General features: G+C 40.2%; 4 protein-coding genes and 1 long non-coding RNA gene across 7 annotated transcripts in view; 2 read left to right on the top strand and 3 right to left on the bottom strand.

Moving 5' to 3' along the window:
- Nucleotides 1-7,389: 7,389 nt before the first annotated feature.
- Nucleotides 7,390-8,472, bottom strand: LOC109398117 (uncharacterized). Its single transcript, XR_003895803.2, has 2 exons — nucleotides 8,216-8,472; nucleotides 7,390-8,113 (listed from the first exon to the last, which is right to left on the bottom strand). It is a non-coding gene; the product is annotated as an uncharacterized LOC109398117 (long non-coding RNA).
- A 3,114-nt stretch (nucleotides 8,473-11,586) lies between these two features.
- Nucleotides 11,587-15,927, bottom strand: LOC109410464 (zinc finger protein 271). Its single transcript, XM_062842331.1, has 7 exons — nucleotides 15,490-15,927; nucleotides 14,034-15,094; nucleotides 13,519-13,977; nucleotides 12,535-13,450; nucleotides 12,380-12,464; nucleotides 12,254-12,308; nucleotides 11,587-12,182 (listed from the first exon to the last, which is right to left on the bottom strand). The coding sequence occupies exons 1-7, from the start codon at nucleotides 15,652-15,654 to the stop codon at nucleotides 11,975-11,977; spliced, it is 2,949 nt and encodes a 982-aa protein (XP_062698315.1). The 5' UTR covers nucleotides 15,655-15,927; the 3' UTR covers nucleotides 11,587-11,974.
- A 1,868-nt stretch (nucleotides 15,928-17,795) lies between these two features.
- Nucleotides 17,796-43,084, top strand: LOC109401493 (zinc finger protein 271-like). Of its 2 annotated transcripts, XM_062856441.1 has the most exons (5): nucleotides 17,796-18,970; nucleotides 35,622-36,203; nucleotides 36,329-37,325; nucleotides 42,138-42,277; nucleotides 42,339-43,084. In XM_062856441.1, the coding sequence occupies exons 1-5, from the start codon at nucleotides 18,051-18,053 to the stop codon at nucleotides 42,958-42,960; spliced, it is 3,261 nt and encodes a 1,086-aa protein (XP_062712425.1). In that variant the 5' UTR covers nucleotides 17,796-18,050; the 3' UTR covers nucleotides 42,961-43,084. The 2 variants fall into 2 exon arrangements, with proteins under 2 accessions (XP_062712425.1, XP_062712426.1); XM_062856442.1 differs by lacking the exon at nucleotides 35,622-36,203.
- Nucleotides 43,057-50,120, bottom strand: LOC109410459 (uncharacterized). Of its 2 annotated transcripts, XR_009998697.1 has the most exons (4): nucleotides 49,862-50,120; nucleotides 49,030-49,799; nucleotides 44,619-48,552; nucleotides 43,057-44,511 (listed from the first exon to the last, which is right to left on the bottom strand). XR_009998697.1 is itself a non-coding variant. In XM_062856443.1 (3 exons), the coding sequence occupies exons 1-3, from the start codon at nucleotides 49,872-49,874 to the stop codon at nucleotides 47,671-47,673; spliced, it is 1,665 nt and encodes a 554-aa protein (XP_062712427.1). In that variant the 5' UTR covers nucleotides 49,875-50,120; the 3' UTR covers nucleotides 43,057-47,670. The 2 variants fall into 2 exon arrangements, 1 of the variants encoding a protein (XP_062712427.1); XM_062856443.1 differs by having other exon boundaries at nucleotides 43,057-48,552.
- Nucleotides 50,121-60,944: 10,824 nt separating this feature from the next.
- Nucleotides 60,945-64,081, top strand: part of LOC109410458 (protein RRP5 homolog) — a 24,681-nt gene continuing 21,544 nt past the window's right edge. Inside the window, exons 1-2 of the mRNA XM_029870165.2 lie at nucleotides 60,945-61,237; nucleotides 61,299-63,592. Coding sequence (XP_029726025.2) covers nucleotides 61,148-61,237; nucleotides 61,299-63,592 — 2,384 coding nt within the window. The 5' untranslated portion in view covers nucleotides 60,945-61,147. The remainder of the gene's footprint in view (nucleotides 61,238-61,298; nucleotides 63,593-64,081) is intronic.

Below are 64,081 nucleotides of genomic sequence, written 5' to 3'. Positions count from 1 at the left end.
TTAGATTGCTTATTTGTTATTCAGTGTTCGCTGCTTCAGTTCGACTGTTATACAAATTTTCCCTTTTTTTGTATTTTCGCGTTCTTTTAAAAAGTGTCCTCCTTTTCATACAAATGTCCTCCTTTTCCAACCAAATTTGGTCAAAATGTCCTCCTTCACTTTAGTTGCATATGGTCACCCTATGTAAGAGTAGCTAGGGACGCCAAACTAAAGCGTGTCAAACGCGCTCGTCATCAAGACACAACAGTCGAAGTACTCGGACGTCTTGAAGGCGATGCCAAACGAAGCTAAGTTCGTGCATCTGGGAGACGACGTGGGCAGTATCAGACGTATACTCGTACGGGCGAGATGATCCTGGAGCTAAAGCGCGGTAAGAAGCGCAAGGGCGCCGCCTACAAAAAGTTTGGCGGATGAGGTCCTTGGCGAAGTGGCATAGAAGTGAGGGCTCTCACACAAGAGGCGACTCTGAAAGGGAAAAACCTAGACGAGGTCACCGACGTGGAAGAGCTTGTTACGGCACTGCGGCAACAGTGCGAGGTGGCGGTGGCCGCCGTTGCTGTTAGGCTACAGAAGGGGCCGGCAGGGACACAGGTAGCTTTGGTTCAGCTATCTGTGGCGGACGTAAAAAAGTCCGGTCAAGTAGGGAGGATTAAGGTAGACTGGTGCGTATGTCATCTGACGTTCCACTAGGAGATGCGGCGCCGAATGCCATAAGACACAAGGCTGCACAAGTCCACCCATTTGTCTGATCTGTACCGGGAAATCCGTGAACAACAGGCATCCAACGGGTGGTCCAAGGTGCGCCTCCGCGGTGGCCGCTCGAGCATTTCACGCAGATGCTGGACTGCATAACGACCGTGCTAACAGGGCGAAGGCCGGTGGTAATAACGGGTGATTTTAATGGTTTTAATAATGCCTGGGCCGTGGAATGGGGAAGTCGATTATTGACGTTACTTTTTGTAGTGCTGGTTAGTAATCCTATATTATAGAGATATGCGGAAGCGGCCATAGTCCATTTTACGAGCCGATTTTATGAATGAAATTTTGACAGGAGCTGGCGTCCCAAGGGGAATGACATATCCTTTTCTAACCGGAATATCCGCATTTATCCGTTTCTAACCGTCGCTAACCGTTGCTAAGCGAGCTGCTAAGTGAGCAGCGGTTAGACACGGTTAGTGACGGTTAGAAACGGATAAATGCGGATATTCCGGTTAGAAAAGGATATGTCATTCCCCTTGTGGCGTCCTAACCCGTGAAAATCAATATCATCATCAACATTGTTGTCACTTCGTAAAATGGCTCATTGTGAGCCAATCGTGCAGAGAGAACTCAGGCCAAACATGTCTAAAGGGCACTGCATGAAATTCTCTCCTTCTCTTTCACTCTTACAGAAATTTTGTAAACAACAAGGCCAAGAAACGTCAAAATCCTATATAAAATCAAAACAATGCAGTGCCCTAAAGGTCCTATCTGCAGAAGAGAGGCTCTCTTTGGTTTCCCTCTCTTTCGTTAATATTTCAGCTGTTTATCTGTATTATGATTGTCTCCTTGCATTGAACGATGGTCAAAAAAAAAGACGATTGTCTTTTGATTTGTACTGCAAAAATTTTTATTCGTCCATACAAAATGGCCGAACCCCCCCCCCCCCCCCCCCTCATGACCACGTGGTTTATGGACAGCCCCTTATTGAAATGTTTGGCCAACTGTCAAAGTGCGAGCCAAACGAACATGTGCTATCGTTTATAAGAATGCGTCGTTTGACCGGTATAACTTGTGCTCATTCCACGAGTGGAGTGAGAGCAATCGAGAATTCTCACTTAGCTCTCGAATGAACTCTTTGTTTTGATTCCGATAGTCGACTCGAATGAGGTGAGAGGTTCACTTTCGTTGCGAGTAAGGCAAATGAACCAAAACATATGCGATGTTTTCCGCAGAGCTGTCAAGCCGGTGGTGCAACAAGAAAGCGCTTTGATTATGGCGTATTCAACAAGTGCAATTTTAATATTTTTTCTGATATCGTCACTATCAACAATTTCACGTTAATACGAAGCATTAAACAAACAAAACAAAAGTTTTATAGGTTTTAACAATTAGATGATATGCTATGGCTGTAAAAAATGTGTATTTCTTATGATTTTTGTGACTCAAACGTTTCCAACGTTTGGCCCTTATTTAAAGTTGCTCGACTTGCCTTGTTTTGATTAGTCTCCCGAAAATTGAATAAAGTTCCTCCTTCAAAAGTTTTAATTTTTTGATCGTGAGTACGTGAAATTTTTACCCCGGAATTTAGGAGTCAATCCGGAGATGGCAGCCGCTGATTGTAGTGAAAAATTTCTCGATTAATGGCGCGGAACTGTTAGTTTTTGAAGTAAGTTTTTCAAGGTGCTTTGAAAAAAGTGATTTTGTTCAACTTTTCTATGCAAGTTTTTTTTTTGTTTCAGATCAATCTGACGGTGCAGCATAAGGTTTCAACGGTATCCTGTTTGATAGTTTTACTCCATGGATTTTGACGACATCCTGCTTTGCTACGATCCGGTCATATCGATGACAAAAATTGTATCTTTTCCAACTGATGCTTGTGCTTTTTTCGTCTCGTTAAGCTCGCCACCAGGTGCGGATCGCTAAAAAAAACCGTAATGCTCACGCAAATCTAGTCGTCGGAAATCCACGGTGGCAGAGTAAATTGAACATTCAGTGCGCGTACACTCGATCCGATGGAAAATGGTGCTGCGACTGAGACGCTCAAAACAGAAGCGGAAAAGGCTACCAAATCGGCCAAATGGCAAGAAACAATGAACAAGAAACAGCAGCCGGTGGAAAAGGCCGCCGTCAAGCCCAAGGCCGAGAGAAAAGTCAAGGAGTCAGCGGCGAAAGAGGCGATTGTGTACAAAGACAACTTTCAAGAGGATGAGAAGAAAGATTATTCGGAATGTTCCCGCATGCCTACAGTCCGCAGAGGAAGCTGCCTGGTACAGCAGGTGGGAAAAGGAAGGATTCTTCAAGCCGAAGTATGTATACGCGCAAGGAGAACAACCCCAAGTTTGTGAAGATGATTCCGCCTCGGAACGTCACCCGTTCGTTGCATTTGTATCTCATGCTAACGAATGCCATCGAGGATCATGCGCTGGAACCGCATGAAGGGACATTATGGGTTCTGGGATGCGATCACGCCGGAATTGTCACCCAGGTCGTGATGGAGAAGAAGCTCTGGCGCGAGCAAAAGCAAACCCGGCACAAGTTGGGCCGCAAGATGTTCATCGAGAAGATATGACAGCGGTTCCTGGCCGACCGGAAGGCTAAGATGAAGGACGTTAGCTGCGAATTGCATTTTTTTAAGAGTTTAAATTGGATTCCAAGTAGAATTTGAACTGCCCGCTCAACAGGGCTTAGCGACTAATAAGCCCAGAACCAGAACATATGTTAATATCAATGTTTAATAAAGGCACTAAATAGTGTTGTAAATACCTGTTTGTCTTGAATGCTTACACTTCTTTTCTCCGGTGACTGCATTGAAAAATTATATATGTACAATCTTCACTGTATGTTGGCAACTGGGTGCTGCGAATAAAATCAAAACGGTTGTCCAGATATCTTCATTCACCGCTGTCAAAATCCCAAAGAATGACCTGAAGGAATATTTATAAAAGTTCCCGAAAAATTATCTAAAGCAGTTTTTTGGGCAATAACTGAAGTAGTACAGGGTGCTGTAGGTTCACACTTTGCCTCCGGGTAGATGGGCTGACAGTTGTCGGATAGGGTGTGGCCTGAGCAATTACAATAACTGAAGTAGTACTGGGTGTTATCCCTGAAGGTAAACTTTGAAGAGCCTCTAAAGTAGTTCCAATATCAGAAGGTCGGCTCCAAAGGCACGTTATCCGCTATTTGCAACATTTGTGACATTCCATCCAACCAGGGACTTCCTTGAGCACAGAGTATCTTCGTGCCTGCCACGCCATATTTATTATTGTTGTATTATGTATCTGTATTTAACATATTTATTTTGTGTGATTGACCAAAAGTTCTAGAAAATATTGTGGAATTGGCATCTAGTAGATTGGTTTCCAAAATAGCATCATGGCCCATGGACTAAACTACTAAAAATGCCAGACACCTCCTAGAATCTTGAATGGAATGTTAAAAAAAACTTACAGATTCTGGAATATTGTATCTTTTTTTAACTGCCAAAAGATCTTGAGGATCTCCAGGAATTTCTTCAAGGATTCCTCCAGGATTTTTTTCAAGGATTCCTCTAGGAATTTCTTCAAGGATTCCTCAGAGAATTTCTTCAAGGATTCCTCCAAAAATTCCATCAAGCATCCCTCCAGGAATTCCTTCAATGATTTCTCCAGGAATTCATTCAAGGATTCCTCCAGAAAATTCCTTCAAGGATTCCTCCAGGAATTTCTTCAAGGATTCCTCCAGGGATTTCTCGTCGGATTCTTTCAGGAATTCCTTAAGGCGCTGTCCATAAACTACGTAGACATTTTTCAGGCCATTTCAGACCCCCCTCCCCCCTCGTAGACTTTTGTTCATACAAAATTTTCGAAATTTGTATGGAGCGTAGACTTTGGCTAGACCCCCCCTCCCCCATAAGAGTCTACGTAGTTTATGGACAGGCCCTAAGGGATCCCTCGAGGAATTCCTTCAAAGACTCCTCTAAAAATTACTTCAAGGATTTCTTCAGGAATTCCTTCATGGATTCTTCCAGAAATTCCTTCAAAGATTCTTTTATGTATTATTTCAGAGTCCTCAAAAAAATTGTCTAAGGATTTGTACAGCTGTTTCTTCAGAGATTCCACCAGGAATTGTTCCATGAATTCCTCTAGAGGTTCGTTCAGAAATTCTTTCGAGATTTCCTGAAGAAATTGCTGGAGGAATCCTTGAAGGAATTTCTGTAGGAATCCTTGGAGGTATTCCTGGTTGAATCTCTGGAGAAAATTTCGGAGGAAACTCTGGAGAAATCTCTGCAGGAATTCCTGGAGGATTTTTTAAAGAATTTCCTGAAGGAATCCTTAGCGGAATACGGAATGAATCCCTGGAGGATTTCTTGGAGGATTCTCTGGAGGAATTCTTGAAGGAATTCTTGGAGGACTTTCTGCAGGAATTCTTGGAGAAATTCGTGAAGGAATATCTAAGAAATTCTTTGGAGAAATTCCTGAAGGAATCCCGAAGGAATTCCTGGAGGAATCCTTGGAAGAACATCTAAAAGAATTCCTGGGGAAATCCCTGAAGTAGTTCCTGGGCGAATTCCTGGAGAAATCCTTGGAAAAATGTCTGTAAGAACTCGTGGAGGAATCCGTTGAGGAATTTTTGAAGGAATCTCTGGAGGAATTCCTAAAGGAAACCCTGGAGGATTTCTTGGAGGATTTCCTGAATGAATCCTTGGAGGAATTTCTGAAAGAATCCTAGGAGGTATCTCTGGTTGAATCTCTGGAGGATTTCCAGGAGGAATCTCTGGAGGAATCCCTGGAAAAAATCCTGGAGATATCCGTGGAGAAATTCCTGGACGAATTCCTGAGGAAATCCCTGATAGAATCCTTAGATGAATTCCTGTGTAGATCCCTGGAGGAATTCCTGGAGTAATCTCTAGAGGAATTTCTGGAAAAATTCCAGGAGGAAGTCCTGGAGAATTCCTGCAAGAATCACAGGAGGAATCCTTTTATGAAGTCCTTAAATAATCCCTGGAGGAATTTCTGGAGAAATCTCTCAAGACAATTTTGAACAAAATCCTGGAGCCATTATTGGAGGCAATCCTGGAGGAATCCCTGGAGGAGATTCTAAAGGAACCTCTGTAGGATTTCTTGGAGGAATCTCTGGATGATTTCTGGGACGTACTCTTGCGAAATTCCTGGAAGAATACTTGAAGGAATTCTTGAAAAATTTAGGAGGAATCCCTGGAGGAATTTTCGGAGAAATCTCTTCAGGAATCTCTGAAGGAATCCCTGGATGAATTCTTGGAGGAATTTGTGAAGGAATTTCTAAAGGAATCCATGGAGAAATTCTTTCATGAATCTCTGGAGGAATCTCTGTAAAAACGTCTTGAAGAATTCCTGGAGGAATCCCTGGAGAAATTCCGGGAGGAATTCCTGAAGGTAGAGGAATTCCTGGAGATATCCGTTGAAGAATCCCTGGAAAAATTATTGGAGGAATATCTGGAAAAATGCCTGACGGAATCCCTGGGGGATTTTTTGGAGGAATCCCTTGTGGAATTCCTGGAGAAATTCTTGGAGGAATCCCTGGAGAAATTTTTGAAGAAATTCTTGAAAGTTTCCTTGGAGTTTTTCTTGCAGGTACTCTGAAGAAATTCCTGGAAGAATTCTCGCGCTTAGTATCATACGGGCGTATTTGCAATGATAGATTTCTCTTCATCGATTTTCTCTTCGGATTATTCCGGGAAATACGACCGATATTCGGATGATCTCTCAGTGTATTTCGGTAAATAACGACTAGGACTAGCTTCTAAAACAACAAAAATAACCGAAAATAATTTGCCGGCCAAGTTATTAACCAAAGAGAAAATCGATGAAGAGAAATCGATCATTGTAGATACGCCCGTATGATACTAAACGCGAGAATTCTTGGAGGAATTCCTGACGGAATCCTTGGAATAATTCCTGGAGGATTTTTTGGAGGAATCTTTGCAGAAATCTCTGAAAGAATTCTTGGAGGAATTCGTGAAGGAATTCGTGAAGGAATTCCTGAAGGAATCCTTGAAGAAATTGCTGGAGGCATCTCTGGAGGAACTTCTGGAAGAATTCCTGGAGAAATCCCTGAAGGAATTCCTGGAGGAATCCTTGGGGGAATTCTGGAGGAATCCCTGGAAGAATGTCTGTGAAAATTCCTTTGGAATTCCCTGGAAGAATTTTAGGAGGAATCTCTGGAGGAATTCCTGATGGAATCCCTTTCTGAATTTCTGAAGGATGTTCGAAAACCCACATGATCGCCGCCGGATTATTGGTTCTGGCGTTCTGATCCGCCGTTCCGCAAAGAAGTTTTCTCCAATAGTACCTTAAACAGTCACAAAGTTAAAACATGATTAAATTTATTCAAGATTATAATAATTTTGAAATTCATTTGCTGAAATTACACTCCGCGTAAACATCGCAGCATCATATCCATTGAGATTTGTGATGCGCATAATCAGCTTCCACAAGCAGACGCTCACGAACTTCTAGATACCGATTTTACGGCCTTTCCTGCTGGTCCGATCATCCTCATGATTCACTTGAGTTACTTCACCGGGCATATACCGCCACCTGGATGCCCTTCCGGTACAGCAAGCTTTGGTATCGGGATGATTTTGATAAGATGAGAACTTTTTGTTACGTCGTCCTCGTCGTCATTGGACGACATCCGGAAACCGGCACCCGGCTCTTTTCGGATGCGTAGTGCCCGGTGCCTGTTTTATACGCACCCCATCGGTGGCAACCGAATCGCTACTCGGGTCGTTGCTCAGAACACAGGTTGTCCGCAGCCGTCACGGCGCAACATGCTGCCAGTAGGTAATGTGCCGGATGCCAGTTCGCAGGATGACAACAATTCCTGAAGATCCTGGGCCAACTTGGCGTGGTTGTTGCGAAAGTGGGCCACCGGCCATAGCCGCTGGTTCTGGTGGATCAACGGTGTGGCCGGTGTGGCCTCTTCAACAGTAACCGTAGTTCATCGATTACACAAAGTGTCGTTTGATATTTTCGTTAGCAAGTTCTGTCGAGTGCCGAAGGACGTTGGTAGGGAAACGGCCGGGATCGATCTATTTTCCAGTTTGAGGCTTGATTGTTGATGGCTGATTTTCAGATAGTTCACGACGTATTGTTTAGCTTATGGGCCTTTTTGGTTAGCTAATCTTTACCGGCTCTTTTGTGGGTAATCCGTTGTCATCCTCGATCTGCGTTATCTCATAGCGATCCAACCATTTGAAATCTTGGACCTTCTGGAACTGCACGCCTGGAACATACGCCAGATGTACCATGTTGATTTGGAGACTTGATCCCATCCGGCAATCGACCGAGATCCCGTTTCTGGAGGTTCCACTGCGATTTGTTGTACTCCTGCGCCAGGTTGTCCTCGTTGATTACTTGATGCTGCAGATTTGGTACCGCAGCCGGCGCTTGTTCTATAAAATAGATAAAATATCCTAAATTAATAAAAAACAAGTTTAAAACAGTTTTTTTTTCTTATTCACACATATATTTTAATTATTAAAGAGTTTACTTACCAAAAAACTTGTATTTCAATTTGTTTTCAACAACACTCGATCTCTCTCGACACCTCTGGAGGTTACGACTCTTCTCACCCGCAAACGTCACTTGAAAGCGACGTTTGTCGATCAAAATCGACTATGAGAATGCGGTGAGAGTTCATTGGTGTTCACTCACATCGACTCTTCTCACCGCATTCGACTACGGGAATCGGGTGACACATTCGACTCGACTTTCGTCACCTCATTCGAAGTGCAGAATGAGCACAACTCTTGTGCTCATTCTGCGAATGGAGTGACGTGAGAAAAGTCGGAGTCGTATATCGAGGTGAGAAATGTCGACCCGAATGAGGTGACTCTCCATTTGATTTACACGGCGAGTCACTTCATTCGAGAGTGGATTCCTCATCTCGATTGTGCTCATTCTGCGAATGGAGTGACGTGAGAAAAGTCGGAGTCGTATATCGAGGTAAGAAATCTCGACTCGAATGAGGTGACTCTCCATTTGATTTACACGGCGAGTCACTTCATTCGAGAGTGGATTCCTCATCTCGATATACGACTCCGACTTTTCTCACGTCACTCCATTCGCAGAATGAGCACAGATATACGACTCCGACTTTTCTCACGTCACTCCATTCGCAGAATGAGCACATCTAGCAGGTCTTGGTCTAACAAGTATTTCAAACTAGGGAGTAAACGATAGCTACACTCACAGCGACCACCTGGCTGTTAGCTACAGTATCGACTACAACAACTGTGCTCATTCTGCGAATGGAGTGACGTGAGGAAAGTCGGAGTCGTATATCGAGATGAAGAATCCACTCTCGAATGAAGTGACTCGCCGTGTAAATCAAATGGAGAGTCACCTCATTCGAGTCGAGATTTCTCACCTCGATATACGACTCCGACTTTTCTCACGTCACTCCATTCGCAGAATGAGCACAAACAGCAGGCAACGGGTAGAGGAAGAGGCGGCTAGGCCAAGGTCAAGCCCTCGCAGGTGGAAGAATCTCCAGAGATGTTGAAGGAGATCACCGAGGGGCTTTTTCCGCATCATGATCCTAGTCCTTGACCTCCTTTCGTAGGCTGGCGATGAGGAGAGGGTCATCGATGTGGAACTTGTGGGGATAGCAAAATCCCTTAGCGTAGGTAAGGCCCGAGTTCCGAACCTGGCCTTAAAAGTAGCTATTGTAGAGGCTCCCGCAATATTCAGGTCTGCTATGCAGAAATGCCGCGGACGAGGGAGTTTTCCCCAGGCTTGTCAGAAACAGGGAGGATAGTTGGGTTAACAGGCGCCATGGGTACACGTGGCTGTTTAAATTTTTACCTAACACACACAAAACATTACACAATACACAAAACACAAATTGACTACCTACCAAATCGGCAGGAAAAAATAACACAACAAACACCAATTGACTACCTACCAAATCGGTAGGAATTTTCCTAGCTTTAGGTATCTTATTGACACCCTGTTTTCTAACAGGTAGATACACCCCTTTTTTTTACAAAACTGTACCTACAATTTTGTACCTACATTTTTATACCTACACTTTTACCCACACACGTACCTACACATACACTTCTAGTATAAATACCACAACGAATGCGAGGTTTTCTTCAGTCGAGCACTTGACACTGAAGAAGTCTGTAAGTCACAGACGAAATAGGCCTATCTGTCCGAAGATAAGCACAGTAGTAGAATTAAAAGGAATTTGCTCGTCCTTTCTAGTTTTTCTTTAAAAGAGTTATTCATTTTTTTATTTTCTTTTGCAAAAGTAAAGTATTAGTGAAGTGTTTTTAAATTAAACTAGAGTCTGAAGCCATAGGGAAGTAACATTCCACCTGATTCGGATCCTTTCAGGCCATGGTTGCTTCCGACAGTATCTACATCGTTGATGAAAACAGAACAATACATTAGGCAGTCGGGTGCCTGAAACTTTTGCCAGTCTTGGTAAGGTGGTATGAACTACCAACCAAGCCGATCTGTTTAAAAGCACAGGTCGCACGGCAGAAGTTTCACGCATTCGATGTATTCGTTCAATACATGGCCTACTTGCCTAATTTCACCTTCTATAAAAATTTTCACACTTGTTCGCTACCTAGCGAATTCTATCATATCTATCATTTCATTATCCACTTTGATCTCTACTCCCTTATACTATGAGTAGAAAGAGACCGATATAGCCACAAAATCATCAAGTTATTAATAGAATACGGTCGATAAATCAGCATATGATATGAAAAGTTTGGCACAAAAAAGAAAAGTGTTCTATCCTATAAGATCGAAAAAGCTAATAGGAAGAACACGCCGCGATATAGACATACCTCTATGAACGGAGTGCGAATTCCGAAAAAGCTACCGATCGATAGAATTTGTGATGAAAACAGAACAATACATTAGGCAGTCGGGTGCCTGAAACTTTTGCCAGTCTTGGTAAGGTGGTATGAACATACGTGACCGTATGCTTGCCACATACGGGGAGGACATAACTCCGGACAATCTTGTCCAGAGGATGTGTACGGATGAGCTTGGCCACATCGTCTTGGGAGCTACAGAGGAGGTGGCGCGTAGACTCGGAGAATGGCTAGTGCATACGCTATACAAGAGGTGGTCCAAGGGTTCGGAGTCGGCTACGTAGGTCATAGCGGTGCCCTGCGATCTAAATCGACCCTTACTGCGATTAAGTGTCCGCGGGGAGAACATCCTGGTAGCGGTGTTGTCGTGGCGTCGGTCTACTGGGTAGGATCCGAGCCCGCGGTTGAAAAGGGATTCTCGGCAAGCTCGAGACAGGCGGAGGCCCCATGTCGGCATGTACTTGTGTGTGCTGGCTGATAGGGCCTTACTTACGGGAAGGTCAAATTGCTGTGCGCGTGGTATCAGTTCTTGATACTCGCTGTGCAGTTGGAAGCAGGCGTGGTGTCGACCCTGCCTGCCTTCCGCGAACAAAGGGAGTGGTGAGGACCACTCGGGAAACTGACTAAGCATGCTAGCTACCTAGGTGGACGCTCCAAAGCGAATCATCGATGATCGTTGATGCAGGCTACACAGCTAACCTTGAGGCTGCGATGTGCACTAGCCCCTCTCTGAAGCAATGCCTTCTTGGTGGTTCCGGAGAGATGAAAGGTTTGGCAACCATGGGAATCTCGATGGGAATGTTGTTTAGTGAGTCGAGGAAAGAGTAGTCCTGGCTTTCACTTTTTTATTATGCTTTGGTAGAAGATGGTCCTTAACCCCACACTACCTGGACCTGCTGTCCGGGTGTCTGTTGAGCAGATGGTTTAGAAGCAAAAAAAAGTCTTCAATATCTCGTAGAAGCCTACCAAGAAACAAGAATCCCAGCAACCGGAAAGGATTTCGGCATTGATTGAACATACACAGTTCGCTAATTCGATATATGTATGTGATGATGACTGTGAGGGAATACTTCACAGCCTGTAATCGCACATCAGTCCCATATTTGTTGTGTTCCTATTCAAATGGGGCATTTATGCGATTACAGACAGTTTACTAGTCAATTATGCTCGGTGCTTTTTTTCTGCGAAAGGTTAACCAGAACCGCTGTGCACACTCGCAAGAGCAAAATTATTCTTAACTGAGACCAGCGCCATCGTTTGAAATCCGCCGTGCGATACCCAGCAAGTTAATGAGAACGGATGGGGGGATACTTGGATAAATGCAATCCAGATGCTAGAGGGTTAAATCGAGTCACAATATCATACTACTCTTAAGCTTACAGGAAAATAAATACACAAACATCCAAAAAGTCCGAACTATTGCGACGCCAGCGTGTACCGTTCGTACTTGCGCTCCTCGTAGTGGCCGGCCGTGCGCTGGTGGGCTCGCAGGGCCGTCCCCTGGATGAACCGCTCGTTGCAGATGCCGCACACGTACGGTTTTTCGCCCGTGTGCCGCCGGATGTGCAGCGTCAGATCGTTCGGCTGGGCGAATGCCCGCTCGCAGTAGGTGCATTTGTATGGCCTATCGAGTGGGGTGGAAAGTAAGAAAGTGTTAGTTGGGTTGGATAAGTCTCCGTTAGTAGACAAGATTACTTTTCTCCGGTGTGCACTCTTCGGTGAAGCACCAGTCGACAGGATCTCGAAAAACCTGGAAAGATAAATGGCCACGCGTAAAGTTTTCCGGAGTACATACAACAGGTGTATTGAAATCGGTCTTACTTTTCCCGCAAACTTCGCAACTGAAGGGTTTTTCTCCGGTGTGCGTCCGACGATGACTTTGCATATCAAGCGTTCGAGGAAAGCCCTGAAATTATGAAAATACTCATGAGGTATGATCACACGTACTTCAGATAGCCAACAATGATTTCACATACCTTTCCGCAGATATCGCATTTGTATGGCCGCTCTCCGGTGTGTCGCCGCATGTGCACCGTATAGTTGAACGAAGTGGTGAAACTTTTGCCGCACAGCACGCACAGATGGGTCGGTTCTTTGACCTCGTTCGGTCCCCGGGTATGGATCTTAATGTGCGACCGAAGGTTGTCCTTCCGGTTGAACTTCTTCTGACAGTGCGGGCATTCGAATTTCTTCTCCGATGGATCATGGACCCGGTAGTGCCGCAGCAGGTGTTCATTCCGAGCGAACCCACGATGGCACACTTCGCAGAAGAACTTGTTCTCCTTCTGGTCGTGCTTCTGTTTGGTGTGCCTGCTGAGACTGATCTGCCACATGAATCGCTCACCGCAGAAGCTGCAGAAGAACTTTTTGTGCTGATTCTCACACTGGAGCTTACAATGGCGCACCAAGAGATCGTTACTCGGAAACGTCCTTGAGCAGTGCATACAACTCAGCAGCTGTTCCGTTTGGTGAGTGCTCTGGGCGTGCTCCATTATTTGCTTGATCCGAGGGAAGCTCTGCTGACACACTAGACACGTGTGCTCCCTACGAACGATACCATCCAACGGCTCGTCGCCTTCCTCCGGTTCCGAATCCGAATCACTCAGACACAACTCTTCCCCATCCGGTTCAATGATCATATAGAATCGGCTCACATTCCAGGCGCAAATCTTCTGCACCAAATAGTCCACATAGTTCTCCACGATGAAACCTTCTTCAAACAGATACGGCTTCGAACGGATGTTCAGCTCACTGAAGCTTTCCGGATTCATGTGGATACGAAGGTGATTCCGCAAAGGGGTTATTTTATCGAACGTGGCATCGCAAATGCGACAAACGGCTTTCATTTTATCATCAATTTCGTCCATGTCGTCCTTGGATTTTTCGTTTGGACTTAAACGGGAAAAATATGGGAATCAATTGAAAAGACAGACCCAAGTGCTGGACTCAATAGTACTTACTCCACTCCGATTCCGTGCAGCTTCATGTGCCGCTTTAGATGGTAGAACCGATTGAACGTGCGGCTGCAGAACGGACACTGCTTCCGCTTCATCGATTCCGCCAGTTCCGGCTTTTTAAAGATGTCATCTAACCCATCGTCATCATCATCCGCCTCGTCGACGCCGCCTTCTTTCTTAATCTGCTCGCCCCTGGCTAGTGCCTGTTTTATATCCCGTTCCTTCTCTTCCAATATCTGTTGGACTTGCTCCTCGATCAGCACTCCGTCCTTGACGTGCATTCGCAGATGCGTCTGAAGGTTGTCCTTCCGATTGAACGCTTTTTGGCAAACGCTGCACTCGAACTGCCTACTAGCCAAGTGCATGGTCATATGACGAGTCATGTGCGTCTTCCGCTGGAACGCCCGATCGCACAGCTCACATTTGTACGGGCGCTCATCCGAATCGTCTCCTTCGATTATCCTGCGAAAAAATAAACAAGTTCAGAATTCAACACATTTTACGCTTCATGTACTTACTTCTCCGGCTGCAACGGCAGTCCCGGATGATCCGCTTCCATATGGCTCTTGTAGTCACGGTAGGACACCGCGGCAAACTTCCTATCGCAATGGCCGCACTCGATGTCCGCTTCGTGGGTCAGCAGATGTCGCTTCAGGCGAAACGCCCTGAGGAACTTCTTCCCACACACATGGCACTCTTTGGGACCCTTGGGTTCCGCCGAATCGTCCTCTTTGTCGGCTCGCTTTCGGTCCGGTGTTTCCACCGGGAAGGATTGCATAACTTCTTCAATGCCTTCCGGCGTCATGTTGTGCGTTTTCAAATGAACCCGAATGTGATCCCTCCGGATGAACCGCTTGTGGCACTGAGGGCACTCCAGTTTCTTCTCCGATGGATTGTGGGTCTTCATGTGCCGATAGAGATGTTCCCGTCGGGTGAATCCGGTGTTGCACAGGTCACAAACAAACTGCGGACTTGTCAAATGGCATCGCATGTGACGATTCAAATGGTACCGCTTAGGGAATGACTTCGAACAGATGGGACAGGTTGTCGAGTTGGGATCCATTGTCACACCTGCTTCCGCCACGACGGTAGCTATCAATCTTTCCATCTCTGCTTTACTCTCTTCCGATATTAGCGACATCAATGGCTTACTGTCCTCGTCTTCGTCACCCGAGCTGACGTTCCCGCCGTCGTTGTCCATATCGCTGTAATGGTCGAACCCACTTGGATCCACATCCGCTTCCATATACTCCCCTTCGGCTTCGTCAACATTCAACACGGTAATTGCCTCCGGTATTGGAGCGAGTGCCGCCTGTTCCCGTTCGTTCTGCTCCTGAAGAGGATCTAGATCTCCATATGGGAACTCCTGCTTTATATCGATCATCTCCATCTTCACAGAAACGTCTCCACTGGTGGCATCATCCCGTACTACGACTGTCGGTAAGACCTTCCGACGGGATAAGTATTCTCGCAGTAGGGCATCACTTTCAGTGAAGCGCTGCTGGAAATCATAAGCGGCTGTGACATCCCACACGCACTTCCGGCACAGTCGGTCCGGCATTCCGTCGTTTTTGGGGATCTGAAAAAAAAAAACAGAGAACGATTTCATTGAGAACAAGTCTCAAGCCACAGTTCGACCACAGACAAACAGACGTATCACTTGGAACAAATTGCGATAAAAATCATCGTCACGAAAACATAATCGCCCAATGCTAACCAGGCTGTGTTACGCAAATCACTCAGTAGGTGGCAGTAGTGAGCAAACGTCAAACAGGGGCAAAAACGATGCGAGCGCCGTGACCGAGCGATTTGCGAACTACAAAATATTTGAACTAACCGTTAAAAAGGGTAACGATGAGAAGTGAGTAGAGTGAGACGTCTGTTTGTCTGTGGTTCGACTGTGATATGATTCAAATTCACCCCACTCAACGGTAGATATAAATAAAAGCATAAACATCCACCCTCGGAACCAACCTGCTTGTGGACGCAACTGGCGAGCATTTCATCCAGCCTGATGCCGTTGCTGCCGACGGAATCGAAGATGGTCTGCGAGTAGTAGTCCTCCTTGCGGCAGGATCGACATATCCTGGCAAAATCGTATTCACTGCTACCGCTGGTGCTGCTGCTGCTGGGATCCATTTTGTTTTGATGGGGAGCAGCAACCAGGAGCCAGAGATTCCGAAAAACTTTTCACCTTATCACTCCGTTCCGGTTCACGTCAAATCCATACTTGGGGGAAGGATCTCCTGATGGTGCACTAGTCGAAACACTTTTCAGTAACAGAACCACAGCATAATTTGCACAATATTCTGGGGAAAGACTATTTTGCAATCAATTTTCTCTTTACAGACGGATTTTCACCTCCGCAGTCTGCGAAATTTTTGACGTTTTCGACGCGGCTTGGTTTTGCTTTGTCGAGACCCAGCGGAAATTATATGGCCTTTGTAGAGTTATACACTGTACGAAATATAGCGGATGATCGTTCCAGTATATTTCAAGCGTTTGTTTCAGGTGGAAGAAGGTCAAACCGAGAGAACTGGCACAACCGGATTTTTTTGAGAATTTCGCTACGTTCACTCCAAATCCCCGCATGATAGCTCCCGAGATAGCTCCAAAGAAATTATTTTGTTCATATCCTTCCCAAACTCCAATCTATCCATCACTATCCGTTTCTGACCGTGTCCAAACCTCCAACGATTTGAAAGCGCTCACGGTCAAGGGGAATGACATCAAGGGGAATGACATATCCTTTTCTAACCGGAATATCTGCATTTATTCGTTTCTAACCGTTGCTAAGCGAGCTGCTAAGTGAGCAGCGGTTAGACACGGTTAGCGACGGTTATAAACGGATAAATGCGGATATTCCGGTTAGAAAAGGATATGTCATTCCCCTTGCATTCCCCTTGAATGACATATCCTTTTCTAACCGGAATATCCGCATTTATCCGTTTCTAACCGTCGCTAACCGTTGCTAAGCGAGCCGCTAAGTGAGCAGCGGTTAGACGCGGTTAGCGGCGGTTAGAAACGGATAAATGCGGATATTCCGGTTAGAAAAGGATATGTCATTCCCCTTGCTCACGGTCTTGCTCACGGTTGTTTTACTGTGAACGCACTCCAGTATAAGGAAGGTTTTACGAAAGAGAAATGTCAAAACCTGTCAAAACGAAAAAAAAACTCATCGGCATTAACATGTCTAAAGGGTCTAACTCGTTTTGTAAACAAACATTGTTTCTGTCGCTGTATGGTCTAGCTCGATCCACCCACGCATCTGGGGGCCGTTATCAGAAAGATCTATCTTCGCTCTTTCTGATAACGGCCCCCAGATGCGTGGTCGGATTGAGATAGACCCTACAGCGACAGAAACAATGTTTGTTTACAAAACGAGTTAGACCCTTTAGACATGTTAATGCCGTAGTCAAACAGAAGTCACATTCCAAAGTTATCTTTCAAGCGAAGCCAAGGATCCGAGGGGAATGGCAGATCCGGATTTTTTGTGAATTTCACTACTTTTCCCTTGGTCCAGGGTTCACAATCGTCCTTCTCGTCACCACTGCGTGAAGATAACAATAAAACAATCTTCGTTCGAAAGAACAACGGTGACGATTAGCCTTAGCCTTTACGTCGCCGACTGCGGGCTTCACGACGAAGCAAAATCATAAATAGTCACCCACCAACTTTTTCATCGTCCTCTTTGTTCCCTGGATACGAGCGACGACGGGCCAAGCGAACGCCAACTGGGAATAGCTTTTATTGGCGTTTCAGCACTTATGATCGTGTGAAACCTCACTAGCTCAGTTGGTAAGAGTGCTGGATTGGCAATCTAGAGGTTCATTGTTTGATTCCAGATGCAATTATTTTTTTTATCAAAATCATTTTTTGTGTGTTGCTGGTGGCAACATTGACTCCGGCGGATAGCTTGGCGGATAGACGCAATTGGACGAAGAGCGAAACAAACCGAATGAAGATTTTGTTTTCGTCACGACGCAAGCCCTTCACGACGATTCGCTGGCTTGGAACAGACCCTAATCTTCAATTTCTTCACCTCAGCTTAACCGGTAAGCCAGGCTTACCCATATGGTTAAACCTGGTTTAACGCTTTGTTTAACGCTTAAGCTATAGGGTGAAGAAATCGGCCCTAAGTCCATTCAGGCCGAGATTCAGGCAAACGCTTGAACAAAAACAGCCATAAGATTTTGTTGCCGCAACTGCCTCTCGTACGGTATATCCATTGAATTTACAGTGGGTGAGTCAAAAGAATGCGAATTAGTGTAAACGTCAAAAGTAGAAAATAAACTTTAAAAAGTGGATGCAAAAAAATTGATTCGCTTTAATTTTTATGAATTTTTGCTACTAAAATAGTTCCTTATTGTTTATTTTATGTTTTAAAGTGAATGTGAACACAGTGTGACAATGGATAATAACAAAATTTTAGTTTGTGAAACGGTTTTCGCGTAAAAATCAGCAGACGCCACTGCGGTGCAGCTCGACAGACGCCTCCACACCCCGCGCAAGCATCCACAACCTCTGCCTGAACGATGGAAGTGATGGACATGAGCTGCGATTACGATCTCACCGTAATTTGCAGATCGTGCCGGAAGGAACACCCCAACCTGCAATCGATATTCGACAACATGCAGGGAAATGGCGTTTCGCTGCATGAGATGATGTCCGTTTGTACGCAACTGCAGATCTACTACAACGACGGGATGCCCCAGCACTTGTGTCCGCCGTGCGTCGGGGACATCAATACGGCTTACGGAGTGCTCAAGCGATCCGAGCAGAGCGATCGCTTGCTGCGGGAGTACATTTCCCGGAGGAAGATGGACGGGTCGTCGGAGCTGGATGGGGTTGTGAAAGTGGAGATGTTCGAAATTAAGCCGGATATTTCGCTGGTGGATGCGGATCCACTGATCGGGGAGAAGTGCTTTGCCGTGGCGCTGGGCGACGGCATCCAAGAGGTGGATGACGCGGACGAAGGAATAATTGAGGCGTTGGATGACGATGGGGATGATGTCGATCGGGAGGACTTCGGAGGGGACAATGACCGCGATAGCGACCTTGACTACGAGGTAGAAAACCTAGAGGAACTGATCGAGGAAACGGAATTGGAAGAGGAAAGGCCAAGGAAGAACCAAACCCGTGGTAGGAAGGGACACGGCTATACAAGGATAGCAGGTGGGAAGTTTGCATGCGATTCCTGTGATAAGGAGTTCACGGATAGGCGTGGAATCACGAATCACGTGAAGCAGCACGAACCGAAGGAGGTGAAACTGAAGGAGTGCCCGACGTGCGGAAAAATCTTCACCACCGCATACCATCTGTCAAGGCATGTTAAGGTTCACGATGAAGACGTTCAGTGCGAGCACTGCGAGGCGAAATTTACCATTGATAGTTATGGCGAGTATGTGCAGCATATGGAGCAAGAGCATCCAGGGAAGGAACCGATTCCGCAAAAGTAAGTAACATAAATATGCATTGCTTGTAAGGTGTCGACTTGTTAAGGGGATAAAACATGATACGGCAGCGGTTCTCAATCGTGTGGGTATATTTACTGAGTTGTTTTTACCCTTCTTACATCCATTCATGAGATAGGTATACATAGGGAATCGCGCTACTTGGGCGGTGTTTTCCACTATAACTCAGTCAAATTTGAACTAATTGACACAACTTTTGGAATGTGGTGAGATAGGTATAGTATCTACCCGTGTACAACGATTCTATAACATTCCCCAGAAAACCAATCCCCAGAATTCCATTCCCCAGAATGTACCATACCCCAGAAAACCATTCCCCAGTATGTACCATTCCCCAGAATATACCATTCCCCAGAAAGAAAATAAAACTATTGTTTTATTTCTGAATGGCTTATATTAATCGCTAAAAATCAAATATTTATTAGTAAAAAATCACCGGAAGAAACATCCTGCCAAAAATTTTTATTTGACATGAAAAACTTTGGAAATAAGCATGATTTTCCTTTACAATTTAGGCTATTGGTATAGTTATTGGCATCGCAATTGTTTACTTTTTCAACATACATTTTCCCTTATTTTGTGCATAGGCTGTTCTTTCGAATTGCACTTTTCAGTAAATTATCGGCATCAAAACTTCTTACATTTTCTACGTAGTTTTTTCCTTCTTTTCTGCATAGGCTGTTCTTTCGAGTTACACTATTCGGGTAATTATCGACACAACAAGCACAGGTGTTTAAAAAAAATATTAAACAAATATTTTAGCAATTTTAACACCGGTGGAGGCTGTAATGCCCATAATTTCCTGAAAAGTGCAATTCGAAAGAACAGCCTAAGCAAAAAAGAATCTATGTTTAAAAAGTAAGCAGTTGCAATACCGATAATTTCCTGAAAAGCCTATGCAAAAGAAGGGAAAAGTGTTGATGAACATATAAGTAGTTGTAATGCCAACAATTGTTATAACAACGACTCAAACATTTTTTTAACGAAGAAGGAAACGTAACACTCTGATAATTGCCATCGTACATCGATTTAACGGTTTATTTGAAAATTTGAGGGTTAACCAACTGCCAATTCGCGGCGCTCGCATCGTTTTCGTTCGAGTTTGACGTTTGCTCACTACTGCCACCTAGTTGATGGTTGGTCAAATTCAATCCTTTTAGAATTAAGCGAACCTGTTTCCGAGACTAAAATTTGAATCGAAAAATATTCGAAGTGTTACGTCTGTTTGTCTGTGGTGACATTGTGTTCCTTTCGGCATTCAAAACCCCAACACTGTTCCTTTTTTTAAACAAGTTTTTTTTTTTAGAATTTAGTCAATTGGTACAATTATTGGAATTAACTGCTTACTTTTTCAACATAGATTTTCCCTTCTTTTCTACATAGGCTGTTCTTTCGAGTTACAATGTTTAGGTCAGGGGTTTTCAGACATTTCGGCTCGCGGTGCACTTTTTGTAAATAAATCGCTCCGCGGTGCACATGTTAAATATTGTTAAAAAAACAATTCCAAATTCGTTAAAAAAGCTGTCGTATTTTTCATAGCAATTCCAAGGTGCATACACTCGTTATTAGTGTTTCCCCCACCAATTATGACACTGTTTTACGTTTACTCATCACTTATCGGAGCATAATGAAGTAACACAGTTATTCGACTTAGAATATTTCTTCTCAGAATGTTTCTGGAAACTTTCAAGATCTTTATAAATGCTGAATGAAATCTTGAGCCGAATTAGTGGTGTTTTGTTTTTTTTTTTAAGAAGCTCGGTGAAGTCCTTCTTAGACTACTGAATTATTTCTAGCAGTAGCGTCTCGTAACCTCACTTTTTACGTGTTCAACGATTATAAGACTGGAATTTGCGAAGAATTCAGTATCAGAATCTAATTGAAAATGGACGGAAACAACAATCCTCGTGATTTTCTACAAATTACGAGCTAATTTGATGACAACATTCAAGAATTGACGTTCGTTGGACATGTAGGTTTGAGGTTAGGGAATCGCTACTAGAATTTTTTTGATGGACGTTTTTCCAAGAGTTTTACTGAATTTCTGAAAAAAAATCTAGCAAGACACTTGGCAGTTTTATTTTCAGAGCTTTGGAATACATTTACAATATTTTTGATAAATTCCTTCCACGCACTCTTGTTAATTCGGAAGGATTTGTGATCACCTGACTTCGAGATCAGTAATAGATTCATTCTCTGGTATTGAGCAAAGCTACAGAAATATTAGTAAGATTTCTTCAGAGATTTTTTTAACGCATTCATTGAAGATACATTGCGAATGCCTTGTAGGGTGTACTTGTGAACATTCATTACGAGCTCTTTGAAAATATGATATTTATTAGAAGAGTTTCGGCAGACTTGTTCCATGATTCTTCGCGAGACGGTTTATGCTGTATTCAAGGTTAACTCGTCGGCTGGGATAATGGAAATTCTACTCTCAATCCCTAGGAGCACCTTGCAATAGTTCAGTTGTTCTAATTATTTCGAATTATTTGTCATGAAATAGGGAATGAATTTCAATTTAAACTTAAATATGGAAGAATTTTCTGAAGTGCTGCGGTGCACTTGTCATGGCTATGCGGTGCATCAAGTGCACCGCGGTGCACGATCTGAAAACCGCTGGTTTAGCAGGGTGTCGACTACCTGGAAAAACCTGGAAAGTCAGGGAATGTCAGGGAATTTATTTTTGGACCTGGAAAATCAGGAAAGTCAGGGAATTTTGTTGATGGTCAGGGAAATTTATTCACGATCATCATAAAACGATGTATTCGAGTTATACAACATGTTATGGAATTTTAAAAACTTGCTAAATTGTTTCTTCAAACTGTAACGTTTATAATTCTGATTTACGATCAAATCAATGTATTAATTTCTTCCTGATTTTTGTAGCATTCAGTTAACGTAATGCTATTCTGAATTTTATCATTAAGCCTTATTTCATAACAAAATTATAAGTTCGGTTAATAAGCTAAAATATAAAGTACATGACACTATACTCAATGTAATATTTGGCGAATTTTTGGTCCATTCTTCGGTGATATTGTTTTAAAATGCCTTACTCCTGCTTCTTGATGGATTTCTAATGAATTTATTGGTGGGTACAGCCTTCCGATGCCCAGAAGTTTGTTGTTTAGACCACTAGTGATTTTTATTATTTTCTAGAGATATCTTTGCTGAAACTTGAGTAATAATCCCAGGAAAATTTTCCCGAGATGATTGCGTAGTACTTCATCTGATTCATTCTAGATCTACGCTCCTAGTAGAGCTTGGTCTGCCTCTTCAACTTAGTGTTCTTTAAGCACTTCTAAAGGCAATTAAAACCTTAAACACAGACAAACAGACGTGTCACTTGGAACAAAATGCGATAAAAATGATCGTCACGCAAACATAATCGCCCAATGCTAATTAAGATGTGGTACGCAAATCTACTGAGTAGATGGCGGTAGTGAACAAACGTCAAACAGGAGCAAAAACGATGCGAGCGCCATGAGCGAGCGATTTGCGAACTACGGTATATTTGAATAATCCGTTAAAAAGTGAAACGATGGAAAGTGAGTAGAGTGAGACGTCTGTTTGTCTGTGCCTTAAATATGCACTAGAGAACTGGATACCCAAGTTACTTCACACCTTTTTAATACATTTTTAACTCATGGTAATATCTAAACCCTAGAAAAAATCTGAAATATTTTACCAAGATCCTTGAAGTAGTCTTCTTTTGCAAATACAATTTCCAATGAATTTTCTAAAACTTTTAAGCAAACTTTCCTTGACAAATCTTTACCAGGCTTTTCGCATGTCTTTCTCAAATTTTCACAAGTTTTATTTTGTATCCAAACGCCATCTTTAATGGTCTTCTGACATAGTCCTCACAGGATTCAAATGATTTTTTTTAGATTACTCGTGACATGATTTGGTGACATCCTGAAACAGCATACTTTAGATTTTTCTCCAAGATTCATAATAGTTTTCTATCGTGTCCTCGAATAGACTACTATTTAAATTTATGTAAAATTTTAAATTTGGATGCACTTTTGAAGTGTTTCTTGATACGGCAAAATATCTGTGTTGATAACTCACGAATACATCCGATATTATCAATAACGAATACCAGATAGTATTATGTGCAGGTTTAATTGTTTGTTAAAGATACCTATGTGGGTTAAATTCTAAAAAAAACACATTCTGAATTTTACATGGAAAGTTACACGATTTATGAAGGTGTTCTTGACAAATTAGGAAAAATTTTAAAGTGCATTCAGATATTCCCAATACATTTACTGTACTTATTTACATTAATATCAGAAATACTATTGCAGAACTTTTGGATGAAATTCTTGCTGAAGGATTTTCGTCAAGGGGAATGACATAACCTTTTCTAACCGGAATATCCGCATTTATCCGTTTCTAACCGTCGCTAACCGTTGCTAAGCGAGCTGCTAAGTGAGCAGCGGTTGGACGTGGTTAGCGACGGTTAGAAACGGATAAATGCGGATATTCCGGTTAGAAAAGGATATGTCATTCCCCTTGATTTTCGTAGAGTGCTTGACGGATTTTATTTTGAGACTTTTTCATTATGAACATGCGAAATTTGCGACAAAATTGCAGCCACAAAATCTGAACATCTGAAGTAGTTCTAACTAATAAAACAACATTAAGATGTCACCCTAATAATGTTCTAGGAGTAATGTCTTTCGAATATCCTAGTTGTAAGTTTGGCGTTATTTAAAAAAATGTTAGTTGGTTTTCTTAACCCTAAAAGGGATACCTGGGGTCCATTGGACCCCAGGCGCTTTTCAGAGCTCGTCTTTGATGGAACACACTCAGCGAGGTGACGAAACTGAGGCCATGAAGGTATCCCTTTTAGGGTTAAAGAACTTTCATCTAAATTAGGGAATTTTCGGTTTACTTGTCAAAAGTTATTTCCAGCGTATAGGTAGAAGAATTCTGAAGAAATACTGTAAATACAGGTCGGACTCGATTATCCGGAGTCCGGTTCTGGCGTTTCCCAAAACAATATCTCACAAACGCAATGCTGTAAGAAGCTGGAAATTTGACTAACCAATAATCAAAGTTGGCTTGATAAAATGTCAAAATTTCACCTTTACAAATCATTCCGTTCCCCAGATATACGTTTGAGAAGCATCTGTATCCGACTCCGGATAATCGAGTCCGACCTGTATGCCTTAAACCTATTGTAAAAAAATTGGTGCAGTTCATTTTTTTCTTTCTATTTTTCCTAGAAAAAGCAGGAAAATTCAGAAAATTGAATTTCATTTCATGAGTAGACACTCTTAAGCTTATGTTGAATTCGTTTTTGAACCTGGTTGTTTGCCGGTTGTTCGGGTTCGTTTGGAAGTTGACCATCAATGTTAACTTCTTTTCCCGATCAGCCTAGATAGCTGTGTAGTGTCGGTAGCGGTTGTCTCAATTGGCTAAGAATAACACTACGGACCGCCTGATCCAGTGGTAAGAGTCCACTAAACAGGTGACCCCAATTCATGGTGTTATGCGGCTTTATGCTTACCGTGCCAAAGAATGAATGGTTAGGGGGGTCTAATAAAAACCTAACCACAAACGGAGCCTGTGGAGAATTAGGGCGTCCTCCACAGTATTACGCCCTTACTGCGCTAACCGGAGCAATGGTGCAGTGGACCTTGCGTTTCTCCGAGATAATCAGTTGCCCTTCTTAAGTCTCAAATTTGAGGCTAAATAAGGGCGGGGTTATTCAAATGTTGTTAATTAGCTTACATTACTGCCTATATGGGTTCGCTTAATGCGTATTCGCCATTGGCGTTTTTCAATTGACCACGATTTGGTTCGTCGTTGATGTTTCCTGTTTGTGCTGTGATTGTGAAGTGCGTTATCCTGTCTAGTTTGGGTAGTGGCTACGGCAGGGAAACCTCAGATCAATTTTCAGCGTAAAAAGCGTATGTAGCCCAAGTGGATCTACTTCAAAAAGTTCATTTTCGTAGGGTAACTTCTGTCTAGGTTACCTTGTGAACCTATCTTTGCTTTTTTCATTATAGATGAACTGTCGTGCATCGAGCATGCTCTATTTTAGAATAACGTTAACAGTATGTTTCAACCTTTCCTTATGGATGCCTTCAAGCAAGCTCTTGTTTTCAGCATCTTTTCGCTGATATTTGGCATCTGAAGTAGCTCAAACATTGATTTGAGATGCTTCAGTTTGATGGAATACTTAGGTAGTACAGTTCATGGTTAACTTAACATAGAATTGCACCTAACCCAACTCTGCATGAGCAGAATTTGTCATGAGTTGACTGATTGGCATGTGTCAGATGAGGAGTCTCCATTTGACCTTTTTGCACTTTGGAGTGTTCCTTCGCAAACTTTGCGTATTCAGGCGTCCCTGCTCAACAAGCTAGGGAACCTGTAATAATTGCTTGCGATCACATTTTATGGATAACTCGCTTCCATTGCTACTCCAAGAGAGTTTCATTATGGTTTTGTTATTACAACGCCCTTCATTGTGGTATACCATAGCTACTGCTTTGAAAGAAGCTTGTCCTCTGCGGTCTGTGCGGGCCGCAAGAGGTATTCCTAAATGGAACTCGGACCTGTTCAAGTTCTAAATATCTTCGGATAAACCAGTCTTTTGTATAGCTACGAATCTTTAGCTTCTACCCCGAGGATTGTAGCTATAGAATCGATTTATTGAGCACTAAAAAGCTCTGCTTACTTCAAATCTCCTGGAGCAAATGGGGCTTTATCCTATTTTTCTCCAGAGGGATTTGAGTTTTTCAAACATGTTTTGAACTCTTGTAGTTTTCTATTGGGTATTTTCATGGCATGAAATTACTCTGTAGTCTTATCCCGAAAGGGTGCGTGCGTTGTAAAAAGAAGGAATAAGTTCCAGATTTATCTGGTTACGTCGTTCTTTCTGAAATGCTCGAAACGCATTGTCAATTATCACATCTGTGATGTTCGTCTGGCTAACACGCCTGTTCATGTGAACTCACATGTCTCCCAATTTGGGATGTCCACAGTGACTCTTTTACATAAAGTTGTATACGTTTTCAAGAAAGCACTCGCTCAAACGTAGTTTTTGCTTGGGTGATTTCTTGAATATTGAGGATGCATTTGATGACGTGCCTTTCTATGTCATATTGAATATCGCATGAGGTCGCAAGCTACCTCCAATGAGCTATAGGCTCTTTTTACGCTTATGCGTTTTACAGTGTCCTTTTCAGGGCACTGATTAACCCCGTTGTGGTATGAGCTATGAGCTCTCGTTGCGCTTATGCGTTCATTCCCTCTTCTAGGGCACCCCTTCCTATTTCATCACCTTTCCCTTTCCCAATTCCCATCCCTTGTCCCATTCTCCCTCAGGTAAATGATAAAATAGGCTCATATGTATGGCGATGGCACAAATGTCCCAAATGGAGGATAACGTGCCTCTGGAGCCGGCCTTCTGATACCTGATAGTTCTAACTAATAAAACAACATTAAGATGTCACCCTAATAATGTTCTAGGAGTAATGTCTTTCGAATATCCTAGTTGTAAGTTTGGCGTTATTTAAAAAAATGTTAGTTGGTTTTCTTAACCCTAAAAGGGATACCTGGGGTCCATTGGACCCCAGGCGCTTTTCAGAGCTCGTCTTTGATGGAACACACTCAGCGAGGTGACGAAACTGAGGCCATGAAGGTATCCCTTTTAGGGTTAAAGAACTTTCATCTAAATTAGGGAATTTTCGGTTTACTTGTCAAAAGTTATTTCCAGCGTATAGGTAGAAGAATTCTGAAGAAATACTGTAAATATGCCTTAAACCTATTGTAAAAAAATTGGTGCAGTTCATTTTTTTCTTTCTATTTTTCCTAGAAAAAGCAGGAAAATTCAGAAAATTGAATTTCATTTCATGAGTAGACACTCTTAAGCTTATGTTGAATTCGTTTTTGAACCTGGGTTGGAACTGTATTGGCGGATAATGTGTAAACAAACAAATGTCAAACAAACTTTAGTTCAAGCGAAACCGAAGTCGGGTTGGGGTTGAAACTGTGATCTCATCCAGTTCCAACCCAGGTTGGAACTGAATCAAAAACGAAAACGACATTAGATTTACATGACCTGGAATTTTCAGTGAAAGTGACTGGAAAGTCAGGGAAAGTCAGGGAATTTGATTTTCAAAATTGAGTCGACACCCTGTTTAGGTAACTATCGGCACCACAAGCACAGGTGTTTAGAAATTTAAAAATATATATATAATAGATATAACAGCAATTTAACACCGGTGTGGTGGTTGTTATAATGCCCATAATTTCCTGAATTGCAATTCGCCTATATGTAGAGAAGAAGGGTCTATGTAGATACACTGCAAAATATTTTTGCTGGTAATCAGCAAACTTTGCTGATTTTTGGCGTGCTGATTGCATTCAGAAATACAAATTACTGAGTATCAGCAATTATTTTTCAACTTGCTGAACCATCCAGCAATTTTGACAGTTGATCAGCAAAGTTTTGCTGAAATTCAGCAAAAATGTTGCTGAAATTCAGCAATTTCTTTTGCTGATTTTTGGCGTGCTGGAAGCATTTCAAAAATTTTGGTGTGTAGGAAGGGAGCATCTATGTTGAAAATGTAAGCAATTCTTCTTCTTCTTCTTCTTCTACTTCTGTATGGCTCTACGTTCCCACACTGGAACTTGGCCTGCCTCTCTCCAACTTAGTGTTCTTTGAGCACTTCCACAGTTATTAATTGGAGGGCATTCTTTGCCAGCCATGGCATAAATTAGTACAGTCATGACTCGCTGGTTGGGGGCTTAATAGTTGGGTGACTTTTTAGTTGGGGCTCCGTTAGTTGAGCTGTCAGCCAACTAAAAAGTACCTGGTTGTCATAATTCAATGTCAAACTGAAAATGACAACCAATCTGTAATGCCGAGGGGCGAGCTAATGAGTTTTTGGTTTCTTAAACTTTACTGATAACCAAGAAGAATTTCTATTTCATATTTCTTTAAAAAAAAATATGTACAATTACTTCGAAACAAATGCAAAACATCGGCAATATTTATTTTGTCGATCATTGAAAGCGTTTTGTGCTTGCATTTTGGTCCGGGTGGTTTCATAAACATCTATATTTTCACTTCACCGACTAAAAATGGGTGAAAATAATTATTTATCGCATTGGCCATATATATATCTTGCAAAACGTATCAATTTTGCTCTAAATGTAAAACAAATTGAAAAAAAAATTACTTTTTACTTCCAACCTAAACATGATTTAAAAAAAAACAATGCGCGCGCCCCTTGTGCTGCTGTCACTTCACCCAACTAGCGAATCGAATCCGTTGGTTGGGTGGAGGTTGTCGCTCAACGAGCGGGTTCCGACTGTATATTGTGAGGCAAGCACAATGATACACTATGCCCAGCGAGTCGAGAAAATTTTCCCGACCGGAACGGGAATCGAACCCGCCGTCTCCGGATTGGCGATCCATAGCCTTAACCACTAGGCTAACTGGAGACCCAATTATAATTTAATTTTTGTAAGCAATTATAATTTCAAAAATTTTACTAATTGCCTTAATTCTAAAAAAAAATATTGTTTAAAAAGAAGGAATATTGTTGGGTTTTTGAATGCCGAAAGGAAAACAATGATACTTTTTTTCCTCCTTCATTAAAAATATTTTAGAGTTTGTATAAGAATTGTTGGCATTAAAACTGCTTATATGTTCACTTTTTCTATTCCATAGTATTGGAATAATGATAAAAACCCTTCTCATACTACATGAATGAAGGGCCTTTGAAGCGAATAATTAGGAACAGCCATTGGGATGGATCCCTTCAACCATTTGCGTAGAACAACGTGGTCAGTTGAGTCTTTCCGAACTCAAAGTTTTCGACAGAAAAATCTTTTTAATATAAACCGGCCATAAACTGGTCAATTAGCATCTTGTGTAAATTTTGCACATCATTTTTAAAACGTTATTAATCGTGAAACAAGTGCAGCACAATTTTCGCAAATCTGTCAAGAACAAAACATTTTATAGCAAGGATGACAGTTTGTGAACTTTCAAGATAGGTTTAAAAATCAACATGCAACTGTATACAATGGTAATTAAACGTTTGAACCATTGTAGAATATTTTTATTATTTATGTGGATATGTTTGTATGTATGCATACATTTTTTACCTTATTTTGTTACATATACCGTATAAGAAATAGATATTTGTGCGTAATAACACTATAATGTTAAAATTCTTGCCTATAACATGTCATTATTGTGGTAACCGCGTCTGGTACGCACGAGAGTGTATAATAGACTAATTGTTCTGCTGCGGTGCGGAGCACATAGTGTGACACAATGTGGGTGGATATGTGGCACGCGCATGAGTGTACTGTATAAAGGTGTATGGTTAAGACGCTCGTCACCACATCCCCCTTTCTTTAATCTGAATTTGTTCGATGTATTCTCAAGTCCAGTTAACGCTTTGAGGCGTCCAATGCAGTTGAGCACTATCAAAACACCTGTGACTCATAAACCCTATAACAAATAATCAACAACTCAATTCGATAAAAGTTTTCCATGAGAAATAATAATAATTCGGGTATTTAATTGACTCCACTGATCAGCACGTTCTAGCACGTTTCTAGAAAATCCTGATATATCCATTTATTAAACTTAGTCTTCTACTACATATAAAAACTTTGAACTTACAGTACATCTGTTCCTTATCATTGTTCGTTCCGTATTACCTTCTATTTTCAGTCAAGTATCTACCGTGGGCCATTATACCCTCAAATCTTAATTGTACGATAGCAATCATTGTAAGATATGAATTTCTTTTATGTTTATAACAGGCATGTCATTGAACTCAGACCATAAAACAACCAAACAATCTTTATAAATAGCTTGATGACCTCTTTAAGTAACTATGCCAACATCTAATTCCCTATATCTCATAGTTTTTATAACTAAACTCTATTTACCGAAACATCAACTAGCTGTTTGGATTGATTCTAGACTAGACAGAGAAAGCCAGTATCCGTACTCTAGAAGTACTCCTCTCGATAAGCAACTACAATTCCGAAATATGTACCAATAATAAGCAATCGCGGTACATACATTCCCAGTTTTATTATTTTCTCCGTTAGTTTTTCAAGGTAGTTACGCTTCGAATCAAGTATGAGACACTGATGATGACCTTCCAGTTGAGGTAGAAATACGTCAAAGATGCAAATTCTTAGTAGGATTAAAAGATGTTGGTCTAAAAATTTCGCTCATTTTCTTCATGTTTCATCACGTCCAGATGCTCTTGGACCTTCGCATGAACTACTTATTTTATTATTTGATGGAAACTTAGATGAAGGCCTCGTGTCCGATCCTAGATCAATTGCTTCCAGTCGCAATGAACGGTAAAAGTACTTCCCTCTTAACCAACAAGGATTTATCTATTTTTCTGCTGAACGTTGTCTTCGGTTATTATTCTTCCATCATTTTTTTAATGTTATGCCGTTGACATATTAGTGTAGTTTTCAGCACTATATTTATATCCTGTAAAATGATTTACAACAATACTTATATTCATCTCATGAGTGCAATTTATTAGTCCTATCCGGTTTAAATGCCCTCGTTTGTCAGACTTCCTCGAGTGTGGAGTACACTACCACTCTTTCGCCTTCATTCCTTAGTGAATTTAATCACAACGCTTTTACTGGCTTACAGTGGTTTCAATTCCAGGGCTGAAAGTCTCTATAATATAGCTAAATCAATCAATCAATTGAATTCCAGTGCGTAACAGTAAATCTAATCACAGTACTTCATTGAGTCATTTACCGACACGACAAAAGTGTTGATATTGATAATGATCTTCACGTGTTAAGACACCAACTCTTGGCCAATTTCTTTAACAAAGTTCGTAAATGAACTATACGCTGCACAGATGAACACTGGAATAACTATTCCTCCCACGAATGTGGCAACACCATTGCCACCTAATGGGTTTGACAGCAGCCAACATCAATCTAGTATCCACATTCACAATGCTGTGTATACAAGATTTACATATAAGATGTTGGATTCTCAGACATGGCAGCAGCGCATCCGGGTGATTTCAACAATGTATAGGCCAGTGAATCTGGTTCCTCGAGCGTGAATAAGGACGAACTTGTTCACGATTGCGTCACACTTCATGTAACAGCGAGATGTGAAACTGTAACTGCGGCACGTTGACAAAAAATCACTACTCGCATCCTGCATCCGGCGAGATCTGTTGAACATCCAGTGAACTTTCGGTCACTGAATGTTCATGAATATGTATGTTATTATCTACAAACAGTCCCCGCATTTGCAGAAAAAAAAGAAACAATCGGCTGAGAGTGGAAGACCGTGGATTAGTCACTGTCAATTTTGCTTTTTTTTTCACGAAGAATCTATACTGGCCTATGTACATTTTGTTGTTCAAAAGATGTTGTTCGATGATGTGTTGAAAGGACTACATTTTCGAACATACATGACGCCGAATGCTATCTGCCTTCAGCAATTTGCGAAACAAAGTGACATTAGTAACGACACAGGGCTGTCGTTTCATCGATGATGATAACTGTCAGACAGGCGATAACGGCGGCATCTTGTTTCCTTTGAAGATTAAAAGCATTATTTTTTAATTCGCTGTATATATTTCAATTGAAATTGTAGTACCTTGGTGTGTTCACGACCCAGGTTTATACATAAAACCTAATCTTACTCAATGAAGATTTGAGATTGAATCCCGCTCTCCATAAACTCACGAAAATGTTACCAAAAAAATATAATACTGCTTTGAATGGCCGAGCTTTCCTTAGGCTTACCAACCCGGTGCACTGATCAAATATTTTCTTCGTGCCCTTCTACATAAACTTTGTTAGTGAATTTAATCACAACTCTACTTTACACTTAGTCAGTGAATTTAATCACATTTATTTCCATTTGGTTAACAGTTAGCTTCCTTTGCTTTCCACCACCAGTGAATTGAATCACATCTCTGTTTATTTATTTTTTTTTTTTCAAGTGAATCAAATCACACTATCTTCTAAGGTTTCGAACTACTTGGTCACCTGCGTCAATTCCCGGCACCTCACAGCAAAACAAATCAAAATATCACTTGCCGCATATTTTCCAAACGCCCTTCCGTAGGTAATCATCTCCCGCAACATTTCCGTAACGAGATCCACAGTCAATAAGGTACACGTTCACTCTGAAGCCGCACAAGTGCTCAAAACAACTTTTGCACGCAGATGGGTGCCGAGTGATTTCCCATTTGATTTTGCTGGAAATTCGGCACTGGTGCCGAAAATTGGTGCTAGACTAGGTGCAGTAAACTCGTTCAAACTCAACTTTCCGGCAGAAAATCTTCACAACAATCATTGTTAACAACAAGTTCACGCAATAAGGTATCTGAATGAAATGGAGCAAGTGAACGAAAACGGTCGTATCGTTATGAATTTAGATATTGAACAATTTTGTTTACGTATAGTGCCGGGAATGGGATCAAAAACCCTATGTATACTCTCAGTGAACTTAATCACGACGCTTGTAAATAATGCACACAGTATTTCAACCAATACTTTTCGCATTTTTTTTCCAGTGAATTTAATCACCTTTCTTTCTGTAGTTTCGTAGCGAATTTAATCACAATGCTCTTTTACGCTTTTGTTTGTGTACACACAGAAGTCTTCATACGTATCCAGTGAATTTAATCACATTCCTATAGAACCTACCCATGTACTAAGCTAATATTTTATTGGACAACGGGACATCAAAACAGCGAACTTGATCTGTATAGTTCAGAAAATTTTCCAGAAATTCCGTAATCACAACTGAACACATGGCACAACTAAACCAGGGGCTCCACAAACCGAACCATTACTAACACTGGACAGCGGGTAACATACAGAATATGCAGTGTCCTAGAGAAAAAAATATCCGTTAGACTTCCGAGCCTTTCCCGTTATATGCCCACACAACTGACGGTGGCAACAACAGTGTGGCAACACTTTAGTTTTCTTTGTTGGATCTGGTTTAAAACTGAAGAAGGTGTCAAGTAACGTTGAAGACTAAAAGTTCGATTTGGATTTGTTACTCGACCCAGCTAATTTCATTGATTCGTTGATAAGAACAATGTGCCTCAGCGAAACATCACAAATGCAATGTTCCGTGTGCGAGTTGAAACCCTACGATAAAATATTTGTCATACTAGAAAACAAACGTTTATTTTTTTTTTCTTAGACACTGTCAATCCAAGTAATATATTCAAAAAAAAAACAGAACAAAGTATACTTCAATGTTTTTGTTTAATTAAACAATTGGGTTGCATATTCCTTCTAGTTCCAGTACTAATTAAGCCAAATACATCTCGCTTTCAGAAACAACTCGCTTATACTATACATACATGGAACATGATTCATATTCGAAAACATTGTATCTAAATATCATGTGCCAAAACTATCGTAAACGATCAAATATGTCATGCGTAGAAGGAATAATGAGTCACTAATCGCGAAACTATACGAAAATCGTAGGTGCTATAAGATGGCAGGATGCGATGGGCGGGACATGTCGTTGATGTGCCAGATCTCCAGTAAAATTGATCACATATAATATCTCAAGTTATATCTCAAGTGAATTCAATCACAACAACGCTACTTCAAGTGAATTAAATCACATTATCAATAGATCTTTTTTTTTCTGATCGTCCCCTATAAACTTACGGTTTCTTTTTCTTATAAGATGATGCAGCTTCACTCAATGACAACAATGATAATGCTAAAAAATCGAAACAGGATTAAAATAATCAAAACTCTTAAAGAAGCACTCATTTTCTTGTAATTATTCTGGCGTGTATTACAAAGTTCTAAAAATGCATATTTTCTCTCATTATCAACTTTTAGCAATTCAAGCACGTTCGGAAATGTGCACCGAAACCTTTAGAAAATATATCATCAGATTGAATATCCTTCAGTACTTAGGAAAACACATGAATAACTAACAATGTACATACCTTTTGTACTGGATTACGCTGATCAAGTACATCTAGTATATTCACCTGGCTCCTACAGTAAAATCAGTAATTAAATATCAATGCCGCTAAAAGCCATCGACAATCATGCAAACAGCAAAATTCACCAGCATAAATAACCACACTAACGCATCCGCGCTTCATTTATTGCCCCCTTTGTCTAGCAAACCTTTTCACATGCTTGGCCACACAACACAATGACCACGACCAGTGGCTAAATCTTCTTTGTTCTAGCGCACGCGAGAAAAAATCAAGGTCAGCGGCTGCACACAGAACTGCTGCAAGGCAGCGTTAGCAACAGCAACACTGCATAGTTTCGTTTTACTTCATTTTTTCTTCCACTTAGCACAATTTGAAACATAATCACCAATAATTTATTTATCAAAAATGCCCATTTTCAAGCATAAATTTCTTTCATGCTCAGCATCATTTTTTCACTTCCAGCCCACGCACGGCGGAAAGCTTCTTTTTTTTCTTTCATCGCAGATCATCATTAGTAAAAAACATCACTTTATTTTTTTTTCTACCACTAATTACTGAATTTCACCAAAACAAACACGAAGCGAATGATCTGCAAATCAAATAACTAGCAAACTGTTGTTTTTTTTTTTTTCTCCTCGTCGCCACTTGTGGTAACCGCGTCTGGTACGCACGAGAGTGTATAATAGACTAATTGTTCTGCTGCGGTGCGGAGCACATAGTGTGACACAATGTGGGTGGATATGTGGCACGCGCATGAGTGTACTGTATAAAGGTGTATGGTTAAGACGCTCGTCACCACAATTATGATCAACATTGTACTGTTTGTGTATCGAATTATGCTTTTTAGCAGATTATATTAAGCTTTTCTGGGGAATGGATTTCTGGGGAATGGATTTCTAGGGAATGGATTTCTAGGGAATGGATTTCTGGGAAATGGTACATTCTGGGGAATGGTACATTCTGGGGAATGGTTTTCTGGGGAATGTTATAGAATCGTACAACATTTTAAGTCAATTGGTTCAAAATTGACTGAGTTATAGTGGAAAACAGACGAATATAGAAGCCACCGCCCAAGTGGCGCGATACCCTATTGCTTGAAAACCCAATTTTGATTCAATGCCCTAAGGGTTAAGTCTCAACTCAGCTCGACAAACCGAGCAAAGTCTGTATGTGTGTGCGTATGTAACAAAACTCAACATTTTAAGATTTTTGACAAAGTCTGTCATAATAAATTTCTCAGCCGTCTATCAACCTAGTTGGATTCTTTTAGCACATTATCAAAGCCATACCATTATAGTAGAACGCCTTTGAATTTCATTTCGATTGGACATTGGATTACCCAGTTACTCAGATATCTTTCGAAGAGTGTTTGTGAGCAATATCATATGACTATTTCAGAGCCATTTAACTCAATGTAGATATCATAATGAAAAAATTATAAAGATATAATCCATTCTAACCTGAATTTTCTTTAAGCGTTACTGCTTCTTAATGTTACTTAAACTAACGTTTTATAAATGCTAGGCTTCGTATTTGTTCAGTAAAATCGCAAGCACTGCAAATACGAGAATCGCTGCTATACATCATGTAATTACAGCTGTAGCCTCATCACAGCTAAACATATTCTTTTGATTTCGAACAGAAATATAATAAATCATGACGTTGAGTATGATCCGGACAGGCCGTTCCGTTGCGGAATATGTCGCATAGGGTTCACCCGGCAAACGCATGTCAATCGTCACATGCTCAGCCACAGTTCGGTTATGCAGTACGAATGTGACCTTTGCAATAGAAAGTTCCACCGAAAGGACAATCTGCGGAAGCACATGCAGACTCATACAGGAGAGTTGAAATCTGCGGTGACGGAACCTGTGATTCCAAACATAAAAATGGAAGAAGGAGGAGAAGAAGGTGCTGCGGTGGCGAAACAGGAGGAAGCATTTGCAAAACTGTGTCCAATTTGCGGGAAGAGCTTTGGCAGGTCCTATCACTTGAATCGGCATTTGAGACTGCATGCTACAAAACCGGAGTTCTTCACAAAGAAGAACAGCATGCTGGTTAAGGTGGCCGGAATAGAACACGTTGGTGGCCGTCTGAAGAAGATCGTGCGATGCACCATTTGTGCAAGAGCCTTTGGAAGATCTTACCATCTGAAAAGGCACATGAAGCAGCATGGAATCGACGCTTTTCGGGCTGGTCCATCGAAGGAGCAACAGCAGATCGAGTAGGTATTACAGACTGTGAATGCAATGCTATTATATTCCATCCCCAACAAGTCGACAAGTGCATTTGAGATATTTGCAAATGTAGGTTTTCTTGTTAAATCTTAATTTATATTTTTTTTTACAGAAAATACGAAAAGACCGAGCGTGAACTGGCGGACTTAGGGCTATCTCTAACGGCCGAAATGGTGGCCGAACGAGGGAAAATGGAAGCTATCTGTCGGATTTGTGACACCACGTTTGATCGGATAGCCGAGCTGCGGAACCACCTTCGCACCCACGCGGATCCGAAATCTTTCGCCGACATCAATATCCACACTAAGCCATATCTATTTGAGGACGGTTACGTACAGGAGAACTATCTGGACTACCTGGTGCAACAGGTGTGCAAGTGGGACGTGCTTCGGTTCCATCAAATCGTGGATCCCGACGGTGAGGAATTGGAACTGAGTGATTCGGATTCAGAACCGGAAGAGTCGGAACAATGCATCGAAGGAATCATTCGCCGAGAGCACGTTTGTGGTCTTTGCAATCAGAGTTTTAGTAGAATAAAGCTCATTATGAATCACGCTACGGAGCACCACAACCCGGAAGAACTGTTTGCTTGCAGGCATTGTTCCCGTGGATTTCCTAGCACCGAACTTCTACTGCGTCACGTGAAACAGCAATGCCAGAATCAGCACAAGAAGTTTCTGTGCACGTTCTGTAACGAGAAGTTCATGTGGCAGACCAGTTTGAACAAGCATGCCAAAGTGAAGCACAAACCGGCCCGGCCACTGTGGATCAAGGCCGAACCGGGCAGCGGCGAGGAGGAGAAGAAGTACGTCTGCCAGGTGTGCTGCAAGGGTTTCCAGCGGCTGGAACACCTCGAGCGGCACATCAAGATCCACATTCCGTCGGAGAAAAAGTTCGAATGTACTCAGTGCCATAAGAAGTTCAACCGGAAGGACAACCTCCGGTCGCACATGAAAATCCACAAGAAGAAAGCCGACGAAGATCCGACCGAAAAGCAGAACCAGCTGTGTGTGTACTGTGGCCGGGCGTTTTCCAACTCGTCCAATCTGATTGTGCATTTGCGGCGGCACACGGGAGAGCGACCGTACAAGTGCGACATTTGCGATAAGGTAAGGTTATAGGTTTCTAGGATAATGCACATATCTAATGTTATCCTTTAAGGCATGTACCAATTTGCTGGTACAACTTGACGTACTGAAAAAAAAAACTTAAAAATTAGAAGACACAGAATGTTCATTGATTGGCAAATTGAGAGATGACATTGTGAAAAAATCGCGTTCTGGTGGGATTCGAACCCTCGACTCCGTATTCACTAGACCGGCGCTTTAACCAACTAAGCCACCGAATAGGTAATGGGCAGAATGTATTTATTGTCTGAAATCTATATTCCTTCAGAAACAAGCGAGTTTTTTTTTTTTCTATTTTATCAGAAATAGACCGACTACATAGAATCCAAGTTCCTGACAAATTGTCACCAACATTACACATAGGTATCAATGTTCTTGGCAGAAAGGACCTGTAACAACCTCTGGTGTTTATATTGGTACTTCCCCATACGCTGTGATGTGCATTTGCATTGCACCCTATGACGAAGTGAATGTTGTGTTAATGGCTGTAGGCTACGAGCGCAGTTGTCTATGGAAGAGGGATTTCATCCAAGTCGCTCGGGAAGTGTGGGAAGTTGACCACTGAGATCTCTTTAGCGGAAGGTACCTTCATCCTGACCGTTACGATGTTCCTTTTTATGAATTCTGTAAGTGGAAAGTATTTAAGATTGTTATGTAATGAAGTAACCACTCTAGAAGAAAACTGGCTCCCGAGAAAATCTGTAGGAAAATAATCTCAGGTAGATCGCTGCAAGAAATTAGATAATCCACTATAAGGAAAAGCCTTGAAAAATATCCGAAAAAAAAATCACCGGACGAATTCCATGAGAAGTACCAGCAGCAGCTTCTACAGAAATCACAGAATGCTCCAAAAATCTTAGGAGAAAGTTCAGGATAAATTCTGAAAAACTCTGAGAGACGTCACAGGATCAACACCGGGAGGAATCTTCTGAGAGAAGTCCCGGGAGAAACTTCGAGAGGAATCTCAAAAGAAATCCTGCGAGAACCTTTGGGAAATATACCAGCACCAGCTGAATCTTCTGTAGAAATCCAAGAAGAAACTCTAGAAGAAAGCAATCGGAATGTTTGTTGAAAAAATCACAGGAGAAACTTTTGGAAGAAATCCCGGAAGGCATTCTTGCTGAAAATAAGTAAAAAAAACTCCTTAAAGCTTTCGCGGGAGCTGTAGTTGAAATCCCAGGAATAACACCTTCAAGAGGAACACTAATAGAACTTTAATAGAAATTCCGCGACAACATATGCGGTATATCCTGAGAGAAACTCTTGTGGAGATCTTGGGATAAATCCTGGTATAGAAACCCAACGGGATAAATAGTGGGAAAACCTCTAGAGACAATCAGCATGATCCCCGTAAAAATTCCAGAAGAAATTTATTGGAATTCCTGGAAGATTCTCAAAGAAGAATCCTGGAAAGAAAGATTTGAATCTTGAAAAAGTGCTGGCAGGAATTCGAAATAATCTTCGGAAGAAGTTTAAAAAGGAATACCAAGGCAAATCCCAACTAACATTTTCAGCGCTATAAGCTTCAGTCATTTGCTTTCTGTTGTGTAACCATCGCGTAAAAGCAGTCAAGGCTGAATAAAAGGAAAGCTAGTCAAATATAAATCATAAGCTAATACACGACTGCAAAACAAGCACCATACAGCTACCAAACTCGGTTTTCAGAAATCCATTGCTTGTCACTGGGGCTGCCTTTACTCCACTCTATTCCAACTCCGGGAGATTTCCCGGAAGATGTGAAAACTTGAACACATCGAATAGGAGTCCCCACTAACAAAACAGCTGCTACTATACAGTACAATTCGTTATACTGACAAATCCCCAAACCAGCAGCGCTTTAAAGGCCGTTATGCGATTTCATTACGGCTAGAAGCTGTAATAAAGAAACTATTGGTTTACCAACACGGCTTAAGACAATTGTCGGATATAAACATTATTGTCAAAACAAACTTCAAGCGGTCTATATAGCTACTACACAAATTCTTTACAGCTATCCATGTCTGTGCAGTGAAATTATTTGGGTTGCTTTTATTGCACTTTAATTCAATGCCGGAAGATTTGCCGGAAGATGTTCAAATCGAGTAAGAGTCTCAGCCACTACAACAGCTGCTTTTATACAGTACGTTTTGTAATGTTGCCAAAACACAAAACAGCAGCGCTTCGTAGCCGTTTAAAGAACACTCTTTGAGCTAGAAGCTGTGAAGAAGAATCTGTTGGCGCAACCACACAGCTTGTTCAATGTAAACATTATTGCGTTTGACGTTTCACAAGCTTTTGCAGCAAGATGAAGTTGGGTAAGGTTTCTTGTGGCACAATTATGAAGCCTTGTCTGGAGTAAAACAAAACGGGCTATTTTCTATGTTATTTATATATAGCAGTGTGGCAGCGAGGACATCATCGGGACCAGTGGATACGGAGATCGGAAGTTCGATTCCAAGTAGCGGCAAGTACTTTAATTATTCAATTTTAAAAGTGATAATTCCAGTTCCACATGTATTGCGTCACGGTATACATAACCTAATTATATTTAATCGTTTAATTTGGGGATGCCGTAAAACTATTATTTAACAACTGCGAAAAGGCTGAAAAAGCGCCTTCTCAAGATGTTATTCAGTTAGTGGTTACATAGGAGCCGAGAAAAGAGCTATGACTAGGTGGCATAGAAGCTTCTCGCACAGCATATACATGCTGATTAAGTTCGCCAGATTCATTGGTATAGGGCTTGCATAGAAGCTTCCATCTATATGTACAACACAGTAACTCAGCATCAAGCCGTATTGAGGACGCTTTGTTGACGTTTACATTCACAATAAATGTTAGTTGGGATGGCATGAAAAAAAAAACGAAGGAATCTTGTAAAAGTCCCTGGGATGCATTTCAAGAGGTATTTCCAAATAAATTCCAGAAAGAAATGCTGACAGTATTTCTGGAAAAATCGTTGTAGCCGATTTTCTGGAAGGATACACTAACACTCGATTTTTTTCTATTCATATCGGGAATCGCGCTACTTGGGCGGTGGCTTCTATATTCGTCTGTTTTCCACTATAACTCAGTCAAATTTGAAAAAATTGACACAACTTTTGGAATGTGGTGAGATAGGTATAGTATCTACCCGTGTACAACATTTCAAGTCAATTGGTTCAAAATCGACTGAGTTATAGGGGAAAACAGACGAATATAGAAGCCACCGCCCAAGTGGCGCGATACCCTCCACGATGAAGTAAACTCTGTGGACTCTATTTCTTAGTAGTATTTTTTTTTATCGGTGATTTCCCAAATTAGAGGCTTCCTCCGGTTTCTATTGGATCGGTATTCCAGTTAGCCGAACCTTGCCCGATCCGGGCAACCATAGTTGTAGCATCTCAAAGTTGACAATTTTGTATGAACATCTGCGTATGTTGTAATTATTGTTGTAATAAAAAGATCACACTCTGAAAAATTTTCACGTCCGATTTACGTGAAAAGATAGGTAGTTTTCGTCCACCATATTTTTCACGTAGCCTTCGCCGGAATTTCAGGTAGCTGCTGAACTCATTTGGGATTTGGTAATCGACGTGATGATTCAGGTAAATTTGACATGAATTTTATGCATCGTTTACGTGAAATATGGGTGAGAGCTACTGGAATCTTAGGTAAATTTTACGTGAAATCATGATTAGTTCTACACGAACTTCACGTAATTTATTCATGTTTTTGAATGAAAATAAAGCAGCTGCACGAACCTGCAACATATTTGAAGAGGCAAGAGATTTTAAATCCTTCCAAAATGAAATTAAAAAGCCGAGGAAAAAGCATTGAAAGCAAAAGCCTCCCGGTTAATAAATATGTCGTTTCATTTTGTAGGGATTTAAAAACTCTTGCCTCCTCAAATACGCTAAAAGCTGGTACCAATATGTAACAAAGCAAAATCTTATTATTTTTTTTTTTATTTTGGAGTAATTAATAAATGTACACCTACATACAAAGTAATACATCTACATTAGTTTCTAATCGTCTGTGATTAGATAACACAAAACAAATCTCGGGGTTCTAACGCAGAATTTTCGAAGTCCAGCCCAAGGTCCAGCCGTTTCAAACACTTGTTGAACTGGACCTCCGATACCGTCAGACACCTATTCCAGCTCCTGAAATGATTGAAAATAGAAAAATTAATACACAACTGCTTATAATAACTATTAAATTTCCTCAATACTTGCAGCAACTTGCACAGAAACTCAGCATGCAGTTCTTTCTTCTCGACGCCATATTGAACTGTTTTTTCACACCTGAAAATTCACGTAACTTTCGTTTCGCGGAAACTTCCAAGTCGAAAGTACACCAACACAAACGCATTGAAACGATTTACGTGAAAATAAGGTGGATTTAACCAAACAGGGTGGTGCACACGACGTGGTTTTCGAGTGACAGTTACTGGCATCACGTAACTTTTGAGATTTTGAGAACAAGGATGAGCTACGTGATATTTCACGTAAATCGGACGTGAAAATTCTTTAGAGTGTCAGTTTAGTGAAGTGTGAAGTTCAAGCTCTGACGCAGTTTCATAATTTCCGAGGCCACAATGTCCCAGCTTTTCAAAATGCATTTTTGTTATGGCTTAAACATCCAAAAATAAATACAGATACTTCGAAAAGTCCTCCTAGGTTTTTATGACGCATCCGAACTTTCGGACGTTATTTCGCATAAAACGCGCCATATGGACCAGGACATTGTGGCCCGGACGTTATGATCCGGCCACTTATTGATTACGCGATGGTACATCAGTCAGAATGAAAAAATACTTAATTATTTTCGTAGGGCTTCCCACGTTCATCGGATTTGCAGTGCCATCGGAGAACACATACCGGCGAGAAGCCTTGCTTGTGCACCATCTGCGGAAAGGGATTCTCGCGATCGAACAAGCTTGTTCGTCACATGCGAATTCATACCGGAACGAGGTAACGAAAGAAATTATAAAAAGTAACAATTTTTTTAACTATGAGAAACGCTCTTTTCCAGACCATATGCCTGCACTTACTGTGACCGCTCTTTTACCCAATCGAACGATCTGACCCTGCACATTCGACGCCACACAGGCGAAAAGCCTTACGTCTGCGGAGTTTGTAACGAACGATTCATTCAGGGAACGGCCCTCAAAGCTCACCAGCGGATAACGGGTCACTTCGACGATGGCACGACCCAACCGGAACGGTTCGCCAGCATCAGCGTCAATAATCCGAACCGAGTGGAAAACAACGGTCCCAAAGCCGTACGTAAAAGTCCGGGTGCAGCGACCGCCGACGGTATCCCCAAAGCGGTCAAGCCAGTCAAGTCACGCAAGAAGACCAAGCCCTCGTCGACCAGCAGTACCGCCGTCGCTCAACAACCGCTGATCAGCGAACCTCCGCCGGCAACAAGCGTTGTCACTTCGCCGCCCACGTTGACCGTTAGTTCGGCACCGACGTCGCCGGGTAGCGAAAGCACCACCACCGGAGGAAGACCTCATCCGCATCCTTCCGCAGCGCTGGGGCTGAACAACTTGGCCGGTAATCCACACGGCTACGTCCCAGTGCCGTACATCATGCAGAACTACGATCTCGCCTCGACGGGACTGTTCTCGCAAAATTTTAGTCAACAATAGGAGCGGTCCCTTCTGTAATTCTCTACTGTCTGATTCTACTATTTGCGTGTAATCGTGTTGCAAGGATTATCATCGATAATAATAAAAAAAAACTGCTAAACCAGTAAAAGCTTCTAGCTTAAAAGATTTGTATTTATTTCATTTCCGAACGAACGATTTATTCAAATTGAAAGCGATGTAACATTGCCCAGTAGGTGCTAACAATGCATTTAGTGTACAACTTTTCAATGCTGAAATAATGCTATAGTATATTACATGCATAGTACGAGACTAAACTAGTTAGCGACACAGTTTAGATTAGAGCTGTTAGTTTTTATGTGTAGAATTAGTCCTGTAACTGCTGAAAATGTTCCAACATCGGTTACCTGACCCTATTATGCGGTTTCTGCAATTTCTCTGGAGCATCTGCTGGGAGCTAGCTTGAGAACAAAGTTCAATGATTGGTGATAATATAGTATAGTGTCTGTTTTGTAATCAATTTTAGGCGAGAGCTGATCCTTTCAGAATCTGAGAAGTATCGTAGAAGTAAAAAATGTCTGTTCGGTTTGAACGTTGGAAACTGAATGAAAAGATTTATTATTTACCCTATAACAAACAAACTTCAGTGTGCAGTCGTCGATGAAGATAATATCCAGATGCGGGCATTATCAGCAAATTGTTTAAGTCTCGAAAAGGCGAACTATTACAGCCTGGTGGTCATGAATGCGAAGGACGCGCAAGAAGCCTGGAACAAGTTGAAGTCTGCATTTCAAGATGATGGAATTTATTGAAGGATTGACTTGTTGCAGCAGTTGACGTCGATGCGATTGGAGAATTACGACAGTACGGAAGCCTACGTGGATGTTCTCTTCTGTACAAGCTACAAACTTGCCGAAATCAATTTCCCTGTAAAGCCCAGTTTCGTGTTCGAAAGGAATAGTTCAAGAAACTTCCTGAGCGATTCCTGGCAGAAACTTTCAACAGAGACTGCCATTTGAATTGTCATTTATTCGCAACTGCGAACTGCGATCGAAGAAAAAGCGGTTTCTTGGGCGATTCAGGCAAGGAATTTCCCATGCATCAAGATAGGCTGAGAAATTCCTTCTGAACTGCAAACAGCCCTTAACAGATGAATGGCCGTGAAGACGGGGAACCGGATGGCAAACAAAACACGCCGAATAAACTCGAACATTTTTTTATTGGTTGTCTTCGCGTTATTTATCGTGTTGCTAAATGTGTATAAAAGCCAAACTGTGAGTCGATTCTGCACTCAGCGAAGTAAACTACCGAAATTCATCAAAATACCTTATGAAATTTAGCCATAACTGTGAAGTATGGATGCCACAAGAATACCTTATGAAAATTGAACATGCTTATTATAACCTAATAACATAAGATAAACTTATGAAAAGAGCAGAAAAATCACAAAATGATGCTGACTGGAATCGATCCATGAACGTCGAGATCACTGAGCTCGTGCCCAACCCACGCGTCTATCGACGCTCGAGAATATCGTGTTGCTAAATGTGTATAAAAGCCAAACTGTGAGTCGATTTTGCGTCATAGACCGACCTTATGAAAATCGTTCTAGCCGTTATGAATTGTTTAAAGGCCATTTCATAAATTAGACCTTATGATAATCTTAGGTATATTTGCCTGAGTGTGCGTCATAGACCGACCTTGATTGATTTATCTTTATTTGAGAGACTTTCAGCCCTTGGCTGGTTCGTCTCTTAGACCGACCTTATGAAAATCGCTCTAGCCGTTATGAATTGTAAAGGCCATTTCATAAGTTAGGCCTTATGATAATCTTAGGTTTATTTGCCTGAGTGTACTTCTAGTACGTATACTGGCTAATGTGTATCCCAAAACCCACAGACAAAAGCAAGCGTAACGAATGGCGGATTCACAATGAGCGACATTGAGACGATGGGCGATCCAGTTAGCTACGAAGAGGCGTTGAGCAGTCCGGATCGACAACTGTGGCTTGAGACGATGCAGGCGGAGGTTGGAAGACTTGCCCGTCGGAACCAAAGCCATAAAAATAAATGGGATTTCAAAATAAAGCGCGGACCGAACGAAGAAGACTGTTACAAGGCACGATTAGTGGTCAAAGGATGTTCGCAGAGACCAGGCATCGATTATGACGAAGTTTACGCACCGGTCGTACGGTACTCGACTTTGAGATGCTTAATGGCACTGGCAGTGAAATTCGATTTGGAGATTGATCATTGAAATAGATGCCGTCACATCATTTTTCCAACGGAAGCTTGAAGGTTAAGTAATCCACATGCAGTAGTCGGAGGGATTTGTAACATATCCGACGAAGGTATGCCGGCTCCAGAGGTCGCTTTACGGCCTTAAGCAATCAAGTAGGATTTGGAATCAGCAGCTTGATAAGACGTTACGAGTTCGGACTAGAACAATCAACGAATTCCTAATATTTACCAACGATGCCAAAATGAGGAAACGATTGAAGGCATTTCTGTGCAACGGATTCCGGATGAAGGATTTAGGTCAAGCAATGTATTGCCTATAGGACTCCAAATCATCAGGAACAAAGAACGAGGAGAATTATCAATCGACCAACGAAGGTATATTGAAGACGTGCTGGACAGATTCAACCTGGCGGATTGTCATCCTGTATCAACACCATTCGAATCAAGCGAGCGTTTGGACAAATCCATGATTACGAAATCAAGGGATGGAACCGAAGAAATGAAGAAGGTAGGTATCATATAAATTAGCTGTCGGGTGTCTGCTGTAAATTGGCTAACTACATTGCGGTCAATGTAGTTAGCCAATTTACCAGCAATCAAGGCCGGGAGCATTGGGAGGCTGTCAAAAGTATTTTCCGCTATTTGAAAGGGATGATCAAAAACCAGCTTCTATTTAACAAGCGAGGCAGCGGAGAAATCATTGGCTATACCGACGCAGATTGGGGAGAAGATGTGGACTCTCGACGATCAAATTTCATGGAACGTCAAGAGGCAGCCATCAGTAGCATTGTCATCGTGTGAGGCAGAATAGCTGGTGTTATCACGGACAATCCAAGAGGCGCTCTGGTGGCGAAATATGTTGAAGCAAATCTTCGGAGAAACGTAAATCAAGATTTTATGTGACAATCAATCTGTCATCTCCATAGCCGAAAATGGAAGCTACTACCCAAGAACAAAGCACGTGGACATACGCTATCATTTTGTTCATGATGCTATAGACAGCGGATCAGTGGCGATCAATTACATAAATACCAAGGATCAAGCAGCAGATGGATTCACCTAGTCTCTCGTACAATCCGGAGTCACTAACATGGGGAGGATCATCAGAACCACGGATTAGAGAGGACTATGTCCCGTACTTTGCAGACGTAGACAAAATTCGGGATAGCGCCTCCGTGCGTGGCAGCGGCAGGTCGCGCACAAAATGGCTGTTTGCGGTTGAAGAGGACCTAAGAGCACTCATGAAAGGGGGTCAAGCGATTTGTGAGATCACACTTGTATGTCTGTCCTGGGTATTAAACGTCTGTTTGTGGGTGCTGGATGAAAATGAAAACTAGTAGTCTTGGCCAATATGGTAGCATGGATCGTTCTCTCGATTTATGTGTTTAAACTTTGAAACATTCAGATGCATTTTCAAATCTTGTGCTGCAATTCCTACTGTTATTTCAGCTCCTAGGATTAATTCCGACTGAATTGTTCTCGATATGTAGTATGTAATGCTGTTTAGTCGAACGCGTTTAAGTTAATGCTTTTTAAAGTTTAACATTTATTTTATAATAGTTATTGTAAATGGACAAAACTGTGTGTAAGACGATCAAATGTATTCATATCGTATTATATTAAACTGTTTTATGCAATTGCAATGCAACAACACTCTACATTCTACTATAAATTTACCTTGGAAGAGTGTGACAATTCCTGTCTCGATTATATTATGTATGTATCAATAGTTGTTGTAGGTATATTTCGTTTCGTGTGCTGATTCGCAACTTGTGTGTGAAACGCTCTTTGTCTCTTTTTATCAAAAATATCCGATCCAGCTTTTTGTTCCGCCGCCTTGTTTAGGTCGTCTCGAAAGGATCGAAAACTGTCTGAGTACAAAAATTAACATTTCCGGTGTCGTTATAAAATTAAAGCTTGTTCCTGTTTGCTTCTTTTGACTACGCTTCTCTGTTCTACAAAATTTCTGCCTAACGATATAAGTTTTTGTTGTGGGTACAGAGTGAATAAATGGGAAACCTTCATGTTTTAAAGTGCCATTATTAGGTATTACGATAGGAGTTCTTAAAACTTGGAAGAATGGTTGTTGCATGGTAGCTGGGCCTAGTGTCAGAGAAACTGATTGTCTCCAGTGAGTTGATTTCTGAGTTTATAGTTTTCTAGATGTGGATTCATGAAAGAGATAACTTTTATCAAACTAGCTAGGTTTTTCGAAAATTAAAGCATAGGTAGTCTATGAAGTAGGTTTGGGAAAACTGTTTCCAACGAGGCAGTCTAGATAGGATTGATTTGCCTTGTTTTCTGTGTATTATTTTGTCGTTTCACAACCACCGTTCGTCGTGTGTTTGTTCTTCGTTCTATCAAAGTGTTGAAATCTTTACTTATTTGTATTATCAAGCTCCTATTTTCTTCACGTTTAAAGCTGTTGTTGATTATTGGTCTTCTTCTGTTGTTGTCGCTTCGTACAATCTTGCTCTAGAGTTCAGTTAATCAGAATAAGGATTCCAATCTGCTAGTTGAGGGTATACTTGAGAACCTGTCCAAGGTACTCGATCGTTATGAACAGAGATCGGGCGTCCTTGGGATCGCGTCTACAAACGAACTTACCTTCAATCACTTGGCCCTCCTGCACCGGAATCGGTTCCTCAACATAGAAGATAGTCTGCTTCCAGTGCGTTGGTTTCGTGTAGGGCGAAGTTGAAAACTCCACATGCTGCGGTAGTTCAAAGAACGTGTCGAAGTATCCAACCAATGCGGTCAGTTTGCAGGTCTTCTTAACGGTAAGTTCAAAACTATAGCTGAAGTTTGGACAATCAACGTCTACCTCCATCAGGTCGAAATTAGCTATAATGTTGGCATTGGTAATTACATGTTCTGGTTTACAAACTTCAACCGTAGCCTCCCTCAATACTTCCTTCTTCATGCAGGACATGTCGAAACCATAGACATTCTTCCAGAACCCAATGAACTCATCGTGTCGTTCAATATCTCCGTACCCCGCTAAACTAATGTTACACCTATTGGGCAGAATAAAGCCCCCCTCCTTCAGATACTGTTTCCTAGCGTAGATCACGCTGTCCATCATTCCTTCGAACAATAGGAAGTAACCCATCCACTCCGACACGATGATGTCCACCTTTTCCACCGGCAATTCACAGTCCTCCAACCTACCCTTGACAAACTTAATGTTCTCGATGTTGTTCCGCCGCACAATATCCATCGCCTGATAGATGATATCCGACTGGTCCACGGATATCACCTCTTTTGCTCCGGCTTTCGCTGCAAACATGGACAGAATCGCAGTGCCACAACCCAAGTCCATCACAGTTTTGCCCTTGAAGATCTCTCCATTTTCAAGAATGGCGTCACGGTAGCTCGCCGTTCGCACGTAATCCTGTGAAGAAAAGGGAAGTTTTCCTTGAGACCATTCCTGTGTAAAGGGTTGTTTGCAGTTCAGAAGGAATTCCTCGGCCTATCTTGATGCATGGGAAATTCCTTGCCTGAATCGCCCAAGAAATCGTTTTCCTTTCATCGCAGTACGCAGTTGCGAAGAAATGCCAATTCAAATGGCAGTCACCTTAGAAAGTTTCTGCCAGGAACCGCTCAAGAAGTCCTTGAGCGATTCCTTTTGAACTCGAAACTGCGCTTAATTCTGAGAATAATTACAGTACAAAATTAAAAGTATAACGTCGGTTGGAATTTTAGGAGTTTTCAACAAATTTCGAGAGTAATTACAAGAAAAGGTTCGTTCCTGACGGAGTTCTTGCAAAAGTATCAAGAGAAATGCCGAAAGGAATTCAAAGACTACTCCCGGAAGGAAGCAAAGGAATACCAAGTATAATTTCACGAAGATAACCCAAGCAATACTTACACTCAACATGTCGTGATGAATCCCAAAGTGCGAATACGTATTGAAATAGCCCTGGTCGTCCTCCACGGCCACCGTGCTGACGCAGTGCCTCAGTTCCTCCCGGATTTGTGCAATCTTTTCCTCGGGCGCCTTTTTCTTGCCGCCACTCGCCATCATCTTTTGTTCGCTCTGCTGCTCCAGCAGATTCCGGAAACTTTCCTTCATCTTCTCGATATCGCTGGAAGCGTGCTGCAGCAGGTTCTCCTTCTCCCTCAACTGAGCGGTCAACTCGTTGATGATTCCTTGCAGCTTCCGGTACTGATCCGTGGTGAGCGTGATCGTCTCACCGATGTTGTTTCCATTTTCCCGCGCAGCACCACCACCACCACCACCCGCATTCCCATTCCCATTCAGTAGAATCTCGTCCAATTCGTCCAGATCGAACATCAGCCAGGTTTCGTTCTCGACCGGCTTAAGGTACTTGTCGTCGGACCAGAACACGCTCGTTCCGCTCTTGAACACCGACGGATCCGGCTTCTCCAACCGGATATAGTTGATCATCTTGATGTACGCGTACTCATCCAGGTGGAATCTACGCCGCACCTCGCCCAGGTCAAACTCGTGTCGCTCCTTGGCATGACGGATGGCCGTCGTCATGGTGGGCGAGATTTGCTCGCAGAACAAGCACCGAACCGGGTCGTTCTGCTCCTCAGCCACTTCCCACTCGTCGGCTTCTTCCTCCTCTCCGTTGGAATCGCCGCCCGTTTCCATCTCGCACAGCGGAGGACAATCTGAGACAAAGGAAACACCGTGAAGAGATATACGAATCAAAAACATCCAGATTGTGTCTTACCATCATCGGACATCTTGCGAATATTTGGAATTATTAACAACACTAAATATAGTTCAGCACTAAATCTAAAGAGATTGAGGAAAAGCAGGAATTTATCCACTAATTTTCACAGCAAAAAGGAGAAAATTGAACATCAACACACACGCGAAGTCGAAAGGATAATCAGATTTCAGCTGGTGGATCAACAAAACATGCGCCTCACGCACGCACGAAGTATCAAAATACGAACGCGCACATGTTTTGCTCTCCGCGGAGCCGCGTCGATTTTGACAGGTCGAATTTAACCGCTCTCTGGCTCTCTTACCGCCTTCGTGAGCAAAGGCGGGAATTAAACTTGCGGGTTTTGCTATTTTACCGAAATTAAGGCGATAAAGGACGTCGTCAGAACCTTCTAGCACAGACAAATCAGGCCAACCATTTCCTATCTGTCCTATGGTCCTATCTGTTGAAGGGGGCAATGCTCACATCTTCGACATTTTTCATTCTGTGTGCCTTTTGCTCAACCCTACACTGCGAACCCTGCATTACTCTTTAAATAGTAAAAAGTACCCTTTTTTTACAAATATATGAAGCTGTCAAAATAAAGGGTACTTTAAAAAAATTAATAAAGAGTAAATTTTGCTCTTTTCGAAGTATCTGGCACATTCCCATTAATGGGTGAAAATTGTGTTGGCAAAGTTCTGTTATAAAAAGGACCAGTATCCCGGCCGGAAAGATGACGAGGAACAAAATCTCCAAAGTATTTATATTATCAGTTTTTAACAAGGGGAATGACATATCCTTTTCTAACCGGAATATCCGCATTTATCCGTTTCTAACCGTCGCTAACCGCGTCTAACCGCTGCTCACTTAGCAGCTCGCTTAGCAACGGTTAGCGACGGTTAGAAACGGATAAATGCGGATATTCCGGTTAGAAAAGGATATGTCATTCCCCTTGGTTTTTAAACGAGTATATATTAACTAATGATATTCTTTTTGCAAGGATCGCATCGAGTGAACAGAGGATCAACTGCACTGCAGAAAACTATGTTACGCGAAAATTCATCCAGTTTGCATCCATGTCATCTTGGACGGAAAAAGGCAACAAGAGTAAACGTACAAGTGTATCAAAATGTTCTAAGATATAACATTGTTAAATTACTATTTTATAGTTTGCTAAATAAAGTTGGTAATATGCAAATATAATCACATTAGTGCTATTATTTTATTTAATATTATTTTGAATTTCTAGTTGCTGAAAATCCACCATAGAAATAAAAAAAATGAGTAAAATTCACCCTTCCTACCAGACGGCTCCATTTGGAAAAAGAGTAAAATTTACTCGTCGATCTGACGTGCAACCCTTTTACTCTTTAATGGGTAAAGGCTCTTTACTCTTTTTATGAGTTCACCTAGTTACTCTCAAAGAGGGTACTTTTTTACCCTTTTAAGAGTACTTTGGTCTTACAGTGTATCACGCACAGCCATATGCGCACCCCTACATTGCGTTGCGCGCCCATCGTCGTTCAGCATTCGTTCGTCGTCCGCTAGCGTGTAAACTGTACTTTTTCATTCTCGTTTTCTGCAATCATTAAAGTGTGTGATTTAGCAAGTAAACTTCGTGTGTGATTTCTCCGCCAATCTGAAATTCCTTTTGGGTATTCTACTGCCGCATTCCGGAATCTGCCAACACTATCTGCATTTGAGAGGCTCTCTTCGTTTACTTTCTCTTTCAATTATTGCAATGTAATGGTACACTTTTCAACTATTTTTGCAGTACAAATCAAAGGACGATTGTTTTGACCATCGTTCAATGCAAGGAGACAATCAAAATACAAATTAACAGCTGAGATATTAACAAAAGAGAGGGAAACCAAAGAGAGCCTCTCTTCTGCAGATAGGACCTTTAGACATGTTCGGCCTGAAATAGACGTATCACTTGGAACAAACTGCGATAAAAATCATCGTCACGAATACATAATCGCCCAGGCTGTTACGCAAATCACTCAGTAGGTGGCAGTAGTGAGTAAACGTCAAACAGGAGCAAAAACTAACCGAGCGATTTGCGAACTACAAAATATTTGAATTAACCGTTAAAAAGGGTAACGAGAAGTGAGTAGAGCGGTAATGGCGGCGGCGGGCACAAATTACCGATTTGAATTTTGACGTTTCTATCCACTTATCCGCGAGCGGTAATGGCGGCGGCGGGCACAATTAACCGATTCAAATTTTGACGTTTCTTGGGGATCACAATCGGTTAGCGCGTTAGCGCCACCAAACGGTGGCCTCACCCCTTCACCGTGAGGAGGAGAATGAAACTGTTTTGACTTTCCCCCATGAAACGTCAAAATCTGAACCGGTTGGATATGCCCGCCGCCGCCATTCCACTTATCCGCGAGTGATAATGGCGGCGGCGGGCACAAATAACCGATTCGAATTTTGACGTTTGGTGGGGATCGCAATCGGTTGGTGCCATCAAACGGTGGGTGAAGGGATGAGAAGGAGAATGAAACTGTTTTGACTTTCCCCCAAGAAACGTCAAAATCCGAACCGGTTGGACATGCTCGCCGCCACCATTACCACTCGCGGATAAGTGGTTACCGCTCGCGGATAAGTGGATTGGGGATCGCAATCGATTGGCGTCACCAAAAGATGGGTGAAGGGGTGAGCAGAAGAATGAAACTGTTTTGACTTTCCCCGAAGACGGCTAATAACAAGACAGACATCTACCCTCTTGCTCCATATACCTTGGGAGCTACAAGCACACTAGCGCCGCGAACGACTTCAGGGAACAACATTATGAATCAGTGTGCGTGAGATGTTACAATTTCTGTGTACATATTAGCATGTACACGCACACAATAATGTTTTAATGTTCCTGGAAATCGTTGAGGGCGTTTCAACCATGTCGCCTGCGACAGGGTGGGAGCTGTCTGTCTTGTTATTAGCCGTCTTCGCTTCTCCCAAGAAACGTCAAAATCCGAACCGGCTGGATATGCCCACCACTTGCGGATAAGTGGATTCAAATTGAACGCCAGAATTCATCGATGTAACAGTTCTGAGCGGTGTGCCGTTTACATCATTGACCAATCAGCGACAACGATGTCATCGACGGAATACCGCTCGAATGTCAAAACTGCTTTTACTTTTCCTTTATGCATCGATCAATCCACTTATCCCGCGAGCGATAATGGCGGCGGTGGGCATATCCAACCGGTTTGGATTTTGACGTTTCTTGGGCGAAAGTCAAATCATTTTCCTCCTCACCCCTTCACCCACCGCTTGGCGGCGCCAATCAATTGCGATCCCCAAGAAACGTCAAAATTCGAATCGGTTATTTGTGCTCGCCGCCACCATTACCGCTCGCGAAGTGGATTGGTAAAACTAATCTTTCAGTGTATTTAGAGCAACATTCACGCTAGTTCGGGAATATCCATTAAATGGGTCCAAAATACCCATTTTGTGCATCAGTACTGAGCTGTCAAATAATGGGTATTTTTTCCGTTCCAAATAGGCTCCTAAAGTCCTATCGGGATTCTTGTTTTAAACCACAATATATGGTTCAAGAATACATATTTACTCAATTTTTGACGTTTTTATTAACCGTAGTTGAAAATATATAATTTTTATTTTTTTAGCCTTTTGTCTCGTCCCTAGCTTATAACACATACCTTGAGTGATTTTTTTTCACCGTGTATGTCAGATAGGAACGTTTTTGAAATCCCAGTGCGAAAAATGTAGAGCTCAGTCACACAAGGTTGACCTCAAATGTCAAAGTAGAACTATTTACTATTTTACTTATTTCAAATTTTCTCATTATTCCTTTGTTTTTCAAGTTCGAGTAAAGTATAATTCCGATTAGAATACCATGCTTGATCGTATTATTCAATATAAGCGAGATTTCGTCTTTAATTTTAGGACCCTATTATGGGTAAATTTCCCACATTGTGAAGTATGACCATCGAACTTATAAATGGGTATATAACACCCATGCATAAGTTTGAAGGTGGTGTCGCCATTTTAGACTTTTCTTTGCGGTGCACAATCTTCAACGTTGTTCAACGTTCCGACGAATTTCTCAGCATAAACCAGTCCGTAGCTGACTAGGCGATTGGAATCGGTGCTGGCGAAATGGATGCCATCAAGCAGCAGGCCCACAAGGACATTTTAGGCTGGAGGGTAAGTTTCCGATTAGTCTATTATTCTCTACAATTCATACGAACAGTCATCTTTCCAAGGGGAATGACATATCCTTTTCTAACCGGAATATCCGCATTTATCCGTTTCTAACCGTCGCTAACCGCGTCTAACCGCTGCTCACTTAGCAGCTCGCTTAGCAACGGTTAGCGACGGTTAGAAACGGATAAATGCGGATATTCCGGTTAGAAAAGGATATGTCATTCCCCTTGCATCTTTCCCTATTCAGGATTCTACGCGCCGTCAACAGAGGCCATCTGGATGAAAGGAGAAGACTTTTGAAAGCCATTTGAAATAAACCGGAAAATAAAGGCTATCAGGACTATCAGAAATGCGTTTTATTTCATGTTTCATATTTTTGATTACTCTTTATAATATTAAAATCAGGTTTAGCTGAAAAAACTAGAAAAATGAGGTTTTTTTACCCATTTTTCCTAAACTTAACAATGGGGTTAAAATACCCATTTTTTGAAGTTCAGCCCAAAAACTCATTAATGGGTAAATGGCGAATACCCATTAAATGGGTTAAGCCACTTTAGTTTGAAATGGGTACTAAAGTACCCATTAATGGGTATCCTCAAACTAGCGTGTTAACGGTGGCTACTATCCACTTATCCCAGCACGGAGGAAGTTAGGCGTTCGACACTGTTAGGCATTTGTTAGATATGTTGCTCATCGAAAATTTCTGGAGAGCATAAATCATAACCTCGAAATTATGCTCAGTGTTCGATTCTTTCGCGCATTGTTGACAGTTGCCTGAACGGCAGTTAAAAAAATAACTTTGTTGATTGCGGCAGCGTTCGTCGGTCGGGAAAATGATAAAAATTGCGCGTTTCAATTAGTTAAAACCGTAACAACCTGGTAAGAACCATTTTAGTCGTTCCGTCGTCCGACCCGTCAGCTCCTCGCCGCTGCTACTGGCCAATAAGTCCGGTTCGTTCTCGTCGTACCGTTGCCGGAACCAGTTATCTGCAAAACAGTGTCCGATTCCGTTAAGTTTGGCCTCATCGTGTCGGTGAGTCATTTTAATTTTAATTTGATTTATTTTCAATTAATTTTTATTTAATTTTTATTTAATTTTAAATAAATTTTAATCAAATTTTTATAAAATTCTAATTAAATTTTCATTAAATTTTATTGAAATTTAACAAAATTTTAATAAAACTTTAATAAAATTTAAAGAAAATTTTAATAAAATTTTAATTAAATTTCAATTAAATTTTAATTAAATTTTCATTTTTTTTTAATTTTAATAAAATTTTAATAAAACTTTAATAAAATTATAATAAAATTGTAATAAAATTTAAATAAAATTTAAATAAAATTTTAATAAAACTTTGATAAAATTCTAATAAAATTTTTATAAAATTTTTATAAAATTTTAATAAAATTTGAATAAAATTTTTATAAAATTTTTATAAAATTTGAATAAAATTTTAATTTAATTTGAATTCAATTTTAATCTAATTTTAATTAAATTTTAATTTAATTTTAATTAAATGTTAATTAAATTTTAATTAAATTTCAATTAAAATTTTCATAAAATTTTAATTTAATTTTAATTCAATTTTGTTTTGATTTTAATTTAATTTTATTTTAATTTTAATTTAATTTTAATTTAATTTTAATTTAATTTTAATTTAATTTTAATTTAATTTTAATTTAATTTTAATTTAATTTTTATTTAATTTTAATTTAATTTTAATTTAATTTTAATTTAATTTTAATTTAATTTTAATTTAATTTTAATTTAATTTTAATTTAATTTTAATTTAATTTTAATTTAATTTTAATTTAATTTTAATTTAATTTTAATTTAATTTTAATTTAATTTTAATTTAATTTTAATTTAATTTTAATTTAATTTTAATTTAATTTTAATTTAATTTTAATTTAATTTTAATTTAATTTTAATTTAATTTTAATTTAATTTTAATTTAATTTTAATTTAATTTTAATTTAATTTTAATTTAATTTTAATTTTAATTTTAATTTAATTTTAATTTAATTTTAATTTAATTTTAATTTAATTTTAATTTAATTTTAATTTAATTTTAATTTAATTTTAATTTAATTTTAATTCAGAGGCGCCTCGTCCACATGTTCGACCTGTTCTTGGAACGGGTATAGGCTGAGAATAAAACTCGTAAAATAATGTTTAAGCAGATATACGTAAAGAATAAACTAAATTTAAAACTCCCACCGCACATACCCCATAACAACTTGCACACAAGGCGCAAACATCGTTCTCGGTTTATGAAGAACGAAAGACGACTCCAATTGACATCCACTGACAGAAAGCATAACAAGAGCATGCGAGAGCCAGCCTTGCGCAGCTCTCTTTTGCTCGACTCTTCGAAACTACAGGCCACCGGTTCCCCAATTCATGCGAACGATGGATACTGTTCCCAAACCAACCGTTTCCTCACTTTTTTTGCCACCGACTGGCAGTGTTCATTCGAATTCATTTCACTTTACTCTGTCGCTCATACGTTCCCTACTCGTCTAGAACCAGCAGCAGCGTCGTCAACGTTTGTTTTCATTTTTCACTTCCCGCGCTTCCCACTTGCTTCTCACGCTACACGCACGCTAAGCGCAATCGACTTAAGTCTTTGAAATCATGTTAACAATTTACAGTTTTAGAGTGCTAAAAAATGTATGTTGTATCGTTGTTGGGAATTAAAAAATTATTTAACAAGATCTATAAAAAAAATATAGAAAAACGAACATTGATTGCACAGTATTTAAATACTTCTTTGTCAACTATGCTTATCGATCACGTTCTCAAATGTGTGTAAATGATTGTTAGCATGCTGCTTGGTATACTCTTTAGAGAAAAAAACGATGGATACCAAAGGCACACAACTAAACGCAAAGAGCTTCTTCAGTGGAAAGTTTACATGTGTGTAGCAACACCAGAAATGAATGAAAGCTTGGACTGTGGCTTCTCGGTTTATCGTTCTACGTGGGCTGAGAACAACTTGCGCAGCTAGAGCACATTTAGGCACACCCAATATCGTGCGCGCTTGTTATGCATTACATCCAGCGCGAGCTTGATTTTGGAGTTGGGGGTGCCGAATGTGATCTCGTTGGCAACGGTTTTCAAATTTCAACTTCGAGGCCATAGTACGAGCTAAAACAATTTATTAAGGTGGAAATATCGAACATTTGCGGAAAAAAATCATGATTGAAAAAAACAAACAAGTATCGTCGGTGTGTGAAGAACGTTAGAAAATGGCTTCCACCGAAAATGGATTTTTCTATAAGTCTATGTGAAATACCAAACTTCGGAAGTCGCTCTAAGGCGCATCTGAATACGAATCGCATCATTATTTATGATGAAAATGCGGAAGATATTTTTGGTTAACAAACAAGAAGGTAAAAATCAACTTAAGTTAAAAATCACAATACTAAAACCAAAAAAAAAACTAGCAAGTATAGTATCAAATAACTCTAATGTATTTTCATATCCGAAATTTCTGTAGAACAGGTCAGTCTGCTGGTCACGAGACGCCTCTGTTTTAATTTAATTTTAATTTAATTTTAATTTAATTTTAATTTAATTTTAATTTAATTTTAATTTAATTTTAATTTAATTTTAATTTAATTTTAATTTAATTTTAATTTAATTTTAATTTAATTTTAATTTAATTTTAATTTAATTTTAATTTAATTTTAATTTAATTTTAATTTAATTTTAATTTAATTTTAATTTAATTTTAATTTAATTTTAATTTAATTTTAATTTAATTTTAATTTAATTTTAATTTAATTTTAATTTAATTTTAATTTAATTTTAATTTAATTTTAATTTAATTTTAATTTAATTTTAATTTAATTTTAATTTAATTTTAATTTAATTTTAATTTAATTTTAATTTAATTTTAATTTAATTTTAATTTAATTTTAATTTAATTTTAATTTAATTTTAATTTAATTTTAATTTAATTTTAATTTAATTTTAATTTAATTTTAATTTAATTTTAATTTAATTTTAATTTAATTTTAATTTAATTTTAATTTAATTTTAATTTAATTTTAATTTAATTTTAATTTAATTTTAATTTAATTTTAATTTAATTTTAATTTAATTTTAATTTAATTTTAATTTAATTTTAATTTAATTTTAATTTAATTTTAATTTAATTTTAATTTAATTTTAATTTAATTTTAATTTAATTTTAATTTAATTTTAATTTAATTTTAATTTAATTTTAATTTAATTTTAATTTAATTTTAATTTAATTTTAATTTAATTTTAATTTAATTTTAATTTAATTTTAATTTAATTTTAATTTAATTTTAATTTAATTTTAATTTAATTTTAATTTAATTTTAATTTAATTTTAATTTAATTTTAATTTAATTTTAATTTAATTTTAATTTAATTTTAATTTAATTTTAATTTAATTTTAATTTAATTTTAATTTAATTTTAATTTAATTTTAATTTAATTTTAATTTAATTTTAATTTAATTTTAATTTAATTTTAATTTAATTTTAATTTAATTTTAATTTAATTTTAATTTAATTTTAATTTAATTTTAATTTAATTTTAATTTAATTTTAATTTAATTTTAATTTAATTTTAATTTAATTTTAATTTAATTTTAATTTAATTTTAATTTAATTTTAATTTAATTTTAATTTAATTTTAATTTAATTTTAATTTAATTTTAATTTAATTTTAATTTAATTTTAATTTAATTTTAATTTAATTTTAATTTAATTTTAATTTAATTTTAATTTAATTTTAATTTAATTTTAATTTAATTTTAATTTAATTTTAATTCAATTTTAATTTAATTTTAATTTAATTTTAATTTAATTTTAATTTAATTTTAATTTAATTTTAATTTAATTTTAATTTAATTTTAATTTAATTTTAATTTAATTTTAATATCATATGCTGATTTAGCGAATTCTATCATATCTATCATTTCATTATCCACTTTGATCTCTACTCCCTTATACTTATGAGTAGAAAGAGACCGATATAGCCACAAAATCATCAAGTTTTTAATTTTAATTTAATTTTAATTTATTTTAATTTAATTTTAATTTAATTTTAATTTAATTTTAATTTAATTTTAATTTAATTTTAATTTAATTTTAATTTAATTTTAATTTAATTTTAATTTAATTTTAATTTAATTTTAATTTAATTTTAATTTAATTTTAATTTAATTTTAATTTAATTTTAATTTAATTTTAATTTAATTTTAATTTAATTTTAATTTAATTTTAATTTAATTTTAATTTAATTTTAATTTAATTTTAATTTAATTTTAATTTAATTTTAATTTAATTTTAATTTAATTTTAATTTAATTTTAATTTAATTTTAATTTAATTTTAATTTAATTTTAATTTAATTTTAATTTAATTTTAATTTAATTTTAATTTAATTTTAATTTAATTTTAATTTAATTTTAATTTAATTTTAATTTAATTTTAATTTAATTTTAATTTAATTTTAATTTAATTTTAATTTAATTTTAATTTAATTTTAATTTAATTTTAATTTAATTTTAATTTAATTTTAATTTAATTTTAATTTAATTTTAATTTAATTTTAATTTAATTTTAATTTAATTTTAATTTAATTTTAATTTAATTTTAATTTAATTTTAATTTAATTTTAATTTAATTTTAATTTAATTTTAATTTAATTTTAATTAAATTTTAAATCAAATTTAATTTAATTTAATTTTTATTTAATTCAAACTCAAATTCAAGTTTAAATTAAAGTTAAAATTAAAGTTAAAATTAAAATTGAAGTTAAAATTAAAATTGAAATTGAACAGGCTCCGAGTTTTTTTTATTGAATTTGCTTCGTCCAGCTTTCATTCGAGGCAAGAGTACGGTTGTAGTAGTGAACGTCGACAAAAGTTCACTACTACAATCATACTTCTTGCTCGGATGACAGCTGGAATGAAAACAAGTAGCATAAAATTTATGCCTAACATTTGTCTAACATCCCATAGTAAAACATGTCTAACGTTAGTCTAATGTTAGACTAACAAACATGTTTCGAATTTGCAACATGTCTAACAAAAGTGTGTCATATCTGTCTAATTTTAGACTAACATTAGCCAAAAGTGAGACAAAAAGTTAGCCTAACATGCTGGCCAGTTAGTCTCACATTAGGCTAATGTTAGGCTAACCCTCCGTACTGGGATCCGCGAGCGGTAATGGCGACGGCGGGCACAAATAACCGATTCGAATTGACGTTTCTTGGGGATCGCAATCGGTTGGCGCCACCAAACGGTGGGTGAAGGGGTGAGGAAGAGAGTGAGACTGTTTTGACTTTCCCCCAAGAAACGTCAAAATCCGAACCGGTTGGATATGCCCGCCACCGCCATAAGGCAATCTAGCGTTCATCACCCTTCTCTCTCGAGCAGTCACAGAGGATAGCAATTTTTTGTTTAATATTTTCATAGGGAAACGTTTCCGTATGAAAACAAACCTATCTTCCTCGGGAGCGAAACAGAGAAAGGTGATCAAACGTCAGATAGCCTTATAAGGCAATCTAACGATTATCACCCTTCTCTCTCAAGCAGCAGCAGAAGATAGCAATTTTTTTGTTTAATATTTTCATACGGAAACGTTTCCGTATGAAAACAAACCAATGCTCCTCGGGAGCCAAAAAGAGAAGGGTGATTAAACGTCAGATAGCCATTGATTGATGCACCAAGCGAAAAGAAGAAGAAGTTTTGACATCCAAGCGGTGTGCCGTCGATTAGATCCTCGTCACTGATTGGTCGATGGATGTAAACGGCACACCGCTTGGTGCATCAATCAATTACCACTCGCGGATAGTGGATACTTTTTGATCCCGCCTGTTGGCTTCCCCTAAATTCGACCCTGCAATGTTTATCTGTCATCCCTTCGTCGCCGCCGCGACGAGAGACGTTTCATGCGAAAAAGGAAAACATTCTTCCCGCATGTGCGCACGTTTCTGTTTACGTGAATTTAATTTTTTGTAAATTTTCCGGAAAAACTCGCGTGTTCACTGATCGAAAGTGGTTTAGTTTGAAAAGATTGCGACGTTCTAACGAGTAGTGTGAAGATTTTTTGTGTTTATTTCGGAAGTTGCTGAAAAATCGCGATGGTATACGTCGAGCCGTCATTCCCACGCGGCCGAAAGATCGAAACCGACGACGACCACAAACCGCGGAAAAAGCTAAAGAAAGCGGCGGTAAGTGGGGATTGAGGATTGATATTATTTTGATTCATTGATAATTTATGTTTGTTTTTAGGGATACGGAGCATCGACAGCAAAAGATGAAAAGCCTCACAAGCTTCGCCCGAAGGAGCGCCAGCAGGCTCTGCTGGAACAGATGGAGCACGACAAGGAAGAACTGGAACAGAGCGTTAGTGCGGCTCCATTGCAGTTCAAAACGGCCCAAGAGGGAATGCTGCTGATGGGTTGCGTGTACAAGACCTCCAAAATGGATGTGAAGATTTCGCTGCCGGGGCGGTTGTACGGATCGGTTCCGATAATGTCCATTTCCGAGGCGTACACTAACAGGTTGCACAATTTACTGCAGACTAGCTTGGGAGGTGCGGAAGAGCAATGTCCCGGATTGGAAGAACTGTACCACGAAGGGGATTTAGTGTACGTCAAGATCAAGAGCAAATACACTGAGGATAAGCGCTTCGGATTGACGTTGGATCCGAAGGAGCTGCACAGCGAGTTCAGCTGCAAACATCTAGTGGAAGGATTGATTCTGATGGCGACAGTGGAGGAAGAGGAAGATCATGGTTATCAGATGAATGTTGGCATCAAGAATGTGCGGGCGTTTCTTCCGATGCATAATGTAAAGAACAACAAGATGATTGTCGGCAAGAATCTGTTCTGCGCAGTGGAGAAGGTCACTCAAGGAAAAGGATCAGCGACGATTGTTTTGAGGGCATTCAAGCCAACAGAACCGAGGAAGCTGGAAATAGCGCAGGCTAATATTGATTCTTTGGTTCCGGGATCGGTGGTGACGTTCACCGTTGAATCTATACTGCCGAATGGCTTACAGGGAACTCTCTTCGACGACACGGTCCCGGCATTCGTGAACGAGAATATGCTGGAGAAACCCTTATCCAGCATAAAACAACACGAACTTTTCAAGCAGATTTCGGCTCGGATCTTGTACGTGATGCCACTCACGAAACATGTATTTCTCACGTTGGCCAACTTTGACGGGAACAGAGTCCCGGTGGCGGATCCCGTTGTTCCCGGTAAGATCATTCAGGACGCCAAGATCATCCACAAATGCCCGAGCGGTGTGTGGTTCCAGATCGGGAAGAAACACAAAGCCTTGCTCCCGAGATACATTCTGAAGAGTAAATACAATCAGAACTACGACGAGCAGATTGTGATGGCCAAGTACCAGATCGGTTCTGTTCACACGGTCCGGGTGATGCGATATGAAGCCTTCGACCGGACCATCATCGTTACCGATGACGAAGCGAAAATCGAGACTAAATATTTCACCTTGCAGGATCTCAAAGTGGGAGATGTTTACAACTGCCGAATAACCAAGGTTTTGGATGGAAAGCGGGGTTTCTTGGTATCGCTGGACAACGTCAAGGGAATCGTCACTTCGCACAACTTCGAACCTTCGAAAACCCACGCCGTCAATCAGATGGTAAAGCTGCGTTTGATCGCCATCGAAGAAGACCGCAAAATGGCCCAATTCTCCAATCATCCGGAATACCTGAAGAAATCCGCTAAGCTGGTCACCGCTCGGGAAGACTTTAAACAAGGCCAAAGGTACCTCGGTACGGTGATTTCTGAGCAGGAAAAATATTTCCTAGTGGCATTCTGCAACCGGATTACCGCCATTTTGTTCAAGTTCTGCCGTAGCGTAACCCAGGACCAGGACAGAATTTCGCGACTAAAACCGGGAGTTGTCGAGCGATTCACCGTGCACGAACTCTCAGAGGACGCCCAAAAGATCACCGTCGCCATCCCTCTGGACGGTGATAGCGAAAGTTTGGGCCACGTGGTTAGCGGAACCGTCACCGGCGTCTACGCCACCGGGGCCGACATCTACCTGGTGAAACAAAATGAGACCGGATCCGTTCCGCCGGAACTGTTCTCCGATTTCCCTTCCCACAATCCGATCTACGCCAGTGCGCTCAAAGAAGGCGAACAGCTTCAGGTGGTCAACGTGAAAGAAAACGTTTACAGTTGCCGGGACGTGGACTACTTCCGGCGCAAACCCACCCAGCTGAAAGACGTCAAAATTGGTCAGGTCCTGAGGGCGTACTGCCTGGAAATATTGACGCGAGAAAAGAAGATTTGCTTCCGGCTGGCGTTGAAGGATTACCATCGAAACGTTTCGCTGAAGATGCGCGAATTTGCCGACGCCGGAGAGCGGGTTTCCATCCAGGTGGGGCAAGTGATTTTGGTCAAGGTGGTCAAGAAAATAAGCAAAACGGATGGAACTCTGCTGGTGGTGTCGCCCAAATTACAAGATGTATGCACACATGGCGCGGAAGAGCCCGTCCGGTACATGCAGAGATATCTTGCTGACGTGAAGGAGTTGGTGAAGAGGTGAGTGATACTCAGTTTTCTAGATATTTTATCATTTAGTCGGTCTGGTTTTGAGATGGTGAATGAAATTCTTAACTTCTCTCAGCGTGGGAGTTGGATAATTTTCGTCCTCTGCTGCACTGACGTAGGTAGTTGTTTCCTCCGTTGCCTTGGTCTTCGTGCCTACATTCTCCACGCCATTAAGGTTTTCGTCGAAGTGCTGCTTCCAGCTTTTTTTATATATCCCAGATTTCGTCGACACGAAGTCGTTTCGGGATACGTTGAACTTTTGGTAGAACTTCCGTGTTTTTTTCGGAACGGCACAGCAGCTTCATTTCCTCGCACTTCAACAAAAGAGGAGAGTCTGCTGTTTCCGCTTGTGTTTGTAACGTTTCACATTCTGCCGGGATCCTTGCTGCAGCTTTACCGCTTGTGCTGCGTTCTTCTCCAAAATCGCTCTGCACTACTCGTCGAACCATTCGTTTCGTCGACTCCGTTCTACGTACCCGA

The sequence above is a fragment of the Aedes albopictus genome, chromosome 3, assembly GCF_035046485.1.
Source record: "Aedes albopictus strain Foshan chromosome 3, AalbF5, whole genome shotgun sequence".
In the NCBI taxonomy this organism is placed as follows: Eukaryota; Metazoa; Arthropoda; class Insecta; order Diptera; family Culicidae; genus Aedes; species Aedes albopictus.
Note: the sequence above shows the minus strand (reverse complement) of the source record. Positions and strands in the feature narration are given on the sequence as shown.

Excerpts from the sequence above, each read along its gene's own strand:
- LOC109401493 (XM_062856441.1), top strand. The coding sequence starts at position 18,051 with ATGGAAGTGATGGACATGAGCTGCGATTACGATCTCACCGTAATTTGC. Across the intron at positions 18,971-35,621 it reads AAGGAACCGATTCCGCAAAA|AAATATAATAAATCATGACG; the intron begins GTAAGTAACATA and ends GATTTCGAACAG. Across the intron at positions 42,278-42,338 it reads CGAATTCATACCGGAACGAG|ACCATATGCCTGCACTTACT; the intron begins GTAACGAAAGAA and ends GCTCTTTTCCAG.
- LOC109410459 (XM_062856443.1), bottom strand. Across the intron at positions 48,553-49,029 it reads TTCATCACGACATGTTGAGT|GATTACGTGCGAACGGCGAG; the intron begins GTAAGTATTGCT and ends TTTTCTTCACAG.
- LOC109410464 (XM_062842331.1), bottom strand. The coding sequence starts at position 15,654 with ATGGATCCCAGCAGCAGCAGCACCAGCGGTAGCAGTGAATACGATTTT. Across the intron at positions 15,095-15,489 it reads CCAGTTGCGTCCACAAGCAG|ATCCCCAAAAACGACGGAAT; the intron begins GTTGGTTCCGAG and ends TTTTTTTTTCAG. Across the intron at positions 12,465-12,534 it reads AATGCGATATCTGCGGAAAG|GGCTTTCCTCGAACGCTTGA; the intron begins GTATGTGAAATC and ends TCATAATTTCAG.